This window comes from Mytilus trossulus, chromosome 3, assembly GCF_036588685.1.
Source record: "Mytilus trossulus isolate FHL-02 chromosome 3, PNRI_Mtr1.1.1.hap1, whole genome shotgun sequence".
NCBI lineage: Eukaryota > Metazoa > Mollusca > Bivalvia > Mytilida > Mytilidae > Mytilus > Mytilus trossulus.
The window spans coordinates 9,598,161-9,659,108 of NC_086375.1; the positions used below are offsets into that span (position 1 = coordinate 9,598,161).

General features: G+C 31.6%; 2 protein-coding genes across 7 annotated transcripts; one reads left to right on the plus strand and one right to left on the minus strand.

The window, feature by feature from the left end:
* Positions 1-25,627: 25,627 nt before the first annotated feature.
* On the plus strand, positions 25,628-31,161 carry LOC134710113 (neuroendocrine protein 7B2-like). 2 transcript variants are annotated; one of them, XM_063570311.1, is made up of 6 exons: positions 25,628-25,808; positions 26,707-26,994; positions 27,416-27,517; positions 28,166-28,347; positions 29,046-29,105; positions 30,271-31,161. In XM_063570311.1, exons 2-6 carry the CDS (start codon positions 26,715-26,717, stop codon positions 30,394-30,396), a joined length of 750 nt encoding a protein of 249 aa, XP_063426381.1. In that variant the 5' UTR covers positions 25,628-25,808; positions 26,707-26,714; the 3' UTR covers positions 30,397-31,161. The 2 variants fall into 2 exon arrangements, with proteins under 2 accessions (XP_063426381.1, XP_063426382.1); XM_063570312.1 differs by lacking the exon at positions 29,046-29,105.
* A 4,582-nt stretch (positions 31,162-35,743) lies between these two features.
* Positions 35,744-60,602, minus strand: LOC134710115 (neurofilament heavy polypeptide-like). 5 transcript variants are annotated; one of them, XM_063570315.1, is made up of 7 exons: positions 60,451-60,602; positions 48,696-48,849; positions 46,967-47,557; positions 41,126-41,173; positions 40,428-40,531; positions 39,515-39,608; positions 35,744-38,399 (listed from the first exon to the last, which is right to left on the minus strand). In XM_063570315.1, exons 2-7 carry the CDS (start codon positions 48,819-48,821, stop codon positions 38,346-38,348), a joined length of 1,017 nt encoding a protein of 338 aa, XP_063426385.1. In that variant the 5' UTR covers positions 48,822-48,849; positions 60,451-60,602; the 3' UTR covers positions 35,744-38,345. The 5 variants fall into 5 exon arrangements, with proteins under 5 accessions (XP_063426385.1, XP_063426386.1, XP_063426387.1 ...); XM_063570316.1 differs by lacking the exon at positions 60,451-60,602 and adding an exon at positions 56,898-57,114; XM_063570317.1 differs by lacking the exon at positions 60,451-60,602 and adding an exon at positions 55,699-55,833.
* Between the last annotated feature and the right edge of the window lie 346 nt (positions 60,603-60,948).

Genomic DNA, 60,948 nt, shown 5'->3' on the forward strand with positions numbered 1-60,948 from the left:
AATGTTGTTTTTGGCAACGAAAAATTAAGTAAATACTAACTTTTAAACTTCTTGTTCAAATATAAACAACAATTGAGTCTAAATATACATTCAGAAGTTAGCTAAACGCTAACGTTTATGTCCGTGTAAAATTTGAAGTGCTGTGTTTTTCTTATATACATAAATAAGCAATGCGATACTTTTAAAATATCAATGCGATACTTTTAAAATATCATAGCGGTTTTTTTTGTTATATCAATATTAGCACTTATTAGTATCAATATTTGACTGCTGTACCCATATTTTTACAATTTTACCCATTATGTCTGTTTTGTTCACGCAACGTTGTAAATATGACAGAATTTGATGAGACTGTCATACACGTGAGAGGTTAAGCGCTATAAAACCAGGTTCAATCCACCATTTTCAAAATGTAAAAATGCCAGTACCGATGTGGTTTAATAAACAATGTCGTAATCAAATAGCTATCAAATTATTGTTCACATACGATATAACATTAATTTTTAGCAATTTTATAATGAACGCATCGAAATAATATATATCTGATATGCTCGCAATGCATGCATGTAAGACTTTCTTTATTGATAAAAATGAAACTAACTTGTGATAAAGATGAATCATACTGTTCTCGTTCAGATTGATTCGACAAAATCTGACCTGTACTTTTGAATCTCCTTTTTTTATACAAATTGGACCGTTGGTTTTCCTGTTTGAATGGTTTAACACTAGTATTTTTTTTTTGTTCCTATATAGCGTGGTGCTTGCTGTGAGCCAAGGCTCCGTGTTTATGGCCCTACTTTGATCTATAATGGTTTACTTGAAACAAATCATTATACTTTGTGGAAAGTTGTCTCATTCGAACTCATGCACCATCTTCTTATATCTATAAATCTTTAAAATATCCCTTTATAAATAACTGCTCTCTAGACCTCCAAAAACGTCATTTGGGTGCTGAATCTTTTGTAAAGTGCAATATAAACTAGTACACTTCTTAAGCTTTAACGGTAACGACAGTTATGATGGTACAAGAACGATTACGTCAATAAAAATACCAAATACAATGTAAACAGCACTGAAAGATCAAAATTTATAATTCTAGTATGACGTCGATTTGTGAACAACATTGTGACAAAATTCTCAATAGATCTAAACTTAGCGCAGACCCAGAGGTATACATAATAATTGCTGTTATGTACAATATACTTTCCGCGTAAATATACATGCATTGGAACCTATTTGCAGACCCTTTGCCGATTTTATTGTTTTAAAAAGTGCAATTAAATTTTTTTTTAACTATTATTCTATTATTCTTATTTGGATGCATAATAAAAAGAAGTAATGCAGACTCGGACTTCTCTTGAACTGAATTTTGATGTGCGTATTGTTATGCGTTTACTTTTCTACATTGGTTAGAGGTATAGGGAGAGGGTTGAGATCTCACAAACATGTTTAACCCCGCCGCATTTTTGCGCCTGTCCCAAGTCAGAAGCCTCTGGCCTTTGTTAGTCTTGTATTATTTTAATTTTAGTTTCTTGTGTACAATTTGGAAATTAGTATGGCGTTCATTATCTCTAAACTAGTTTGTATATTTGTTCAGGGGCCAGCTGAAGGACGCCTCCGGGTGCGGGAATTTCTCGCTACATTGAAGACCTGTTGGTGACCTTCTGCTGTTGTTTTTTTAAATGGTCGGGTTGTTGTCTCTTTGACACATTCCCCATTTCCATTCTCAATTTTACTTGTAAGAGCTCGGAGAAATCAATATGATAAAATTCGAATATCACGGCCCCATCCATGTGTAAATTTCCAACAATCTATGGCTTTCCTGAATTATTTCTAAAATATAGAAAATACGTATACACATTTGGATTCGAGCGTCACTGATGAGTCTTTTGTAGACGAAACGCGCGTTTGGCGTTTACATCTTATCTATTTGTTTTCTAAACATTTTTTTTTAGCATTCATTGTAGAAATGAATTTATAACAAGCGATACGGATTGTTATTTTGCACTAAGAAATGTAAGCGTATTTATACGATCGGTTACTAGTCAAAAACTAAGGTCAAATCTCTGGTAACAATACAGCGAATGTCCTCGCGGTTGTCGCGATGTAAAAACATTAACGGTACCAATTTGCCTGCATCAGATGCGCATTTCGACAATACACGTCTCTTCAGCGATGCTCGTAGCCAAAATATTTGAAATCCAAAGCTTATATAAAAGATGAAGAGCTATAATCCAAAAGGTTCAAAAAGTATAGCCAAATCCGTGAAAGGAATCAGAGCTTTGCATGAGGGAGATACATTCCATAATTTATAATAATTTCTAAAAATTTGCTACAGAAAATTTAAATAACACAAAAAATCCGTATTTACATGCCAGTACCAGTATCAAGGTAATGGCTACTAGGCTGGTGATACCCCCTTGAACTAACCGTCCACCAGCAAAGACATCGACCCAGTGGAAGTAATAACATTAACGGTCCCAATTTTCATGCACTAGATGCGCATTTCGACAATATAGTGTCTTTGAAGTGATGCTCGTTGCCAAAATATTTGAAATCCAAAGCTTATATAAAAGAGGGAGAGCTATAATCCAAGGTCCAAAATATATAGCTAAATTTGTTAATAAGCGTACATGGTGATAATAAATACAGTTTCTGTTTCACAAGATTTTTGATTGCATCATCACTTCAAATAGAATTTGTCGGTTAAAGCATGTGATTGCAAAACAATAGACTGAACAGGTTGTTAACACTTTCAAATATCAATAGGGTCAAGCAACATTTTAAAAATGATAAGATCGTTTAAGCGTTCATTTTGTTACAGAAGCGAAATTTTAGTGGTATTGATCATCAAACATTAAGCTGGTCACGAAATAAGTTTGTGAATTATGTTTGCGGTTCTTTTGACATGCATTGTGACGTGTCATCGTATTAATTCTATATTAGAAAACTATAGCAGTTATATTAGAAAAGTATCGCATTCATACATTTTTGATATTAAAAAAATATCGCTATGATATAAGACAAACATCGCATTGATATTTTAAAATATAGCAGTATTTTTTAGGCGATTTTGGCTTATCGAACAATTTAATTCATCTCGATTGCATTCCACATAATTTGCTACATGACATTAATTGAATTTGTACATCTACAAATGATAAATCGTGCATTTATGTCTCATTTATTCAACAATTCAATTTTCTCGTTTAAATACATCTTGCTTGGTATAACTTTAATATAATTCATGGAAATTATACAGCAGACGTATGTCTTGTTAAATGTCAGCCTGTTTTAAGAAAAGAATCATTACTTTATACCGAGAAATCTTCGTTCCTTCATAAAAATGTAAACATTCGTCTGAGATTGCCCACAATGCAACTCGTTGATATAAGACAATATCGCTCATTGATATAAGAAAAGTTTTTATCGTATCGCACCTTCCATAGACTGCTTCTGTTATAACATGTTTAACCATTTTTTGTCCAAGTTAAAAATATTAATTTCTTTTCAGGGGAGACCGTTGAACAGAGCACATATGTATTGATGGGCGGAGAAACACGATCACTATTGGTTTTATTATTTACAGGTCATTGGTGATGGATCATGCATGCATCTTACTTACACATTTACGGGAAAATAAACATATATTTAAATGCATGTTTGGAAATTTGATTATAGGAATTCAGCTATAATTTGGATTTTAAGAGCAATTTTTTACGTCATTGAATTTTATTTCTTAATCAAGCGCACCGCACCTAACAGGAACTTTTTTTCTTGATTCATTTTATATATTTTACAGGTTTTAAAACTATTGTCTTTCGATGCATTCATAAAACATACTGCTGTTATTTTATATAAATTTAAAAAAAACACTTTAATAAAGACTTTATGAAAGACAGACAAGGTAATTAAAGGTAAATTAGGAACTCTAACATTAACATGACAACAGTAATGACACCTAAAAAGGTGCTGAGATGGGTTTCCAGGTTATTTAATAGCATGATTGACGGACTGTATTCCTTGATACATGATATTTAAAAATAAGTTGTTATTGTATATAGAATAGAATAGAATAGAATAGAATAGAATAGAATAAAATATTTTTATTTCCCAAATTACAGGGCCCATAAAGGGCATAAAATCAGATACAATTGATTTACATCATTAGTAACAACAGCAATAATAGAGGCATATACATGATATATAATTGGAATATAAGCATTGGTCAGAATCAAGCTAAAAACACATATATATTGTGAATAAAAGAATAATAAAATTACATTATACATGCATATGTATTTATTTTCAAATTATTTACTTGACTAAATGTCAGTGTTCATGCCTGATCTCCTAAATTCAAAACAGTCACAAATATAACAACCCAGTTTTTCCATAAGAGTAACATTTTCTTGGGTCAAGAGCCATAAAAATTTATAAGATTTATTTAAGTTTATAAAATTATAACAATTGTTAGAAATGTCTTAAAAAAAATCGTCCCTTTGAATATCATAAAGAGGGCATTCTAATAAAAATGAAGCTCATCTTCAACTTTACCAAGTGAGCAATTAGTACAAAGACGCTCAGATCTTTCTATATGCTTTTTTGAATATCTGTCTGTCTCAATTTTTAAAGAGTGAGCACTTATTCTTAATTTACAAATTGACTGCCTTTTTTTGAAGTCCTGCAATTCTAAATATTTTTCTTTTTTAAAACAATTTTTGATGGAAAAATAAGTTCCAAGCTTCCCTTTTTCAGAATTAATTGTTTGATACTTCAGTTTATTCCAAAAAGTGACATAACTTTTACATAGTTTATTTTTAACATACTGACATAAAGAACCAATTGATTGGTCAAAATTTGGTAATTCAAATTCTCTCTGAATATAATCTATACTAGAATACCATGTATTAGATGTATTATCATAGATACCAGGACTAAATTGCGTATATACGCCAGACGAGCGTTTCGTCTAGAAAAGACTCATTAGTGACGCTCGAATAAAAAAAAAGTAAAAAGGCAAATTAAAGTACGAAGTTGAAGAGCATTGAGGACCAAAATTACTAAAAGTTTTGCCAAATACAGCTAAGGTAAGCTATGATTGTGATATTGTGTTAAATGTTTTTCTGTGTGTTGATGTGCCTCTCTAAAGCGGGGAGCCTGTAGTTCTATGGTTTTCTTTGGTTCATGTATATACTATTTGTTTCTCATGAATTATTTTGTCATGAATTAGGCCGTTAGCTATTTTAATTGAATGTTTCCTATTTCATGTCGTTTTGTTATTTTATAGCAATCAAATTTAAAAGATTCTTTCGTAAATATAGATATTTCGGTTTTACACGGGAAACTGCTCAATAAAATTTATGCCAAAAGGGACGAGTTTTCGTTCCTTACCGTTAATTTTCCCTTTTGGATGGTGATGGTCCATTTGGCACCATCGTACGATGTTTCTATTTCGCATCTAGTTCGCTATGCCCGTGTCTGTTATGACTTTTTTTTTTATTTTAACGAACGCTATCTACGTATTACTAATAAATTGTTAAGCCATGGATTCCGTTATCTCAAATTCCTTAAAACCTTCACTAAATTCTTCTATAAATATAAAGATTTAGTATTGATGTTTGGTTGTACCTATAGAAAACGTATTTCAAATAGGATAGCACATCCTATTTTTGGCTAAAGTGCCTAGAAATTTTGAAATGATCCTGATAAACTTATCGATCCGTTAGATTTACTTATTATTAAAGGTTACCAATTCAACCCTGATATTGAATAATTGATTATTGTTTTTATTGGTATTGAAATTGATTTTTTATTAGTAAATTAAATGCAAACTAAATACGTTTTTGATATGTGTATACACACATTCATAGATCTACAATCTGTAGATACCTGTATCTTGGCCATGCACAATGTCATGTTGTTCTCTGACTGTTTATGACGTCTTTACACTATCCCATTGGGTAATGAATGTGAATTGATTGATAATTAGTCTTAGATGCATGATGTTTTATTAGTTATTAGTGGCTTTGAACTAGCTATCAATAACTGCGAGTACTCTTTTTTAGTTCTTAGTGTTTTTTTGTTGTTGGGATATACAAGTAACTTTCCATGTCCTCTCTGTGTTTTTGTTTAGATGTATTTCTATTTGTATCCATCTCGTGAGCCTTTTTCAATTGATTTCTATAACTTGTTCTTATGTCGTACTACTACGCCCAGTGGCGGATCCAGAGGGGGGGTTCCGGGGGTGCGCACCCCCCTTTATTTTTGCCGATCAATGCATTTGTATCGGGACATATGTTTTGCACCCCCCCTTTGCCCTGGGTTAGCACCCCCCCCCCCTTTCGAAAATTCCTGCATCCGCTCCTGACGCCAATGTCACAGGTTAGGGGCAGGGTTTGGATTTCGCTAACATGTTTAACACTGTCATATCCTGTATTTATGTGCCTATCCAAAGTCAGCAGCCTGTGCGGGTGCACTCGACTCTAATCTTAATTCAACAGGATTGTCAGTTCTCCTATCGAAGGTCGGTGGTTTTTCTTGGCACTTTGGCTTCCCCACCAATAAAAAACTGGCCACCATGAAAAAGCCCAAATGTGGCGCTGAAAAGGGTCGTCAAAACACAAACAATCACTATATATATATTTATTTATATTGCGTATGTAATCAAGTGGTTTTACTTGATTCTTGACATATTAATAGACATCATATCGAGATAACCAAGGTGATTTTCAATATATAATATCTGCCAGCCAGTCTTTCATTAATAGACATAAATCATTTGCAATAGTTTACAAGACAGGTCATAAAGACTAGATTTTAAACTTCTAATGTATATCAGAATATTATCAATGAGGTTTATGTGTCAATGATGTTCACTCCCTGGACATACCTGCTATTTAAAATACTAGATAACCAACCTGTCGTCAAATTCTGCACTGGATTTTGGAAACCTACAAGGATGAGAAGAGCTGTTTGCATATGTTAGATGATAGCAATAGTTTATATAAAGTAATACCGATTCATTATAAAACAATGTTATTTAGTCGACTTAAATGTAAAAGAGGGACGAAAGATACCAAAGGGACAGTCAAACTCATAAATCTACCATTTAGACTATACCGTCTGGCGAATTAAATTATAATCCTGGTATCTTGATAACCAATTAAAGCAACCTCATATATCACAATATGTTGATAAAATTGAATCAAGCTTTACAAGAACTATGTTGGTTCGAAACCAATCTTGATTTATATTTCCAGAAAAGCAGTCCAGATGCATATAATTCTCTTAAGAACTAAATGTTTCTTTAATTTTTTTAAAGGGTTTTAAAAGCGTTGATATAAGCACATTTTGTATAAAATGCTGAAGGGCTTCATTCTAAAAATATACACACGATCAACGCTTTTACAACCAAAATGATGAAATTATATAATGTAGCATTCAATTCTTATAATAATAATTTTATTTTTAATACAACAACCTTGAAATTAAATTTATATCAAGCTTTTTGTGGTTTTTTTCTTTCGATGCTTTGTTATAACATTGTCACAGGTAGCGCTTGCAGTCATGTCTGTTGTATTTTATACAGAAATAGAATGGGATATTGGAATGCACCGCAGTTGTGGTCTGACAATCAAAAATAAGGATTCAAATGAAGCATACAAACTATTCAAAACATTTAAAGAAATATATTCAGTACAAGGACATCATTCTTTAATATAATTTAACGTGCAGACATCTTATATGTTCAGAAATTTCACATTCAATCGTTTATGATAACATTCTATACAAAGTACAAACATTTACATCAAAAGCCAAATAATCCTTTACACATACTTATTCAGACGAGATTTTGTTACGGTGCTGTGGTCAGGTCATTAAAAATGGCATGTTTCGGAACTAGTGCTGATTCACTGATAGGGACTTTGCATAGGAAATACGCATATTTATTCCAAAACTAGTTATTGGTATGTTACGGGTTATGTTCATCTCGTACATCTTTTACTTGTGATATACTGCACCCCTAACGAGAAGGGTTGTGAGTTATTTTCATATAATGAAGACATAATCTTTCTATCAGTTTAATTGAGGTATGGAGCTGTCATGTCAGTAACTGTTAGTAGTCCTTTTATGATTTATGTTGATCATTTTCATTTTCATTTTGTTTAGATTCTTTTGTTACCAATTCTAACAAATTTAAACTGAGATTGTGCGAATAACAGAGATTTCACTATGCACGTAAAACCCTGCTTTTTTAGGACTCTGGCCTTTGTTAGTCTAGTATAATGCTTCAATTTTGGTTTCGTAAATAAAGGCAAGATAAAGCCCGCTTCCGGACGTGGGATTTTCTTTCTTTTTTTGAAGAGCCTTTGGTGGCCTTGGGCTATTTTCTGCTCTTTTGTCGTGAGTTGTCTCTTTGACACATTCCCTGTTTCCATTTTCAATTCGATTTTATTGAATGTATTTTTATTAGCAGTTGTTGTGTCGATGAAGTCATGTCATCATCGTGACGAATGTGACGGTTTCTGTAACTTGGCAACACAGTTATGTCAGTGGGGTCAATGCGCTTGTGGTGGGTGCACCCACCAACGTAAATAGGAAAACACTGTGTGAATTATCTTTGTGTTTATAGTTTTATATTTATTCACAGCGCTTTAACGGTTTGGATCTGAATGTTTTACAAGTTCATATTTTGATACATTCTCAAAAGTTGGGAATAAACGGATTTGGTATTCACAACACTTTAACGGTTTAGAAGCCCCCTTTTCCACCCAAATGAAAACAAGCGAAAAAATGTGTCACTCAACTGTTGTTCAAGCTGCATGTTACATGATATTTTCAAGATTTGCAAGAATAATACAAAAAATTAAACATTTTATGTATGAGGAAGGAACCAAATGATAGACGTTTGATATGAAATAAGATACTATTACTCTCATACTCTCATATTTTCAGAAATAAACTCACTTTAGATTTATGAGTTTGACTGTCCCTTTGATATCTTTCTTCCCTCTTCTTTTACAAAGTTCTATAAATGACGTTTAATTGACAGGGTTTAAAAAGTTGTATAAAAGATATTTAATTGACAGGGTTAACAAAGTTATATAAAAGATGTTTAAATGACAGGATTTACAAAATTCTATAAATGACTGTTAATTGACAGGGTTTACAAGTTCTATAAAAGATGTTTAATTGACAGGGTTTACAAAGTTCTATAAATGACTGTTAAAAGACAGGGTTTAACAAGTTCTATAAAAGATGTTTAATTGACAGGGTTTACAAAATTCTATAAATGACTGTTAATAGACAGGGTTTAACAAGTTCTATAAATGACGTTTAGTTGACAGGGTTTACAAAGTTCTATAAATGACTATTAATAGACAGGGTTTAACAAGTTCTATAAATGACGTTTAGTTGACAGGGTTTACAAAGTTCTATAAATGAGTGTTAATTGACAGGGTTTAACAAATTCTATAAAAGATGTTTAATTGACAGGGTTTACAAAATTCTACAAATGACGTTTAATTGACAGGGTTTACAAAGTTCTACATTAGTTATCAAAGGTGCCAGGATTCTAATTTTATATGCCAGACTCGCGTTTCGTCTACATAAGACTCATCAGTGACGCTTAGATCAAATGCTGTTTAAATAATTGACAGGGTTTACAAGGTTCTATGAATGACGTTTAATTGAAAAAGGGGCATCCCCCAAACTAACCAACATTTGGATTTGGACATGTAAAAAGTCTGCATTATACATAATTGTGGCCATGTCCCCTAAATTTGACTCATGACACTTATGTTGCTACTATATAAACCTTCACGCCATTTTTGTCGAGCTTGCAACAATTGTCACAAAGCTCAACATAGGGATAGTGATACGGTGAGTCTACGGTGGCGGCTCCGTTAGCTTACTACTTAAAAGCTTTATATTTTAAAAGGTTAAAGACATACTTTGTATATAAATGCTTTATGTTACGAAGTTCCCGTCTGTCACATGTCAATTGTCCTTGACCTCATTTTCGTGGTTCAGTGACTACTTGAATATTTTTTAATGTTAATTTCTCTCTTATTATAGTAAAAGATCATTATATTTGGTATGTGCGTACCTTGCAAGGTCCTCATGTCCATCAGACAGTTTTTACTTGAACTAGATCTCATTACATGGATCAGTGAACAAGGTTAAGTTTTAGTGGTAAAGTCCATATCTCATATAGTTGAGTATTAGGTCTAGTATATTTGGTGTATGGAATGATTGTAAGGTGTACATGTCCAATTGACAGGTGTCATCTGACATTGACCTTATGTTCATGGTACAGTGCTGTAAGTTAAGTTTTTGAGTTTTGGGCTTTTTTTTCTAATATTTTATGCAATAGGTCAACTATATTTGGTGTATGGATAATTTTTTATTATGTACATGTAAGTCTCACAGGTTTTATTAGACCTTGACCCCATTTTCACGGGTCATTGCTCCGTGTTAAGTTTGTTTGTTTGAACTGTTTTTTTAAACTACAAGCAATAGGTCAACTATATTTGAAGGATTGTAAGTTGTACATGTTTGCCTGACATGGTTCATCTTACCTTGGCATCATTTTTATAGTTCATTGGTCAATGTTAAGTTTTTCTATAGCGGGTTACTTTTGCAAAATTTAATTTTTCGCTTATTTTCGCCGGAAAAACAAAAACGCCAAAATTTAAAAGTGTACATGCAAAAGTATTGATAAAAATTTCAAATCAGCCAAAATAATAACCACCAAAATATTTCGTATACCTTATTCAATAAAAATCACGAAATTTAAAAAACGCGAAAAATAACCCGCTATACGGTAATCAGTGAAACAAACAACTGTTATTTTGAGATGAAACTAGCTTTTGCTTTGCTTTTGATATTTTTTTAATATTGATTTTATATCGGGAAGAATTAATTTGCGCCAATTACAGTTTTGAAAATATTATCAACGGCACGGCACCACTTTCTATTTTTCTGATTGTACTAATTGTATCGATAAATTTAAAACGAAAAATCCTTTATAATCAAATGACAAAATAAAATGATAAAACATATCAAACGAATGAACAACAACTGTCATTTTCCTGACTTGGTACAAGCATTTTTAAATGTAGAAAATGGTGGATTGAACCTGGTTTCATAGTGCTAAACCTCTCACTTGAATGACAGTCTCATCAAATTCCATTATATTTACAAAGATGCGTGAACAAAACAGACATAATAGGTAAAATAGTAAAAAATAAAATGGGTACAGAAGTCATTACTTGGTCACAATGGAATACTTTCTGAAAATGTTGCTATAAGAAATATGATATTTTAATGTACTACCGGTACATGTTTCACAAAGTTTTAGTTTACGCTTACCGGTACTCGTTGTCTTGAGTTAGTATTGAATATTACAGTGTCTTGATTGTGAGTGTTGCTCTCCACCTTTGGTTGTTTGTTTTAAACTTCTGACCAAATTGCAATTTGTTTCCTGAAATAAAAACGTTTGAACTGGTCGGAAATTTTACCCAACTGTGTGAATGTTGCATAATAATGTCAGTGTTAATTTTCTAACGTAAAAAAAGAGAAAAAAAGACAACTTTGTAATATGAAAAATGTAGGGTGGGGTGGGTGGGAATAAAAGTCTTTGGCCTTAGTTTAAACAAGATGTTTGCTGCTGCAAGTTATTATTTTGAATGCTGAAACTGCCGAAGCTGCAAGACGATGATAATTTACTTAAATCTGATTAGCTAATTAATGAGGCGGGAAATATGAATATTAGCTCTTGATTGGTTGATATGAAATGCCAGACATATCAACGGTATCTATGCTGCATCTTGATTGGTCAATATGAATAACATTATGACATAGAGGCGCATGAGATATAAACAATGTACATAGTTACCAGATAAGGTTACAATGCAATCATTGCCCTGCGATTTCAACCATGATTAATAATATATTTAAATAAAATATCCACAATAATCTTTCTATCAACTGCAATACAGGTTATACACCAATCTTCTATAAGATCTTTTATTGGAGTAACACGCCGAGTGTCTCATGCAGAGAAGAATCTGCTTATCATTCCGTATCATTCTAGATCATCCGCAGATTTTGGTTAGATTCATTTTACTAAGTCTTTACTTTTCTATGTTGTGTTTTGTGTACTGTTGTTATCTTTTTCGTCTTTTTTCGTTTTTATTGTCCATAAACTTGTCAGTTTATTTTCGACTTATGAGTTTAAATACCATTTTCGTCTCTTTCTTGTGAATGTTTTGTAGATAAATTAATCGGGTTGGATCACAATTTGTAATAAATCAATAAACAGCTTTCGAGTTCGATGCGTTCCCGTCAAAAACTATGGTTTTGATGAACGTCATTTGTGCGTTTAGAGGCATCGTCATTTCCTTTCCAATGTTGATCCAGTGGTTGGGAAACTAAAAATCTATATTGTACGGCAAATTGAATTCTCAAAATTGACAATCATCACTGCTGTCATTAAGGAATTGTCATTAAGTACCTACAGAACAACCATTATTTCTTGTTTATCCTGCACAATATCGATCACTAAGACGCTTGATGAACGCAAATAGTGCATGGATGAAGGTGAGCCCATCTATCTGGTAAATGACGTCATAAAGGCGCGCATAATTGACGATATTTTTCCGGTGACGGTCTCCAACAAGATTATTAGAGTATGAACATAAATATAAATTTGTTTATGATTTGATTTGTGCAAAAATGTTTGTTTTAATATTCCCTTTTGTTTAGCAATATGACAGCATAAACGGTACCAATTTTATGCTCCAGAAGTGCATTTGAATACCCTCGGATATGAGGAAACGTTCGTCTATGATAGCGTCTCAGTTTTTGTCAAGTAGGTTGTAAATTTAAACTTACTACTATTAACAGGGAGTTTCAGAAAATGACATCAATGACACGAAGGTGCTGATTAGTGCGATGATGATGATACACTCGTGACAAAACTTACACCAGTGGCATCTTAGTAGTAGTTGAATGTAAAACTTATAAATGATATATAGCTTATAAACTGATACATTCGATTCTCAAGAAGTTTTGATTCTCCAGTGATGGTTGTTACCTTGACTGGGGTAAAGCGGACGACCGTAACTGCATGTACGGTCATCCCAAGATGTCAGATAAAAAATTAGGTCAGTATTTGTATTTAAACATCGCTAAACTGATTTTGCTTATACTAATGGAGCTTTTGCTTTATATTTCAGATTGCCATCACTCAAGTGAATGACTCTTTTGTGGCGATAATCACACAGGACATTGCGTTGACCATTGCTGTCATTGCTCAGTTAATTATTAAAGAAAAATCTTCTACATTGCGAGTGGTTGTTTTTGTCATACGTAAAAAAACAAACAAATTAAAGTAATATTGTAAACGTATTTTGTTCAATCATTTTGCGTTAAAATCTTAGATGTGCACATATCGTAGCCAATATACTTACACGCTAACTGTAATGGATAGGAGTGATATTGATAGGATATGCAAATTATCGTTGGTACACCATTTTAAACAAATGCAAAATGTTATACACTAAACGAGATTTGTTGGAGTCTTTATTTCAATAACAAAGACATCCCGCCATTGTGTTATTGTGCTATGGTTATATGTTGCATTCTTGCCTCTGAATTTAACTTATATGTTTTGTCTATAGAGTGTTTACATGCCGTTTGATTTCCTTTATTGACATAGGTGTTTGTCTTTATACTGATTAATATTATGATATAGAATGTTTACTGCTGTACCAAAATTTTTGTCATGTTAACCTATAATGTTTGTTTATTCTTCACACATTGTTGTCAACATGGTAGATAATTTGTGACTGTCATACAAGTGAGAGGTTCAGCTAACATCAAACCTTATTTAATTTACCATTTTTATACATAAGCGTGAATATGACAAATGTTTTCCATTCATTTGTTTTGGTGTGTTTAATCATTTAATTTTGCCTTTAGAAACATGACTTAGCGCTTCGAATTTTCCTTCGAGTTTGGTATTTTAATTTCTAATTTCAAAAGTTGGTATTTCTCTAAGAGAACTTAGATAAATAATATATATTTTAACTGGATGTTTTCAAAAGGCCAATATTGAGTTCCAACTCTTGAGGGTGTTGCACATGTTTCGACAAGCGTGCAATCTTTGTCAACATTTGATAGTCATTAACAGAATTAACCAGTATTTTATTTAATCCCGTATATAAAAATGACCACATTATTGATATTCGTGTTTACTGGACTGGTGATACCCTCGGGGACGAAACGTCCACCAGCAGTATCATCGACCCAGTGGTGTAAATAGTTATCAAAGGTACCAGGATTAAATGTTGTTACGCCATACGCGCGTTTCGTCTACATCAGACTCATTAGTGACGCTCATATCAAAATATTTATAAATCCAAACAAGTACAAAATTGAAGAGCATTTAAATGTCGTGAAACAGGGAACTTTTAATGTTAAATCCATTACGCTCTAAGTGAAAAATTCACAGAAATTATGTATTTTAAAAAGATAACTAATAAATTTAAAAACTTAAATACTTCTCTGTGAAAAAGTCATTTAGAATGTAGAAGAATCCATCCTGCTAACATCGACACGTGTACAAATGCACCCTAGATGTGGAGAGATGTTTGAACTGGGAAAAACGACATACTCAAAGTTATGCATAACAATCACAATAAAAACAATACAATGAATAATCCAAAACAGCTGCAAAATATTCCAACGTCCTACTGGAATAAAAGGTAAAGGTAACATTTTTTTGTCAAACTTAATCCCAAACTTATGTAGATAGTTGGTAATACAGATAAGTTCTCAACTGCACGGGAGTACATAAAATACTGGTTAATTCTGTTAATGACTATCAAATGTTGACAAAGATTGCACGCTTGTCGAAACATGTGCAACACCCTCAAGAGTTGGAACTCAATATTGGTCTTTTGAAAACATCCAGTTAATTTAAAATAGAAAATCCTATTGATAGGCATGATTGGTCAAAATTGACTATTCATACCGGTAGCAATTACAAAAAGGTCATCAGCGCGAGAAATCGAAGGTTATGACTTATAGATGTCAAAACATATACATGACAACATGATCAAAATGTTGACCACGGTTAACTTCCACTTAGCTGGAAGCATTTGAATGAAATGCCGATGCAAAGTTCCTATCAAAACACACCTTCTAATAGTCTTTCAGAACAGTATAAGGGTTTTGCCTCTTATATTTAATGTGTTTCGCTCGGTTTTGGTTTGTTACCCCGATTTTGTTTTTTGTCCATGGATTTATGAGTTTTGAACAGCGGTATACTACTGTTGCCTTTATTTTTTGCTTAATTTTGGTATTTTGATCTATCAAAAGTGTCCAAAGAATGCAATGGTATAAAAAAGAATAAAAAATTAAGGACATTTTGCAAAATAGAAAAGATTACTGCAGGTTAAATAAGGAACATTAAATTAAAAAGGACCTCACAAACTACATTCCAAAAGGTGATTTTACCAAATGTCCCATGACACGATTGATGGACAAGTGACTGATGAACTCGGATGGAGAGTTGTCTCATTGGCAACTCTCCATCCGAGTTGGCACTAATACCACACATCTTCTTGCATCTACAGTAGATCAAACGAAACAGTCTGCTATCATGTTGCAATTTGCCGTTTATAACGCAACGAAAACTGTAAAAAAGTCTCAGTCCCATGTAATAAATTCAGTACAATGCATTATTAATAGAAAAATCAAAATCAATACTCTTTTTTTAGAATGCAATAAAATTGATATGGTGAAAAATACTATTCGGATGTTTTTTGTTGCATTTTTTTAGTGTTGCTATTATCTCTTTGTTCTCCTCTTATAGTTGATATGTTTCCCTCGGTTTCAGTTTGTAACCGTGATTTGTTTTCTCTTAATCGGACAGCGATATTCTACTTTTGCCTTTATTTTCTGCTATTGCATTATCACTTCATTTTCGACTTATAAATGTGAATGTCCCTTTATGGAATATGAAATTTGTTATCCATTCTTTTGATGCGTTTGAGCTTTTGATTTCTCTATTTAATATTTCCGTTTTTAATAACTGCGAGTTCAGTATTTTTATTTTTGTTTACTTTGTGGTATCCTTCGCCTCTCTTTTGTGGCGTTGGTAATTTATCCCTGTTGATTTCGTACAAATCGCTTTTGGTAGACTTCTACTACAGGAAAAGATAACCTCAGCTGTTAATAAGGAGTTTATATCATTCAACCTCCTTGTCAAAACCTTATGGGTCCTCAATGCTATTTAAATTTGGTATTTTCAAAAACAAATTATTAGACCATCAATAATGAGACTCTTCTGTCGATACGCGCTTCTTGTATACAGTCTGGTATCTATGATAAATAGTATAAGGTGATTTATAGTATGGAAACGACCATCTTTTCATTGAGTGTTTTGTTATGTACTAACACAGTTCCCTAAATCCGGCAAATCAGTTGGAAGATAAATGCATTGAATACAAGGTAGAGAAACAACAAATGTAATGGACAATATGCCGCTTGGTTTAGAGTTCGTAGCTGAGAATTCTTCTGAATAGTCTAGAATAAGAGGATTCGAAAGACATAATTACTACAGAATTCCAATCTTTTTTGGATATAAGTAGTAAAAAGACAAAACGCGCGTCTTACGGGGCGCCGAATGGGACTCTTGTGGTTTTGTACAAAATTAAATTCTGTCATAACAAAATCATTTTTGTCTTACAAAACTATGTGCTACAGACTTGCTTTGTGAGAACTTCAATTTTGTGATGACAAAATTCATTTGTGTAGACAAAATTCATTTGTGTAGACAAAATTCATTTTTGTCATGACAAAATTCATTTTTGTAGACAAAATTCATATTTGTCATGACGAAAGTCAATTTTGTCTAAAAGGTATGCAAATATAAACATATTTGCATACAAAATTGACTTTTGTTACCTGATATGGAAATTAAATCACAAAAGTCAATTGTGTGAGGTAAGATTCAATTTTGTGAGACAAAATTGACTTTTGTGAGACAAAATGAACTTTTGTGAGACAAAATTGACTTTTGTGAGACAAAATTCAATTTTGTCAATTTTGTTGAGACAAAAGTCAATTTTGTTAATTTTGTTGAGACAAAAGTCAATTTTGTCAATTTTGTTGAGACAAAAATCAATTTTGTCAATTTTGTTGAGACAAAAGTCAATTTTGTCAATTTTGTTGAGACAAAAATCAATTTTGTCAATTTTGTTGAGACAAAAGTCAATTTTGTTGAGACAAAAGTCAATTTTGTTGAGACAAAAGTCAATTTTGTGACGACAAAATTCATTTTTGTGACGACAAAATTCAATTTTGTAACAACAAAATTGACTTTTATGAGACAAAATTGACTTTTGTGAGACAAAATTGACTTTTGTGGGACAAAATTGACTTTTGTGAGACAAAATTGACTCTCATGAGACAAAAATCAATTTTGTTGAGACAAAATTCAATTTTGTTGAGACAAAAGTCAATTTTGTCAATTTTGTTGAGACAAAATTCAATTTTGTCAATTTTGTTGAGACAAAAGTCAATTTTGTCACACATTGGTCAATTTTGTCTCACAAAAGTCAATTTTGTCAATTTTGTTGATCACATTGGTCAATTTTGTCTCACAAAAGTCAATTTTGTCAATTTTGTTGAGACAAAAGCAATTTTGTCAATTTTGTCTCACAAAAGTCAATTTTGTCTCACAAAAGTCAATTTTGTCTCACAAAAGTCAATTTTGTGTAACAAAAGTCGATTTTGTATGCAAATTAGTTCACAGAAACCAAACTATACTAATTTGAATACAAAATTGACTTTTGTCGCCCAATTTTCAAATTAGGTAACAAAAGTCAAGTATGTGTAACAAAAATGAATTTTGTCATGACAAAAGTGACTTTTGTCCGCTGATAGATAATTTTGTATAACAAAATTTTAAATTTGTAGTATGATACAAATTTTGTTAAACTGAACTCATTTTTGTTGAACAAAAGTCACTTTTGTCCGTACAAAATTGAATTTTGAGTACAAAATCACAAGAGTCCCATTCGGCACCCCGTACGTCTGGCGTACTAAATCATAATCCTTGTATCGTTGATAACTATTATAATGCTTATAGTCTGTCCATATTTGATTTTTGTTGCTCAATATGGGGAAATTGCTATGAGGATGGATATTAAAAAATCTTAAAATGCAGAAAACAGCTGCAAGGATTATACTTGATGCACCAATACTAACACCTAGTATAAATTTATTTAAAGAGCTATATAAGTGGTTGGGTTTCAAATCTAGAATTTCATATCATAAACTTGTTCTTGTTCATAAAGTTATAAACGATAAAGCACCTGATTACGTTGTCCAATTGTTAACCTACATAGTAGAAATCTAGGGTCATCTGCAAATAATAATTTAGCTGTTGTATGGCCGTTGTTTCGTTTTTTATTCTTATAGATAATGTGTTTCCTTTGGTTTTAATTTGTAACCCTGATTTTTTTTCTGATTCGATTTAAAACTTTTGATCAGCAGTATCTATTGTTTTGGTTTATTTGGTATATACTTTTGGCGTGACTCTGTATGTATTCATAGTACCATTTTGGTATTAATCCATGATCCTTTATGTTATGTATACTTGTCTGAGTTTCGTTTTTACTATCAGTCCACGATAGTTTAATCCGCTAAGTAGTCAGTATCGCATGATTTATAACAAACTTTTCTAAAACTGCTTGTTCGTTATAGAATAGTTATCAAAGGTACCAGGATTATAATTTAGTACGCCAGACGCGAGTTTCGTCTTCATAAGACTCATCAGCGGCTCATTTCAAAATATTTATAAAGCCAAACTAGTACAAAGTTGAAGAGCATTGAGGATCTAAAATTCCAAAAAGTTGTGCCAAATACGGCTAAGGAAATCTATACCTGGTATACGAAACTATAGAAACTTTTTGAATGAGTAACCCCCATTTTACTTGCTAAGATGCTCAATGCGTCCTTGAACATCATATCGAGATAACCAAGGTGATATTCAATCTATTCTATTTGTCAGCCAGTCTTTCAGTAACATAAACATTTTGTTTGCAATAGTAAAATTTTTTGGTTCAATGGAAAAGTCAAAAGATTAAATCTTAATCTGCCAATACATCAGTAGACTATCAACGAGGTTAATGTGTCAACGAAATTCACTTCCTGCACGTACTATCAGGCATAGATTTCCTTAGCCGTATTTGGCACAACTTTTTGGAATTTTAGATCCTCAATGCTCTTCAACTTTGGAGTATCTTAACTATTTGGTTGATATTTTCCAGAACAGTGCTTCAGATACATAAAATTTACTTAAGAATTAAATACTAGAACTTCTTTTAATAATTTAATTGGGGTGTAAAAGCCGAACGGTTGACCAAAGCACAGTTTGTATTAAGCGCGGAGGGGTTTTATTTTTTTTTTAATGTGCACATGGTCAACACTTATGCAATCATATGAAATTCTAAAAAGAAGCATTTAATTCTTATAATTACATTCAGTCATGGTACAACCATGAAAAAGACGGTGAAAAACACAAATCCTGGCGAGAATTCAAAACGGAAAGTCCTTAATATCAAAAATAGGGTACAACACAGAAATTAAAATTAATGTATCATGATGATTTGTTTTTAAAATTGTCACGGGTAACACGTGCGGTCATAGCTAGTTGCATTTTCAACGGGAATAGAAAGATGGTATTGTTGTACCTCGCAATTGTAGTCAGCAAATCAAACGTACTGTTCCTAATGAAACATATATGACATGTAGTTATAAAGCTTTATTTTCTTTGGCAGTTGTTGAGTCCATGAAGACATGTCATCATCGTACCGAATGTGACGGGTTCTGCCAAGTTGGGACACAGTTATGTCAGTGGGGTCATTGCGCTTGTGGAAAATGCACTCACCAACGTGCACCAAGGTAAGTTTTGTTAAGAAAAAAAATGTCTTTAGGGATTATACACTCAAAAACATTTAATAAATGAGAGAAACAAAAGTGTAACAAAATAATTACTAAAAACAAATTGCTTTCAATTTGCATTCATTTTGTCAAACAAAATATCTATTTTTCATGGATTATACAAAAAAAACATTTAATTTATAAGAGAGAAAAAGAAAACGATTATCAGCCACAATCGTGAGATACTCCGATATCATTTGTTTATCCGTGCTAGTGCATATCCGTTACAACGTTAACCCATGCATTATATGCGTCAACAAATAACATCCACTGACTCGTTTACTATTAACTTCAATTAAAATCCTGGTATCTTTTATAACGTACTGGGTCGATGCCACTGCTGTTGGACGTTTCGTCCTCGAGTGTATCACCAGCCCACTAGTCAGCATATCGGTGATGACGTTAATACCAACTATGTGGTCATTTTTATAAATTCCCCGTTTACAAAACTTTGAATTTGTTCGAAAAAGGAATGATTTTCTAATCTCAGGCTTAGATAACCTTAGTCGTATTTGAGACATCTTTTTGGAATGTTGGGTTCTCAATGCCTTATGCTCTTCAACTATGTATTTGTTTGGCTTTATAACTACTTTGATTTGAGCGTCACTGATGAGTTTTACGAAAACGTCACGCGCGTCTGACGCCATCAATTATAATCCTGGGACCGTGTCAATGAAAGTATCCTAGGGTATGTCCTAAGATAGGTCTTAGGACATTATTTAGGATGGTCTTAGGACGTGTCTGAGACATGTTTTAGGATGTAAAACAAAGCTGTCTTAGGACTGTCCTAACTACGATGGTCCTAGGACCATCCTAACACATTTATTTAATTGAAAATATATGTAGAGATTTGTATGACAAAGATTGAACTGTATTTTAGAACCTATACGTAAAGAGAGGGAGGATGACTCCTATTTAGAAAACAATTAACGCAAAATAAAAGTTATTTTTTCTACGGAATACTAATAAATACGTTATTAATTATGATAAAAGATAGAAATGAATTTAATACGAAAACAAAAGTAAATGGTCACAAAACTTTGTGATATTCGTGCTGCAATTTTAGTACATCAACTAGTTTTGTCTTTAGGTCCACTCGATTTCATTACATGTAACGAATCATAATTAGGTAAAAAAAATTGTAAGGGTTCCGCAGAACCCAGTGTCTCGCCTACTTTTGCTGTAAATCGCAGGCTCAACAAAAATGAGATAAATCAATAAAAATATTCCTCTTGATACTATCTTATGATTGTAAGAAGCTTCTGTCCTAGTTTGGTAAAAAACTAGGATAGTTAATGAATCTAATAAATGTTTTGAAAACTTTAACTGCAGACTGAATGTAATGTTAACTGGAAGAAAATCTAAGTCCATTTAAAAGTCAAATACAGAAAAAATGGAGTTATTTTTTTTACAAAATTCACTTCTGGATACTATCTTATGATCATAAACAAGCTTCTGTCCAAATTTGGTACAAACCCAGGATAGTTTAGGAAGTTATTAAAATTTTAAAAACTTTAAATAACCACAGAGTGAATGTAATGTTTCCCTGCAGAAAAACTAAGTCCATTTAAAAGTAAAATACGGAAAACATGGATTTATTTTTTTACAAAATTTACTTCTGGATTCTATCTTATGATCATAAACAAGCTTCTGTTCAAGTTTGGTACAAAACAAGGATAGTTTAAGAAATTTATTAAAATTCTAAAAAAACTTTAACCTATCTATCTTTATTCTCATAAAGGCAATGCATTACATCGGTACAGAGATAACAAATACAACAATAAATATTTACAATATGTACAAAACAAGCGAGAGAGGTTACAAAAGTTACAAGCCAGGAGTACAAACACTAGTATTCATATTTTTTATAAAAGAACAAAGCTTCTTCAGAACTGGTTTTCTTGTACTTGACATAAGTTCAGAGAATTTGACTGTATTTTGCCGTTTTGTAAAATATGCAGTTAAAAACTCTTTTCGTTTTTGATGGAAAAAATTGCATTCAAATATAAAATGATATTCGTCACCTATTTGTCGATTGTTACATAGACTGCAAAAGCGGTTTTCTCTGATCACGTTTTGCCATCTTCCTGTTTCAATCGGCAGCTTAGTATTAGTCGTTCTAAATCGACAAAAAACAAAAGCGTCTTTGAAGTCCAAAATATTAAAATATTCTTCGAATTCCAAGTTTTTCTTAAAAATTTTGTAGTTTATACCTTTTGGTGAATTTTAAATGAGGGAATTCCAGTTCTGAATATATTGATCTAGCAATCTCTGCTTTATAACAGTTTTTAACCATTTTTTATTAACAAAATTTTGTGACTCCCATATGTATGAGAAACCACAATCTTGAAATATTTTTTGTATAAACAGGATCCATTTTATCTGGTTATTATGGTGATCGTTCATATGACGAGAAAGTTGATATAATATGAAGGAAAACTTTGCTTGTTTACCGGATATCAAATTTGCCCAGAATAGTACTGTTCGAACTTTAATATCTATTTCGATTGGATGACGACCTAGTTCCCCGTAAACCATATAATTTGGCGTTGAGGATTTCAAGTTTAAAAGAATTTTACAAAATTTTAAATGTATCTTTTCCAGGATATCATTATTACCAAAGCCCCATACTTCGCACCCATACAATAGAATGGGCTTGATCATTTTGTCAAAAAGGTCAAGCTGACATTTAACAGAAAGCTGATACATCCTTCCTATTTTCAGGACTTCGTACATGGCTTTCAAGGCCTTATCGGATATATATTTTTTAGTCATATTAAAGTTTCCTGTTTTAGTAAACACAATACCCAAATAGTTAAACTGCTTTACTAACTCAATGTTTATGCCATTATAAGTAAATTGGAGATTTTTTGGCAAACGTCCCAAACCAAATACTAGGGTTTTAGTTTTGACAACGTTTACTTTCAGTTTCCAAACCCTACAGTAGTCATGAAAGGCATTGAGTTGCGTCTGCAGATCCTGTGCTGTTTCGGCCAACAGCACCGTGTCATCTGCGTATAATATGATAAAAAGTTTTAGATGTATTTCTAATTCTCTTTCAAGATCTTCTGATAAGGTTTTAAGTCCTGTAATATTTTTACTAACCATGAAATCTTCTAGATCGTTTAAAAAAAAAACACAGAGTGAATGTAATGTTTCCCCGCAGAAAAAACTAAGTCCATTTATAAGTAAAATACGGAAAAAATGGAATTTTATTTTCACAAAATTTACTTCTGGATACTATCTTATAATCATAAACAAGCTTCTGTCCAAGTTTGGTAGAAATCCAGTATAGTTTAAGAAAGTTATTATTTCAAAAACTTTAACCACAGAGTGAATATTTGTGGCCGCCGACGACGACGACGACGCCGACGACGACGACGACGGAATGTAGGATCGCTTAGTCTCGCTTTTCCAACTAAAGTCGAAGGCTCGACAAAAAGAGGTAAACTTTTCCCCATATTTAAATTATAAAATATGTTGCTTATGATGGAAGTATTGTTTAGGCTTCAAAAAAGGTAGCACGAAATAATTTAATATAATACAATTAAATCTTTAACAAACATTTAACAATATTTTTTTTTTAATTAATTTTATCTAATGATTGTTTAATATTGTATTAGTATTGTTAGTATTGACTTTATACCATATTTGTTGTTTTTATTACGTTTTAGTATGATGTAACCTTTAGGACTATCCTAAGACACCTACTAGTAATTGAATATCCTAACTTTAGGACCAAATTTAGGACATATCTTATTTTAGGAGACTTTCGTTTACCTGACTTAGGACTAAGACATGTCCTAAGACCATCCTAAGATATGTCTTAGTCCTAGGACAGCTTCGTTGACACGGCCCCTGGTACCTTTAATAGCTAATTATATACACTAGTATATGATGTTGAACATACTCATTGTAACTTTTTGTTTATATTTCAGCTTGCCACTACGTAGCTGACTGTCTAACGTGTTCGGATGGTCATTCAGGACATTGCATTGATCATTGTTGTCATTGCAGTATCTAATTAAAAAAAAAACATTAGAATAAAAATGTATTGTTATGTCATATCAAAGGATAGAAAAATAAAATATAAATCAGCATACACTCAAGTCAACATACTATAATGAATTTCAATTCAAAAAAGTTTGCATGTAACGCATCTTCCGATTGGCTGACGTCGTTTTGTTTATCAGCCCATAGACATAATTTTGTCATGTGACCGTGACGTCATCAACGTTTTTCATGGTTTTTTAAAGGAATGACTGTAGTTTCAAGAATTAAGAATTATATTATAAGAAACGATATTTTTTCTGTATATTCGAAATAACATAAAAAAAAGTGTTACACACTTAAAAATAACCCGCGTAGCGTGTTATTTAGTGTGCACCACATTTTTATGTAAGTACTTCATAGACAAACAAATATTGCATTCATTCACTACTAATTCAGGATATTCTAAATTTGGTTTATAATATTCTAATTTCTAATTTTGTATAACTCTTATATGATATGCACATTCATTAGGGCTTTCATCAAAGAGTGTGTGTGGGTGATTTGGTCCAGTTTGCACAACAATACGTATACACATTACATAAAAATATGTGACTAATGTGTTAAATTCTTTTGTGGATACATATATGATCGTGGGTTACAATTTTCATTAAAAAAAATCAATTCGTTGGACAGTGGAAAACGGGGTTCCCGGTAACAAACAAAAACTGAGGGAATCACTTCAAACATAAGAGGAGAACAACGACATAACAGAAACACCAATAGGAAACACACACAGAAACAAACTATAATTTAACAATGGCTATGTTCCTGACTTTGTACATGACATTTTAGGAATAAAATATGGGTTGAACCTTGTTGTGTGGCTTATTTTGTTATGAAAATGAAGATCTCATTGAAAATTGATTTTGCGGGATAGTTTTCACTTTTAATACATTTAATTTTTAATATTTTTTACAACTTTGGTCATACTATAGGTGCCTATAATATGGGAATTGAATGCTTCTTTTCGTAGTTTTTTTTTTGGTATGGAAAAAATGGTTAATCAAAGTACAATCGATATTTTTGTCGATTTCCAGTTTTAGCTCTTCGTGCCAATGTTGCATGTAAAACAGCAAAATAACAGTAAACTCTTGAATTTTTTCTCAAGTAATTTTTGAAATTCTAGTAAGCCAAAATTAAACGTTACTCGAATGGTTAAACATCACTTTGAAGTCAATATAATGGAATTTTATGCGACTGTGTGTGATACAAGTGAGGAGTTTAGGTAGACATCAGAGCATGTTAAATCAAACCTGACAAAATATATGTAAAAAATGAAAGTTGTTATCCATTCGTCTGATGGTTTTGAGCTTTCAAGTTACCATTTAATTAGTTCTTTTTGATTTTCCTCGGATTTCGTTTTTTTTTTGTTGTTTTTCTAAAACATTCCACTTATTCCATGTAATGTAATTATTTTCCAATAGAAGACGTTCGATTGTCTATATCCACCCACTAAATATATTTTTTTTGCATAAACAAAAGGCTCATTTTTCCAACTTTATCACTAAATACTGATACACGATAAAATCGTTATCAGTTATCAATTATCACCAATGACAACAGTGTTCCGCTCTGACGTATTTGGAATTGATTTCTGTCACCATATCGATTCTTTCTTGGAGAAGTGACGGAAGCAGAGCAATCAATTCCATTTCTGAAAGCCAGCGCCATTACAAAAACAAAACAGCCTGGACATAAGATACTTCTAAATCAAGAGCTATATCTACAAAGGGGTGAGTTAGTCTTTTGACATGTGCTAGTTAGTTTCAAAACAAACCAATATATGTATATTTTTTTTAATTAAAAGACACAGCTAAATAAAACTTCTGTTAAAAGACTAATTATATTTCTGACTAGAATTCAATAAATGATATTAAGGATAGCATCATAACCATTTTCCATTTATCTTTAACAATTTCTAAAACAACAAACTTAATTTTACAATTTAAATTCAGTAACTATTTAACATTTGGCTTATTTCAAATCAAGAATGTCTTGTATGGAATTGAAATCGATTTTTCAGAGAGAAAATGAAAAGTAAGCTCCACAAAATGAAATTATTGATTGAAAGATGCACGCAATAATCTGATTACTCAGCAAGATAATATAATTACAACTATTATACAACACGTTTAAACATCCTATTGAAAGTTTCGTATTTAATTAAAGATCAGTATGATCATGGAAGTAATATTGAATATTACTTCCATGGTATGATAAAATTGTGATCTTGGACACCATATCTCACACTGGCATTAGAGATATATTAGTATATAGAGTCTGTAATTGACTAATGGATGGGTCCTTCATTTTTATATTATTTTGCTTTTTGTCCTTTTTTCTCCATTCAATATTCATTTTTATCATTTTATCTCCCCCCCCCTTTATTCTGCACATATTGTTCATTATCATGGAAACCTTTTCCGGATCCATATGGAGATTCTATTAAGCAACGGATTGCATGAACTACAACCAAAGATATTACTTTCAGTGGTTTCTTTAAATGTTAAGAAACGTCATTAGAACGGTTGTGTCGATTAGCAATTATGTGCTTAAGAATAATTGTATAAGTGAAAATACTTATCTCGTTAACATTTTGCTTTTGTATATGAACGATTACAATCTTTGTAGGCTTAAACATGCTGCCCATTATTTTTGCCCTGTCAATGACAGTATATACCACACAAGGAGCCAGCTATTCCGACCTCCTCCTCAACGATCTGTCTCAGCTCTATCAACTCCAACAACCTGAGTCAGGTGGACGATATGGTTACTATGACGACGAACTTGTTGGGAGGAGTATGCCTGATGATTGGTCCTTAAACATGGATGACCCTAATCTATTCAGCAGAGCATCAATCAGGGACCCAGAATTAATACAACAGTTGCCTAGCCTTTGGGGATACCAGTCCATGTCTGGTGAGTTTAAGTTTTAGTATTTCATATAATATCATAATATATCATTCAGATCATAAAATCAGAATTTAATATAATTTCATAAAAGTCGCTGAGTAGGTGTCAACAAAACATAGAGATTCAAGATTACTAGTATGGTATAAAACTTGCATTTTAAAGATTTTTCTTTTAATGTAAGTGAAAAAAAAATGGTTTCCAATTAGTAATTTTCTAAGATGTTAATGTAATATTTCATTTCGCAAATATTTTGCAAAACGATCAATTGAGAAAATAGCTGTTTAGGAAAGATGTTGATTTTGTGAAAGTGTTCTTGCATCATATACGTGCTCTTACTTTCTGATGATATGTCCCTTTCGTGGTTCAGGCTTAACAATGAGCTAATATTTTTTTGTTTCATATATGAATAAATTTGATTTTATTTTAGGTGGAACAGGAGGTGGAAAAGAAAATCCTAAACAAGTAAAAACTGACAAAGTTCTTCCAGCTTACTGTAACCCACCAAATCCTTGCCCTGTTGGATATACAGGTAAGATCATGTTTATACTCGCAAAATACATTAGAAAACAACCGTTTAACTTTAAAAAATGTGTGACTCGGAAAAACACCAGAAACCCAACCCCTTTGAAGTTAAATTGTTGCCCCCTTATTTCTGTCCTACCAAAAATACTTCTTCTATAACCAACTCTTCATTTGTCGTCAGAATACATATTTCAGTGAAACCCAGTTCGAAACGTATAGAAAATTGTTCATTCTTTAAATACAACTTGCGCTAAATATACTTGAATAACAAGAGTGTAAGAGGCAAACACAGTTCTTTTTCCATGGTTTAATTATTTTTCACGAGTAAATATCGGACAAATACTGTAGATGGATCTAAAGGCTCAATTCCTTTCTTTGGATTTTCCCCAACACCATAATCTTATAAAAAAAAATTAGACTTGACTTACCACCCCCCCTTTTTTTTTTATCCAATAGTGCATTTCCTTTTAAAACTTCTTGGTCCACTCTTATATTTATGTTTCTCAAACTGAAACGAACAAAGGGTGCGAGCAATTCATCAACAAATGACCAGAGATCAATAAATCAATAACGCCTACAATCATAATAGAATATTGTGTAAGTTCAGTTCCATATTTATAAATCGATTTTGTTTCATGATTATCTATCTTTTCAGCTGATGATAACTGCGTGGAAAAGTTCGAGAATTCCCTTGACAATAATCGCCGTCTGTTAAAACAACAAGACTGTCCATGCGATGCAGAACACATGTTTTCATGTCCGGCTGAAAATGACCAGGAAATTAAGCAAACAGGAAACTATCCAGAATGGATGCAGCAAAACTCAAACTCAGATTTGGTAAGAAAAAAAGCTACAAATAGTTTACTACCTATACTATTTATAAAATGATGTACGGCGACTGATGGTAAAGAGAATGACAGTGGAAATACATACAGTATTATATTTATACGCTTTTTACAAAATGGTGGCGGTAACTCTCTAGCTTTGGAATGTAATAGGTCTTATAGGTTCATAAGATGTCTTTGTTATAAAGTTTTGACTTGCAGTCAAATTTTGCGCTTACTTTAAAATTTAGTTCTTTCATTTTTACGTTAAAAGTAGTTCGATAAACCAGTTGGCGACCAGTAAAACTATTGGGTCCATATTACTTTACAGATGCATGTAAAGAAATAGCTCCATGGCCATTTTATGGTTTCAGTCATTTTAACTAATGAAAGGAATCTAATTTGAATATCTTTCTTATTATGAAGCTGCATGCAAATTGCTCAATGGTAACCGGATGTGTAATTTGAATGAGACATTCGTTTTTTGACAATTTTAAGTTTTTTTTTAATTCAACATAATGTCAAATAACGGTAGGAACAACTGAATCAAATAGTCGCAATCTGGAAACAGTATATCAATATATATGTTCCTGGTTTATTTAAAACCTACTAGAGCTTAAATGGACTTAATTTTCTATCTCGATTCGGGTCAGGTTGAAATACGGTTTGTCTTATTCTCTTCAAACTAACGTTGTGTCCATTTTCCAACAGGACAGTATGAGTTTAGAGAAACGCGAGAAGAAAGGTGGCAACCATATGAGATATAGAAGGGTTAGTCCACTTTGTTCTTATTGTCCGTTGTAGTTAGTAGACTAGCGCACTATAGTTTGAGCTTTTCTTGCAAATTAAGCTGTAACTGATCTCATTTTGCTTGCTTTTTGGTGTTTTCTTATCTCATTTTGTTTGCTTTAAGTGTTGTCTAATCTCATTTTGCCTTGTTTTTAGTATTTTCTGATCTCATTTTGCTTGCATGCATTTTTCTGTGGTTTGTGTTTTCATTAATCTGATTTTTATACTTTATTCTAAACAGTTTGTGGCTTCAAAGAAATGTATATATTGCTTACTTTTGGTATGTGTTGTGCATTATACCTGCTAGACATTTTTTGTCGTGCAATGTAGTATAGCTTTCTACTGTCGTCGTTGACAGAACACTTATGGCATGTTTCATTTTTAATCTTCTTCTGTATGAATAAATGTCTTTAAAGGGTTCAACCTGGATATAATATAATAGTCCCAGGTTGAACGTCTCATCATACTTAGACATCGAAATAGGTATGATGCCCTATATCAAGTAACTGTATTTTGTTTGTGTGTTTGGTTTTTGTTTATTTGTCTGTTTTTAGTTTTACATTTTAAGTACTATGCTGTAGTTATTTGTTACTTTCAGCCAGATACGTATAACAAGTCCGTGTATTTGGGAACTAGACCATATCTCGCGATATGATGCGGCCTTCAATGTTTAGTTGAAAATCATAAAGTATACAAATTGAACTCTTTACATATTAAGATACTTCCTGCAATATTCTATTTAGAAAACAAATCAGATTTTAGTGCACTACAATGCATTGTTTAAGTATATGTTCCGTTTATTTACCATTAAAATTATATGTTAAATTCAAGTATTCTGAATGGATCAAAGGCATCAGAAAAATGGCATCAACGACTTTTGACTGTGCTTTTGAGTCAGTCGTTAGCAACTGGAAAATATTTCAGGCGTACACTCAGCATTTTAACAAGCAATCTGAGAAAGAACTGTTATTATAACGCGCATTGCAATACCGTTGAAAGTTCACAATCTGATAACTCTTTTAGTTCACAAGTCTCTGATTATTTTACTAATCAAGCTTTGTTCTCTAATTGTTTTCACCGACAACACTGTTTTTTTGTTTTTTTTAAATATGAATTGTATATTAATGGTTATATTTTCTACTTGCAGGACAATGAACGCATCATGGAAATACTTCAATCTAAACTTGAGAAAATGAAGAACAACCCTTATTTTAGCGGACCACACAGAGAGGTTGCTGCCAAAAAAGGCGATCCTCTAATGAACAAACATTGAGTTGTTCACGCGTAAAACCAATTGGTTTATTGTTTGCTACAGTTATGTTGCTTATTGTTCGTATTTCTTTTCAAAAATGTATTATTAGACGAGAACTTCAAAAATCTATTGATCCAAAGAACAATTTAAGCATTATTTTTCAAAATATAGGATCAGGGCTAGGGGACAGGGTCAAAGTATAAAATAGATTGTTGCTAGTGTAGTCCTCTTCTTGTCCACAAATGTTGCAAGGAAAGTGTAATGGTCAAAATGTTCAGTGGACATTTTTTCTTTCTTTTAGTTGCTTAACTGCTCTTTCTTTTTCTAGGTGTCTTTGTTTTGAAAATGACTTTTATTCAATTAAATTAAGTTAAAATTAATAAGCAAAGATATAAGACACTGCAGAAAATCACAGACCACCAACTATAAAATGGGGTTCTCCAGGCCGGTGTAAAACTTCTGAAGACTTTCTGCTTATACGTATAATTTCCTCTTTCATTTGTGTGTATGGAATGCAGACAATAAACGAATAGATCTGTTACGCTCGGGGTCCCTCAACAGTATCAGAATGTTATTGCCATAAATATGAAATAACTCATTATCTTCCTACACTTTATCTACATTTCGCCAACACAAATACTGTTGGACTCTCATGGGCGTTGCACGATTCCAAATTCCATAACGATTTTATAACATTGTGTTCAAATATTTTATTGAGGGTACTTAACGGTTCTATATTACAAAGTCTATCAATTGTTGGTTTTAAAATAAAATATATTTACGTTTTGTTAAGTTGTTGTCAATTTTGAACTGAAACATGACTTCATCTTGCTTGTTGTAGCTTTTTAAGTTGTCAGTTTTTGTCAACTTTAAAAAGGATGCTTTTTATGGAGACAAGTCATATTTTCTGGATTAAGAATAAAGAAAAGTATGTAATCGACTTTCAAAACCTAATGGAAAAGACATAATAATGATAAAACTAGCACGGAGAAAGCCTGAGATTCTGTTCAAACCTTTTATTCGAGTTTACTGTCGAGCAGTGAGCCAGTTTCCCAGCCTAGTCAGGAACGAGTTGCTGTCGATATATAAAATATCAAAACTTCGCTTGGACTTTAACATGTGGTGTACATCGAATTTAACAAAAAGTCCAATATCAAATTAAAATCAATGTCACTTTAATGTATTATTGAAATAGCTCGTACTCAAGATCAATTTAGATAAGAAATCAAAATGTACCGACAACTAATTTGTCTGTTTTAAACTAATACAACCTCTTCAGAATTCGAAATCACCGAAAGTCCGATATAGAATCACTGACTTAAACACGAAACAAAAGCACACCATATGCATGTCAGTGTTGTTCTAGATACCGTTTTAATAAGCAAAACAAGACCCCAAGATGGGAAAATGTGAAATAATTCACAAAAGAAAACAACCAGATATGTACAACAAAACAAAACAAAATCAAATGTGGCAGACAGTAGTCAACGACGAACACTTGATAATAGGCTTAGACTTTAACCAGACACACATATGCTATGACAAGATTAAAGTATTCGTCAAAAAATCATTCTAAAACCCACTCTTCAAAAAATGTGGTACGAAAAAAATAATAACAAATTCTGATTTCAATACTGGAATTAGGCTCTTTGTGTGCAGTTTAATCTCGAAAGAACTCTTAGTTGTGAGCGTCTTGTATGAAAGGTCGATACAAGACTCTGTACTTGGATCTTTTGCAGACATATTTTGTTTATGTATGGACTCCTCCTAACAACGATTGTCCACTTCAAACAAATCATTTGATTGATTGATTCGATTCTTTCACATCATTCTTATTAAGGTAAAAACGATGATAACAACATATTTTATTCTACAATATGAAATTAAACAGACATATAACAAGAGTGCACACGCTGATATGTCTCGCCTTCTCAAGGTCAGATGACACCTGTCAGCTAGACATGTACACCTTACAATCATTCCATACACCAAATATAGTAGACCTATTGCAAATAGTATAAGAAAAACAGACCAAAACACAAAAAATAACTTAACTATATCCACTGAACCATGGAAATGAGGTCAAGGTCAGGTGACACCTGCCAGTTGGACATGTGCACCTTACAGTCCTTCCTTACACCGAATATACTAGACTATTGCTTAATTTATAGTATCTGAGATAGACTTGACTACCAAAACTTAACCTTGTTCACTGATCCGTGAAATGAAGTCGAGGTCAAGTGAAAACTGTCTGACGGGCATGAGGACCTTGCAAGCTACGCACTTACCAAATATAGTTATCCAATTACTTATAATAAGAGAGAATTACATTACATTACAAAAAAAATCGTAATTTTTTTTTTCATGTAGTCACTGGACCATGAAAATGAGGTCAAAGACATTGGGCATGTGACTGACGGAAAGTTCATTGAATATCTATATACAAAGCATGAAGCATCCAGGTCTTCTACCTTCTAAAATATAAAGCTTTTCTGAAGTTAGCTACCGCCGCCGCCGCCTGATCACTATCCCTATGTCGAGCTTTCTGCAACAAAAGTTGCAGTCTCGACGAAAATCACATTGCACGAGTTCAGAATCTATGTATATCTATGTTTATGTTTTTCCAGTTCTCCCTTATATAACCAACGGAGGTCTTCGGAGGTCAAACCAACAGTTAATTGGATAATACACACGAATAAAAGTAAATCCACAAAAACACTGAACTCCGATGAAAATTCAATCGTAAAGTATTTTAGACCTTTTATGATTTGAATAACTGTTTTGAATTGTTATAAACCAAATATAGGAATTTGAGTCAAATCGATGAACATGAATTTGACAGCTAAAGGGAAACCATAATCACCTGCAGTTACATGATTCATTGAAAACTAACCATTGTAATATCATTGACAATTTGATTTGAGTAGGGGGTCATCTTTCCCGTGTCCTTGTACTAGCTGTTATGATAAAAAAAAAACTGTTCTGAATGATTCTATTTAGATGAAAAACATGACAGAGTGAAACGACAAAGCCGTGGTACCATTAAATAATACCAAGGATTCGTATAGTTAGATCTAACTATACAAATCCTTGATAATACCAATTAGGAAGTAAACACATAGGAAACCACTGCATTAAAGTGTTCATTTAACAAAAAAGTATAGCCACAGTAAAGTATGACAATGGAACACAATAGAAATCATAAATAATAGTAATACATGAGTGAACACTTTATACTGAATATGATTCAAATTTGTTAAAACATTTTTGAAAAATTAAATTTTGAAAGTAACGCGTCTTCTGATTGGCTGACGTTATTTTGTTATCAGCCCAAAGACATATGTGACCGTGATGTCATCCACATTTTTTAATGATTTTCTACGGTTTAAAATAGAATTTAGAATTAAATTATAAGAAATGACTGTAATATTTTTTCTGTCTATTCGAAATAACTTTAAAAAATGTGATGCACACTGTTAAATAACCCGCTGTGCACGTTATTCAGTGTGCACCAATTTTTTTTAATGTTAATTCTTCATAGACAGAAAAAAATATTACAGTCATTCATTAAATAAAAGATTAAGGTCTTGCTAAAGGTATCACATGAACGGTTAAACCGTATTAACATGTACCAATAAACCATGAAACTAATGTCCAGATCAGACACATTACCCTGTCATATGGACATTAAAGGTTCAAACTTACAATCATTCTATACACCGCCGAATCAATTGACCTATTTTTGAAAAAAATATACCTTGTCACCAAAACGTTACTTTAATCAATGAATGCTGAAAATGAGGTCAATATAAAATGAAGACCTTACAGTTATCCTATACACTGAATAGTGTTAATCTGTTCTGATCAGAGGCAGATTTAAGGGTCCGCAATTAAGCCCCCCTTTTGGGGAAAAAATCTGGTTGCTTATATAGAGAATCACTGAAGCGTGATTGAACAGGCCCCCTCTTAGGCAGTCAGTGAGCCCCTACTTATGAAAATTTCTGGATCCGACACTGCTGATTATTATTATAATCTTTAAGGAATGACTGTAATATTTTTTATGTCTATGAAAAAATAACATAAAAAAGGTGGTGCACACTGATTAAGCGCGTAGCACCTTATTTCAAAGTGTGCACCACATGTTTTATGTTATTTCAAATAGACAGAAAAAATATTACAATTATTTCTTATAATTCAATTCTTAATTTTATTTTTAACCGGAGTAAATCATGAAAAAAACGTTGATAAAAAAATATGTCTATGAGCTAATAGACCAAACACTCTCAGCCAATTAGAAGACACATTCTTTGACACATTCCCCATTTCCATTCTCAATTTTACATTACATCCAACATTAATTTATTGAGAAATGAATAGAATCATTATAAAGAAGTCTTAACATTGATATATGAACCCTGCAAATGAGATCAAAAGGTCAGATAATAAATGTACATTTACACCATTACTCGCTATCATTCTAACCCCTGAATACATCTGACTATTGCTGAACATGTGAAGTTGGTCCATAGTATAAGTCAGACGAACAATGTTGAACATTGTAATCCTTGCAACAATTTTATATATTTCAAATGAAGCGGTCATTTTACTTCTTGTAGGTGAAAAACATCATGTGATAAAAACTATATTAAAAGTAGTCAGAGTGAACACCAAAAAAATGCGGTCAAGGAAAAGACAAAGACAAGATTGAATGTCAAACCATATATCATTTACATACAATGTATGGCGCATGATTATTTTTGCAAATGAACATGATACGCATCACCATATGAATATAATAATAGAGATTGACAACATCATCCATATAATCCGTATGCAGCCATTCCGTGATAAATATATTAGGAACTTCAACAGGAAACAAGAATGTGTCCCAAGTACACAGACGCCCCATCCGCACTATCATTTTCTATATTCAGTGGATCGTGAAAATGGGATAAAATCTCTAATTTGTTTACTAAGACTTCAACTTCATTAAAATCATACCTCAACCAAAACTTTAACCTGAAGCAGGACGGATTGATGGACATACGGACGCACACCTGCCAACTTTTCAAAATACCCATGGGGGTTTTGCGTGGAAGATGGCTGCCATAGTCCTAAAAAACTTTCAAGGGGGCCTGCAAATACATTTTAATGTTGTTTGTTGGCTTCTGCATACTTTCATAAGCCTAAAGTCATTGTAAAATTGATTGTTTTGTTTAAATTGTGGACAAAATTGCTCTTTCAAAATTTCAATTTTGGAGCCTCCATGGGGGAAATCCCCTACAAATAGTGACAGTTGGCAGGTATGCAGACATAGACCAGAAAACATTATGCCCATAAATGGGACATAAAAAAAACCAAAACAATCAATCGGAAAGAACTTTATTTAAACATTTACAGTTAACTTTTGAGTTGTACAACATGAGTTTTGGTATAGTTAATTTTTAGATGTACAACATCGGTTTTTAGTTTATATAATTAAAACATTACAATATAATAACATTGTAAAGAGCTTGTACAATGCATAAAAATATAGTATACATTGATAATGCATCTCATAAGGAGGTTGGCCGTGGATAGGGGACATAACTCTTAAAATCACCAGTGCGTTTGTACTAGACATGTTAATCAATATATTTTAAGCTTTTATCTAATGTAGATTATTATAATTCTATTTCACATGAATGCTTGAAACACAATAAGGATAATGGCTGTTACAAACGCACTACTGATTTTACAGTGTGCTCTACAATACCCTGCAAACTTCAAAACAGTGGTTACGTCTGCACACTAGCACATACTTAAAGTTTAGTGTAGCAACAAGGCAACTGTTTTAGGGTTTGCACACCAAGTTCTAACACCTGAAGACCACATAATTATTTTAGATTCTCAACATCTTCCCAACATATAGATTTTCTTCAAATTCATTTTAAGAAATTTCTCTGTCCCTCATTAAATTATTATGTAAATTTTCACAGACATATATACACATGTATATATACATTTTATAAATGTGTTCATATGTCTATGATCACAACTGGGGAAAAACTGTCTGAAGAGGATGAGAAATCCAAATTTAAATTGTATATGGCCTCCACAATCAAGCATTATAATTTCTTTTATACTGAATCTTTCATACAAAAATAAGACAAACATTTACATGTACATGGCAACACGAACATTTTGAAAAAAATATTGAAGTAGCTAATTATTTTGTTGGAGTTGTTTTGGTACATCAAGTGATGTTGAAACATTTTTTTTTCAAAATAGATGCATAAAAAGATGCATTATTCAATAAAATTGACATTGCTTTCTTTCTTTTTTTTCTTCTTTATCTTTTCTGGTTAAAAAAGCTGCTAAATTCGAAATAATCTTGCAAGTAAATACTTATGATTGAAAACAGAAAACAAAAGTATGACTATTGCACAATCATTACAAAGCAAAAATTCTAAATTCATCTAGATATACTAATAAATAAAATAAACCTGGTCCCAGTAGATTTTTGGTCTGTCTACATTGAGCTTATGGACTTGGTAGTCCAAAACATCTGGTCCCAGTAGAACTAAGGTCAGTCTACATTGAGCTTATATTTGTACAGACTTGATTGTCCAATAAGATAGTAATTTACAGGTGAAATGAACATTGAGATTGTGTCATGAAAGAACATTTTACAGTGAAAAAAATGACATCTGAATTACAAATATTTCCATGGTGCATGTTTTCATTTTTTAAATTGTAATTGCATTGATAAGAGATAAATCAAGCTTGACGCCATTAATTACCTACACTAGAAACATGTGGGATCTGAATATTGGAATCAGTGACAATGTGTACAATATAGTTATATTGATCTAAAGCAAGTAATGAATTTTCAATGGTATTGTTAAATTTAGTGTAAAAGTCTAATTAACATGGAAAATCATTATGACAATGCATTCAAATTTCAGAGTAGATGGAAAATATGACAAAAAAATAATAATTTGTTTTTTGTTGGTTAATTCATGAAATTTCTCCCCAACATTAAACTTTGAGCAAGGAGAGACTTGTTACTGATTTCTTTTTTTTTTAAATATAATTTATTTACCCAGAATTTTAAGTATTGCACATAGATAAACTGTTTTTGCAGTAATTGCATATGTACAACAGGCCTGCATATTTTCTCAGCTGCATAGTTTATTTACAAAGATAAGACAAAAGTTTACATTTTTACAAATTTCATGTTTAGCCTAATCTATTTTCATTACAAAACTACATTTTCTGTTGATGCCTTTAATACAACTACCAGGTAACCACAAAATATAATGCAAAATATTTTTTTGCAGATGCATGCTCTCAATTGGAAAAGCAACGCCACATTTTGTCAGTACATGGAACATTAAGTTGTAGCTGTGTTCCCCATTTCAACTTGAGATAAAGAGTTTCAGTCTCTGTTCATCATTATTTATTTTAATAGTCTGAAAGTGGATTACGTAAAAATGAAATTTGGGTTACATTGGTTTCAAATGGAAAATAGAAGAAAATTCAGTATCAACTTGTCTTAAAAAAAATATAACTTGGCTTTTAATCCATGATGATGAGGTCATCTGAATTTCACTGCAGTAAATGATTGCAAAGAATTCAAAGTTTGACTATGAAATAATATAAAACTAAAAATAAAGGTCACATAACAGAAGGCACAGTTTATCCTTGTTCTTCAGCTTTTTATAAAATCTGTTTACCCAGAATGCACTAGCACATGTTTTATTAATTTCTCTTTGTCTTTAGAGAAATCCTTTCCTATACAACACTAAGGACATTGGATAAAAAAGTATCAATAACTGTCCACAGATTGTTGAATGAACTGATGTCCTGAGCGTACTAGCTGATCCATGATCACCTTTAATTACAAGCAATAAACTGATAGTTTCTGGTTCCCTGTTCATTACAATAAAGATATCATAACAACATAAACTGGATGTATTTAGGGATGTCTAGCTGACAACAACAACATTGTTCTCGATACCTTCTGCATCATTTTTGGTTGGCTGAAATGGAAAATAAAATCAATTTAATTTGCATCTCTGAGAAATAACAAGGGAATGATTATTTTAAATTACTTAAAACCCATAATTACTTTCACTAATATCAGGCACAGATCAAGCCATTTTGAAGAGTTATTCTATGTATGAATTACGCCATTGTTAGTTAAATATCTAATTTTTAAAAATACATAAATGTTATTTATTCTTGGCTTAATTCTCACTCTGGTTTTGTTTGTGACAAAGCCTTATTGTTGTCAGTGGCTGATTGAGGAGGTGACAGACTAAAGAGCTATAATTATGATACAAGCATTTTTTTTTCACATGTTTCACTCTTAATGTGGCCCCCCCCTCCCTTTTAAAAAGTCATGGATTTGCCTCTGGTTGCTGGCTCATTGACATATAATCCACATCTTATTTTGTACATATTTAATCAAGACTCTGGTATGATGTCTATTCTTATTTGTTAAGCTCTTGAATATTATGAAAATATTTGACACTTAGATAAATCCTTGTTTTCAAAATTCCAATAGGGAACATACTTTATATAATTGTTTAAATAAACCAATTTTTCAAGACGTTTCGGTATTTGGCCTTCTTCAGTTTTTTTTATTTTTCCTCTCAACTACATACTTAGATAAATTGCAGACAGTTTGACAATGACTAGTTTTTAAAGTTCTAAAATTTAAAATTATTTTAGTGGCTAATGTACATGTATTTCTTGATTTTCTTATGCTGAGTTCTCATGTAATTCGAATTCGATTCGCATTAACTAATTCCAATTAGTTTAATTTCGCATTCGAAATGTTTTATCTCCTAATGTCAATTCTTATTAGAATTACAAATCGCGTCAAATAAGCTTTACTGTCCAAACGACGTTAACTTTTAATTCGTATTAACAAAAACTTATTTCTAATTCGAATTGGGTAACTCGAATTAGCCAATTGGAATCAATTTGAATTAAAAAAGAAGAGTGTGTGAACACGATTAGCGAATTTAATTCGCATTATAAATTCGCATTAGATTCAAATTCAATTCGAATTAAATGTCCATGCGAACGAGGCATAACTCTATCAACTAGAAAAAGCAATGTCTACACTATAATTAAAATATAAAAGTACCTGATTTTTATTGATGACCCAGTCATCATCCACAATATACTTAAATAAATATTCTCCTTTTGGTAAATCAATTGAAACAGTAAAGACATCATTCCTGAAATAAAATTTAAAATATGTTCACCAATCATTTTTAAAATAGATCTACAAAACTAATTTATTAAGAAAATATCCATTGTGCAGAACTTCAACTATTTGTTACTGGACAAAAAACATTTAATTTGAAACTTCAAAACAAAATCAAATTTCTTAATGTCGCTTCTTTTTCATTTCTGAGAAAATTGGAATGACGGAATGGGAGATAACTCTGTACTTTAACATATAAAATTATCATTTATTTATTGATAAGAGTATGTATGATAAGAGTATTGCTTTTCTTGAACTGATTTTCATTTCAATTTTTTTATTCAACTGTTGAAGATCAACTGTTTGTTAAAACAATAAATTTAAGTTAAATCTTTTTCATTTCAGCTTTCAATTGAGAAAATTAGAATTCAGTAATGGGAGATAACTCTGTAATTTTACCAATAAAATCATTATTTATTTATTGAATATTTTCTTGTACTTAAATTTTGAATTTGATTTCACTTTTTTGTGCAACTTTTTAAAAGATTAAAATGGGAAGGGATGAGATCTAAAATAATCCTGATTTGCATACAAGTCTTCAGACTTAAATTTTGAATTGTATACCATTTATTTATATAAATTAGACCATTAGTTGTCTTGTTTGAATGGTTTTAAGTTAGTAATGTTTGGGGCCCTTTACAGCTTGCTGTTTGGTGTGAGCCTATGCTCCTTGTTGAAGGCCGTACCTTGACCTATAATGGTTTACTTTTATAAATTGTGATTGGATGGAGAGATGTCTCATTAGCACTCATACCACATCTTTTATATCTATTAACTATTATTAACTTACTCTTTCTCTAATGATATTTGTTCTTTCCATTCATTAAATGTTCCTGCTACTTTAACAGTCTCTCCAGCATCCTCCCATTTAAATTCTGTTGATATTTTATTTTCCTAAAAAAATATATAAAAATATAAAAATTTAAAAAGATTGGCCACTTAATTGATTGTTGGTTGCATAATGTCAGGTGGCAAATATTTCATGCATGTTCAACACAATCTTACTTTTTATTTTTGTGAATTTATTTTGTATAGTTCATATAAGAAGAACCAACACTGTTACAGTATGATTGGATTGTTTCCCTTTTTAATTTGCCTCAATAATATTTTACAGGCCGTTTCAGTGAGCAATGGTATATTTGCCCTTATTTGAAATAAAACCCAACATCTTTATTGCTTTTTATTGTACAAAGTATATTAAATAATTTCATGACAATCATAAGCTCTCCTCTGACCTTGGCTTCGTCCTTGGTGAGTTTGTACATACCGGTAATAAGTGACTAAGAGGTCTTAAGACTGATCTATTTGAAAATATGGTTATTACACGTTAGGTTTTTTTTGCTTGTGAGAGAGCTGTCTACTTATTCTATTATCACGATTAATGATCAATTTCTTATACCGTATTTTTCTGTGTTGTTTTGGTCTTTTGTGGATAGTTGTCTCATTGGCAATCATACCACATCTTCTTTTTTATATTATTGTGTATACCTGCTGTGTTTCTTCTTTTTCTGGCTCTTTTGTTTCAGTTTCCTCTGTCTGAAAATAACAAAATCAATTATTGAATAAACTTTATACAGTGAAACCTAATTCTATCTAAATCAAACCCTGGAAAATATGAAATTTAATATAAACTTAAAAACTTTTTAATCAAGACATTCAGTGATTATTTTATAGCTTTTAGGATCTGATTTCAAGAGCAAATGCAATGTGATTTCTGTTTATAAATAATTTTTCAAAGGGGCATAACATTTTGATAAATAATTGACGACAACTGACTTTCAAAAATAAAAAGTATCAAAGACATTGCTGATATAAACCTATAATTTAAGATTCATAATTCTGGCAAGAATTTATCACATGAGAGCGAACAACATAATTTTCCATATAGTCAATACATCCAAGGGAGATAACTTTTTTTTATCAGCACTGATTTTTAAATTTGTCTGAGAAATTGATGATATAAACTGTAATATAAAATTCATAAAAAACAAGAATCGTACAAATGAATGTGCTAACAATGCAATTTTCCATTTAATCAACTTTTCCAAGTAACATAACTGTCTACCTAAGACAGGGCCCGCTCCAGTCATGATTCAGTGATTCCTTATATAAACAACCAAATTTTCCCACTAAAGAGGGGCTCCCTGAAAACCCCTCTTATTCCACCTCTGCTCCCAACTGATTTTCACCTAATCAAAGTGATTGCTGATGTAAACCTATATTACTAGTTTTATAAATCTGGCAATTAAGAACAGTACTGTGCTTGTGAGGTCACTCACAAGACAGGACAGACATACAGTATTTCTACAATGTAACCATTCCCATGGAACAATAATTCTGACAAATGAAAACAAAATTTCCAATCAGATTTGTTAACACAGGTTTCACTGTATTATAAGTAAATCAAGACATTTACATAGGTTTTACTGTATTATAAGTAAATCAAGACATTTATAACTGTACACCAGGTGGCTATTAATGTCTAGACCCTGATTGTTTCAGTATTGTTACTTCCATTACAAAGACTACTGATAATTCCCAGTGAACTTTCTGTATCGATTAGCTATCAGATTTCTTTACACATTACCAAACAGCCCATAATAAATTTTCCATTTGCAATATGGTTTTATGAGCTAGCTTTCGTAATTTACAAATTTATACAACAGATGCTTAAAAGTCTATTATATATAAATAGTAGTGTTATAACTTGAATTTAAAGCACAGGGGCTCAGTTTTAAGATGAAGGGTGTGTTAGCATGTTTTTCTTTTGACTTAGAAAAGGACTACTTGAATGTTTATAATGTAGATACAAATTTTAAAAAATCCCTTAAAATATTTTTGCTGAATACTTCATTATTGCATTTTCTTTTAAAGGGTAAAATTGTTAAATAGAATTCTTAAAATGATTAGTAATTTAAGTAAAGAATTCCCTTCAATTGCATAGGACTGGACTCATAGGTATTAGGGTAGATAGATGGGTGCACATAAATGGCAGATGGGATCACAGAATGGCATAGGCTGGGGAATCTTATTTTGGGGCTAGCTTATTAAGACACTGCATATAGTATTGTTTATTTATATACAATGGACTGAATCCATTCTCTTTTTACTTTTACAAGCAAGTGGCTGATTTCAATTGTTACAACAGCTTTTAAAAAAGTGATGGTTGTTAAAATTAGAAAATCTGTTTCGTGCAAACACATTTAATATAGTTTCAGAAGCAATATAAGGTGATGAAAATACAGTTGGGCACTGTGATTTAGAAGACAATGTGGGCACTCGCTCTAAAAATAATAAAAAAATCAGATCCTGGGTCCATACATGGTGTTGCCTTGGTAGAAGCATTAAGTACCATTTCCCATGACAAAAAGATGATAAATTGACCTCCTGCATTCTAAATTTCCTCTAATCATATTATTAGAATAAGTTTACCAAATGACTCATAATTTTGAATTACAGGAACTCTTGTCCTGTCTAAAAGGTTGAAGATCAAGTGAAGTTATTATCTGTATTTGAATAACATTATTAATTATTGCTGTATAAATCAATAAGAGTAAGATATTGTGTTAGACCATCTGTGATGCAGCTAAGTTACTAATAAAAGTTCAATGTAAGGCTAAAAATAAAACTCATAGTGTTTCAATGAAAGAACATTTAACACAGAGAGCAAGCATATGTTTGGATTATATGAACAGTACCAAATTCTCATTTGGACCATCAATATTGTCTCTTCAATTATGATGCTTAAGGCCAAATATTAGATAATATAAAGCTTATTAAAATGATGAAGAGCTATAAATCAAAAAGGACAAAAAAGTATAGGCAAAGCAGAGAAAGGAATCAGAGCTTTGCATGAAGGATATACATTCCTCAATTATAAATAATTTCCAAAATTTTGAAACAGCAAATAAAAAACACAAAATCTGTATTTTAATTTTAATATAATCCCACTCCAAAAAAACTGCCAAAATATGCAGGAAGCAAAAAAAACCTTTGAAGGTGATTTTTTAATTAAGAACATGGTTATTTTTTCCTTATTATAAACTATGTATTTACAAATAATGTTAAAAACAAAGGGAAGTAATTATGCAAATTAAGGGAAGTAATTTTACATTTGTTAAGATATTTATAGGGATTTTTACTTTCTTCTTCCTTCAAATATATTACATTTAAACATTTTACATAGAAAAATAGTAAAACAATGGGTGGGGTTTAATGGTACTATATAAAGTTTGCATATTTAATATATAAGTATTTAAGGTGCTCGCAGTTGCCTCGAATTGAAGTTGGTCACATTTGTATACTTTAAACCAACTTAATTTCGCGACTTTCGCAGAAAGAAAAATGACGCCAATTTAAATCGTCGCCAATCTGCATTACTTAGATCTTAACTTATCTAAACACCTCTAGTAAATTAGGAATTCGCGATATTAAATATCCGCGAAATGGACTATATAGGGCTAAACGCGAAATAAAGTATCCGCGAAAATAAGTTCGTTTACAGTATTTACAGAGGAACAATGTTATATGTGATGTATTCATATGCTGTTTGAATCAAATGATTATTTTAATAAAAAACCTATTAAATGGAAAAATTACAAAGGTCTTGAACCTTTTTTAGCAATATATGATGTTGCAAATGCTTAATTTCAATCAAATCTTTTCAGACATTCATTTCTTTCAACCAACAAGAGTTTTACAGATTTTCAGACTATCAGACCCATGTCATTTGCAAACATTTGTATACTAGTAGTAGCATATGGACATGAAAAATAAATGTAAACTTTTTTCTTTTACTTCCTATTTGGAATAATTTGGATTTTTATCAATATCTTTCAATAAATTATAACACTTAAACATGTATTTTTGTGTTAAATCTGGGCTTTTGCCAATTATTTTTTTATGAGATTCTGTTTATGTTATATCAAGGACATAAACAATGTATGTATGTATTTCCTCAATCCTTTCAAGAATAGTAATTCAAATACAAATTACACATAATGAAATGTTCTTCTACCATACAAAAATGTGAGATTCTTTTACAAAACAAAATAGCAGATAAAATTAAAGACCTTATCTGAAGAAATTGTAATATTGAATTCATTTGAGCTGGGAAATGGCAGTCTTATATATTAGGACCAAGCTGAGTAATTTTGCAAAAATTGTTAAGATAAAATTGAGAATGGAAATGGGTAATGTTTCAAAGAGACAACAACCGGACCATATAAAAAACAACAGCAGAAGGTCACCAACAGGTCTTCAATGAAGTAAGAAATTCCCTCACCCGGAGGAGTCCTTCAGCTGGTCCCTAAACAAATATATACTAGTTCAGTGATAATGAACGCCATACTAATTTCCTAATTGTACACAAGAAACTAAAATAAAAAAAATACAAGACTAACAATAGCCATATATGTTTTTAATTTTAGTTTCTTGTGTATAATTTGGAGTTAAGTATGACGTCCATTATCACTGAACTAGTATACATATTTGTTAGGGGCCAGCTGAAGGACGCCTCAGGGTGTGGGAGTTTCAAGATACATTGAAGACTCATTGCCCGAGTCATTGGTGGCCTTGGGCTGTTGTCTGCTCTATGGTCGGGTTGTTGTCACTTTAACACATTCCCCATTTCCATTCTCAATTCTATACCATCATGGTAATTTTACAGTTTTAATATGGTGATGTTTTTAAAATGGAAATTGTTAACATATTTGTTCTACAAAGGTGCAAATTAATGTATTAATCATCATAGACATACAGTTGTAGTTACAAATTGGAGATAACTCTCCTAAATGTATATGAATTTTGAAATTTCACATTTAGGAGTAAAATTGATAACTGAAACTTAGCATGTTGATCTTTAGATAAAATTTCTTTTGTTTGTTTTATTTGTATTGTTTGGTTTTTTTTCAGTAAGATTATGAAAAATATCAACTTCATTCCTATGGTTAGATTATCATCTCCATTTTATGGTACTCACACTATCATTTTACATGTTCAGTGGACCGTAAAATTGGGGTCAATACTTAAATTTGGCATTAAAATTAGAAAGATCATATCATGGGGAACATGTGCACTAAGTTTCAAGTTGATTGGACTTCAACTTCATCAAAAACTACCTTGACCAAAAACTTTAACCTGAAGCAGGACGAACAGACGCACAGCGAACAAACAGATGGACGAATGAATGAACGGACGAACGAACAGAGGCACAGACCAGAAAACATAATGCCTCTTACAACGTAGGTGGGGCAGCATTAAAAGCAAATGATAAATAAAATGTTACATCTAGCAAAATAATCAAAAGAAAGTCCCCAACAGTAAACAGATATAGAAAAATAATATGGCAGTGGTCATATGTTTAAGGACTACCGGGTATAACTTGTGGAAAAAGGTCTATTTAGTTTTATTAATTTACTTCCACTTCTGATTTCGGTCACGAGTAACTTCCTGTTGTCATAGGTGATCAGATAACCTTTAGTCCAGAGTCGGAAAACACTTTAGATATAACAGGAAATTCTAAATAAATTGCATAGAAATAGAGATTGGCATTCATGAAATGAAAAATTGTGTAGAGATTATTTATATTTTTTTTCATTTATTTTCGGACAATTTTTGAAGTGAGAAATCTGTGAATAACTTATTGATCAAATAATTAGATGTAAGAAGATGTGGTATGAGTGCCAAAGTGACAACTCTCTATCCAAGTCCAATTTGTAAAAGTAAACCATTATGGGTCAAAGTACGGTCTTCAAGACAGAGCCTTATGTCTCATAAAAGCATTTTTACAGTTATAAGTTTAGACATTAATCTCAAAACATAGACATATAAAATTTAATATAAAAATAATAAGATGAAGTAGTACATTTTATTACCAATGAGGAGACAGGTACCAGTTCCTACCAGAGACAAGTACCAGTTACTACCAGAGACCAAATGAAGTGTTTAAACAAAATCAAGTACCTGCTAGGCATTCGTCAATTATCCAAACCCAGACCATGTATATAAATATTAAAATGGATGACCAAAATTAAATAACTTGTTCAATTGTTTCCATACTTATGAATTACATGATGATATCCTCCTGTACCATCTCATGATATAAGTTTGACTATAAATTGTCAAGCTTTTGTCAAGTTGAAGTCTCATCAAATCTTATATAAAGAAAAACAGATGTATGGTAGATAGATCTTATGTGTACTTTATATAATTTTTTTATAGCTTGATGTTTGGTGTGAGCCAATGTTCCATGACATGTTCCATGACTTGCATGGTGAGTTGTCTCATTGGCTCTCATACAAAATTTACATTATAATTATAAATCCTCACCTTTTCTTCTGCTTGTACAACTGGTGTTACTTCTTCTGTTTTCTGTGGTTCCTCTGGTTTTGTTTCTTCCTGAGAAGATTCCTCAGCTTGTTTTGGTTCTTCTGGTACACTTTCTACAGGTGTTGTTTCTGCTGCCTGTTGTACTTCTTCCACAGGTGCTTCCTGTTTTGTTTCTTCTTGTGGTGCCACTTCCTCTTGTTTTGTTTCCTGTAGCTGTTGTGTTTCTTCAGTTTTTTCTGGTTCTGGTTGTTTTTCCTCTGCTTTAGGTGTTTCTGCAGATTTTTCCTCTTCTTTAGGTGTTTCTGTTTTTTCCTCTACTTTGGGTGTCTCTGATTTTTCCTCTACTTTGGGCGTTTCTGATTTTTCTTCTGTTTTAGATGATTCTGATTTTTCTTCTGGTTTAACAGGTGATTCTGCTGCTTGCACAATCTCCTTTGATGATTCTGGTTTAGAATCCTCAGTTTCTGGTTTTGAATCAGATTTTACTTCAGTTTTTGTTTCACTTTGCTTAGTGTCACTTTTTTCTTCATTTTGTTTATCCTTTTGATCACTAGTTTCCTCTTTATTTTCACTGCCTTCTGCTACTTTTTCCTGATAAAATAAAATGAAATAACTAAAATATTGTTCACAGCTTTTGTAACTTTCCATTTTCTTCTATTATCATTTATACTATAACCATGTAGTAAAATAACATAAGCTGAACAGATATTATTTTGTAGACTGTCACAGACTTTATAACCCTGATAGTATCATTTTTAGTAGATTTATTTATAATGTTACTTTAGGTTACATATTGTCCCCTTTTTCCACAGTTTTTATTTTCTATATTGGTCAAGTTTTTGATTTTTTATCATTTTATTAACCTCTTTTTTTTCTGTATATAATTTTTTGTTTGTTTCCCCCCTGTTTTCTTTTCTTTCTTTCTAGTCTCTTTGAGTAAGCTTTCCTCTAGTTTTGTTTCCCTTCTTCCCTTTCAAACTTCTTCAATAAGATTTCAGGTATTGTGTCCCCTCTATTTTATTTTGGTCAGTGTTCAACCTCTCTGATTATACAAATTGTAGGTTTGTCACCCTTGTATATTTTCAAACTTTACAACCTTTTTCATTATTCATTTCTTAGGTTTGTCTCCCCTATTGTATTTTCAGTCTGCAAAATCACTCTTATCATACAATTTTCAGGTTTGTCTTCATGGTTTTATTGTCTGTCTATCAATTCTTTCTGATTATACATGTTTCAGGTTTGTCTCCCCTGTTTAATCTTCTATCTGCCCAACCTCTCTTATAAATATATCTGATTTAGTGACCCTTGTTTTTTTGTCTGCAATACATATAGATCTGATTTTGTGACCCCTGTTTATTTTCTATCTGCCAACCCTCTCTTATCAAAACATATCTGATTTTAGACCCTTGATTTTTTCTGTCTACTGAGCCTCTCTGCTAAAACATATCTGATTTTGTGACCCCTGTTTTATTTTCTGTATTTTATATAACATATATCAGGGTTCATTTTCTGTCTGTGTACCAAATCTGATAAAACTTTATAGAAGGATTTAAGTCAAAAGGGGGAGGGGGCAGGGGATCCTGATCAGATTCCTGGATATGCACCTGATCATATTTAAGTTTTGTCTCTACCGGTATGTTTTTATTTTCTACCTGTCCAGCCTCTCTTATAAATTTGTGCTCCCCTCCTCCTCATTATCTGTATAATATATCTAGTTAAACTAACTTACCTCAGGTTTTGTGTCCCCTCCTTCCTCTGTTTTATTTTCTGCCTGTCCAGCCTCTCCATTTACTTTAGTAGAATCCCCCTCCTCGGTTCCATCCTTCTTCTTAAGTTTTCCACTTTTATTTCCCATGATAATTTATTTTTCAAGATTCACTAATCTAAAGGTATAATAAGATATATATATATGAACTTGCATAAATCATCAAAATTTATCTGATAAATTATTAAAACTTTGTCATTTGGATAATAACAGTTATCTGTATCACACAGAAAAGAAAAATGTTCTGTGACCTTGACCTTCAATGTACATGTATTAGATACACACTATGTGAGATGGAGTAACCAATAGACTTTGCCAAGGACTTTTTTTTATCAGTCAGTAATGTTACGTAGACAAAAAAGGAACGTCATTAGACACAAGTTCAATCCCTATATCTATTTTAAAATTGCAATAAAAAAAATTAAACCAAATTAAAAATATTTTATAGATTTTCATTTCTCCCTTGTCTAATAAAATTCTACATTTTGATAAATAATTTGTATATGAAAAATCTGGTTCATTTGCTTTGATAGCTTCACATTTTGTCATATCCAGGCCTTTTATAGCTTACTAAATGGGGGGATAGGACCTTTATCGGGACTCTGGGATAGGATGTTTTTAAGCTCGGGATTTCGGGATTTACCATTTCTGGATCCAGGAGTCCTTTTTTTCTGATTTGGGGATGTCAGGATTTACATGATTTAAATTCAGTACCTCAGTATTTCGTTTTTTAACCCCAGGATTTACGGATCAGGACTCCTTCTATCCCCCTCTATACAGTATAGGGTATTGTTTTTTGCTGTATTTATAAACTGTTCAGTGATGCATAGTTGATTTCATTCCCATCATTTGGACTCTGGTCAAAAAGGGTCAAATTAGCAATTATATATCACATCTCTTTATTTTTAAATTATGAACTAAACAATCTATGTAAGTTTTCAAAAAATCCTTCCACAGATTTAAGAGGAGTTGCAAAGGAAAACCTTTTCCTTATCTTCTTTATAATGTGAAGAAATCACACTTCTATCTTTGAATTGGATGAAAGTTGGGCACTCATTTCCCAAATCATCTTTATTTGGTACTTTTTTCCAAAATTTCACTTCATTTTCTTGATTTCAGATCCCACTTTAGTTTACCCTCAATCCTGAAGTTTTACTCCCTCTTTTTATATGAGGACCCCAAAAATCAATTTGATCAATAAATAAAACAGTAGTACACAATGCTATATTGTATGCACAGGCTATGTGAGTTTATAGAAATCCCTCCATTATAAGAAAAGATTTTGTGGATGAGGGATGAGGGCTGACAGACAAATTTCCCCATTACTATATATATCTATATTATAAATCACTTCAGTTTTAAAAAATTCTAAAGATTAGACTTAACATTTTCAGATTTTTTTATCTTTTTTTGGTTAAATGGTAGCTAATTTATTTCTTAGCTATCCCTACTGTACCTTTTGAATAATTTGTAATCTCTATTCTAGATTTTTTTTTTATATACATCAGATTATTTTATGATTGCAACATGTTACATGTTTGTGTCCTTCAAGCTATTATTATTTAGTGTAGTCATACAATTTACTTTTGAATTAATCAGATTTCTTATGTATTAGAATACAGGAACTGATGAAGTCTTCTTGTCTAGACAGGGGAAAAATAGTTATAAAATATTCCTAAATATTCAGTGGCACATCCAGAGGGGGGTTCCAGGGGTCGGACCCCCTTTTTTTGGAAGGTTAATGCATTTGAATAGGGATACATAGTTGGACCCCCCCTTTTTACCCTGGGTTTGGAACATCCCCTTTTTTTTGGACAATCAATGCATTTGAATGGGGATACATTGAGTTGGACCCCCCCTTTTCAAAATGGCTGGATCCACCCCTGATATTCATTGCAAGAAACTAAATTTGATACATTTTCTATTAATTATTTTGTAAATGATGGCCAGGTAGTAGACAAGTATAATTTTTGAAGAAAGACAAATTACCCTTTTGCCCAAAAGAAAAAAGAGGAACAAGTCCACAAAACCTTCAAGGAGAACTAAAGACCATTGCAAGGATCACATTACCCGCAAAAACATGGCTGTGTAGTTCATTAAAGAGATATAGGAAGATGTGGTGTGAGTGCCAATGAGACAACTCTCCATCCAAATAACAATTTATAAAAGTAAAACAAAACAATTTAAAAAAGGAAAACAAAACAATTTATAAAAGTAAAAACAAAAGAGTATGTTCCTCAACTTAATTCTTTCGTAAGAGCAATATTGATTTTTGTTTCTAAAAGTATTACTTGTTACATTCACATTAGACTGAGCTTTATATTATATAAATGGTTTATGTTTTAAAAAGTAAGAATGTGACCTCAAATCTTCTTTTATTCACTTAATTTGTGATTGAATGCCAAAATAACTGCTTGATAAGAACCTTTAATCTAATTGAATATTGATAGCATAAATATACTAACTTTTAAGTTTAAGGCATTTAATGATTGATAAAAATCTTTACTTACAAATGTTTGTCTGTAAAGCTGTGAGCTTATCACCTAGCTACCTTACACTTTAAAAAGAAATGTTATTCATCTTCAACAGAGTTTCTTAAACTCTATATTTACATGAAATTTAAAATCAAGTGAAAGTTTGTAGACTTCCTCTTTAGATTGTTGTATTATAACAGATATAAATCTTGTGCTTCAAGATCTTATTAGTTTATCTCTTTGATTATCTTAAGTACAATCATAAGTACTTGTTTTCTTCCTCAATCCTTAATGTATATTTATACACATAGCATGTGACCAGATAACTTCTAGAAAACTCTTTTTGTTTCCTGTAACATCCCCAACCTTAGTTGATAAAATACCCAACACCTTGACTGATATTATTTTGGCTCGTTTAATTTTCATGAAATTTTGACAAATTGGTTATTTTGACCTTTTAACAAAAATATAAAAATTTCAAAAGATTTGAACCAACCGCTTTATCAGAAAAATTTCATTGGTTTTATAGCAGTTTGACCAAGCACTAACTTTGATCATTGAGAAGCTTAATGCTTCTTTAACCAAACAACGTGATTGAAACGTTTAACTGACTTTTACAGAGTTATCTCCCTGTAGTGTTAGGTACCACCTTAATTTATTTGAAAGTGACACTGAACTTTTGGTAAACTTATGTTGTAGGACTGCTGTCTCAATCATAATAACACAATATCTACCTTGATTTATTATGCACCACCTATTACCCTCAATGTATGTTTCTGGTGGGAGGGCAAGATTTTTTTTTTTAATTGCAAGGGCGAATCCAACCATTTCTAAAAGTGGGGTTGTAACCCAAGTAAAAAAAAAGGGGGGGGGGGGCATTCCAATGTCCTGATTCAAAAGCATAGATCGTCAAAAAAAACAACACCCTGAATCCCCCACTGAATAGTCTGATACAAAAAGAAATGTTTTGGAAGAAAATTAAGCAAAAATAATAGCTTAAGTTTCTCTATTTAAAACTAGGTGGAGTAAAAATTTAATTAAATTTGAGGCACAAAATTCACCTTAATCCACCCAAAGATGATGGTTATGGTCTAAGTTAAGACAGATCATATCAGGGGGCAGATGTCATTGCGAGTGTTTAGGGAGTGTATTGTACATACATAAATCTCTATTACATGTATTCAAATGGCCCTATAAATTTGCACCTGCCTATATGTATGTATGTATCAACAATTCACTCAATAGCCCTTACATGAACTTATTATTCCCATAAATGGGTCAGAAACAAATTACACATAATTTTACTTGTCAAAATACAGGTAAAGTGTCAAATATTTCTTCATCACCCCTAATCTTTGATGACATGTATGAAATATGACACGGAACCATAACAAGTGCTTCAAATAATTGTCATTTTTCTACAAAATTATATGTTAAAGCCTGATTAATTTTCACATAAAAGGAGATCGCCTCAGAGAGACCTTTAATTAAAAAAAATAATTAAGGCATATCATATTTTAAAAGGCTATCAAATCTACCGGGCAATGGGCTTTAAACTCATTGATCCAAAATATACCAGACTAATAAGATCTAATAACTCTTATTTTTTTAACAAAACTCTGTGAGATTCAATTAAAAAATATTTTGATATTCATATTGATGAAGTTTAAACTGAGCTCTGGTAACATGCATTGCCAAAATCAGTTGTTTTAAGGATTGTGTTAGCCCTTGTGCATCAGGTTGCTGCAACCATTTAGCCTAAAGGTGGGGAGGGGGGGAATTGAAGTTACAGAGTAGATATCTACAGTGGCAGATCCAGGGTAAAAAGGTGTGATAAAGGGCATCCCTTCCCATTGATCAACATTTTTTTTTATTATATCACTTTTTTCACAATTTATGCTTTTAAGCATAAATTCATCCAAACCATCTTCAATATATGACTTCATGAAGAAAACTCCACAAATTAAATCAGTGTGGCATATATATACATTGGATGTTAAAATTAAGTGACAACATAGCTTGTGTTTGAAATGTGAAAAAAAAGATGTAGATCATACTTTATGAGACAGCAACCCAATGTAACAAATAACTGATATATATCTTTAACGACAATTAATGAAAGTTATTCAAAAATAAACATGTTTCTATACATTGGCGGATCCAGGGTTTGGAACCCCTTTTTTTGGACGATCAATGCATTTGAATAGGAGCATTAAGTTGGAACCCCCCCTTTTTTACTCTGGGTTGGGACCCCCCTTTTTAAAATGGCTGGATCCGCCCCTGCTATACTATGTATAAAGCCTCCTATAAAAATTTACATTGCCACAGTTAAAAAGTCAATTAATAATATCAGAATGTGGCAACCATACAAATAGCTAACTCCTCCATATACAATGTTTATATTCCTGAGAACGTCCCCAAATTACATCATGGTAATGCAACCTGATGACACAGTTGAGGGTGTGATAGACCCATAGCATTATGGTGTTGAAACCATATTTTCACCTATTCATATAAGGGTGTGACAACTGTCAGATAGAAGATAGAAAATCCAAATTATCTCCCCTTTGCATATTTGGGTGTGGCTGTTCAAGGGAATAGAGTTCACCTCATAGTATTTTTTCTACCTCGATGATCCCTATCTATTTTTACAGATTTCTGTCCTTTTCTGAAAAGTTCCAGATATAGATTAGTTTTCAAAAAATCTCTGCATAAGACATGATTAGAATAAGCAAATTAATGTTTCCCTTTGCTTTGGCAATGGCTTTCTAAACAAACAAAATCCATTAAAGATAGAAAATTAAAAAAAATCATCAAAGACAAGAAAAAATGATATAATGCAGGTAAAAACAGAGATCTGAAGACATTATGTTTTTCAAGATTAAAATACATTGATTAACAGTAAACTCAAGTTGCCTATGACAACTTTTAACATTTCAAATTAAAAAAAAACCAATATATTAATTCAGTTCAAAATCAATCAAACATCTTTAAGGATTCTTGTACATGATGATGATTAAAGATTTGTTTTCAAGATTGCATATCTTAAACTTAAAACTATGTATATTTACCAAATTATATGTTTATATAATCTAAACTTACCTGAACTCTAAACTACACCTAACAAGCAGACCGTCTGCTGTTTAAATCAATCTTTCATTCACACAAAAATCTGATGTTAATTTTCAAATAGCAGGAGTAACACAAATTATCTTAATTCACATCAGTATTAAACACAAACATTATCATTCAAACACAGAGGAATGTAAATTCACTCTGAACTATTACATTTCTTACGAAAAATCTACAAAATATCAATTCTTTTCTGGTTGATATGGTAACTGATAAAGCAAAGACATATTAAATGAAAGAAAAGTAAGAAAGTTAATTGGTAGTAACTTATAATTTCTGTGTTTTTCTGGACTTATTGCTTTCATTCTATTTAATTTTGTAGTGCTGTGAAGCACAGGGTAAATTGATCAATAGAGTTTAGCAATGTCTGTGGCAGTAGTTTAATTATCCGGTTACATGTGCTGTGTTTCACACATCTCAGAAATATTTGCTGCGGTGTCATTTTTCTTTGCTTAGATCAATAAGTAATTCATTAGTTCATATTTTTAGATCAAATTAATTAGGTATTTAGTTACACCAGGAATAATTATTAATTTTGGAAATTTGCTTTGTCACCTGACAATTCTGCAGCAGACAGAAAATAAAAGTACTGGTAGTTTGGTTTATTTTCTACTAATTTCTGCTAAAAAAAAAGAATTTCCAGGACCCTATCCATGATTTTACTTTTAATAGGGGGGCACAAACTTAAAATAAAAATCAGGCAAAAGTATCGAAGTATTCTTCATTGAGGTGAGGACAACCCATACTTTCCAAATTTTAGGGGAGGCACATGAGCACACTCCTGCCCCCTGATTTTAAATTATTTCTGTGCACTTCACAAGATGTTCTACAAATTTCTATACGTTTATGCTTTGCACATGATTTTTATAGTTGACCAACATGATTGTGGGTGTGGATGGTGGTGGCATCATGTTTTGGTTCAATATTCTCAATTTCTTTTTTTTTGGTCTATTTTTCTCTTTTCATAATTTTTTGTCCCATTTTTCTCTAACTTTTATTTTTTGCACCCATTATTTTCGAAACTGTAAATCACGTCCAGACCCTCATCTGACAATATCTGTTTCTGAAATCCCATTCTAGATAAAACCATCATTATAAAAATTCAAATTGGTACTTAAATCAATACCTAAATGTCACAGGAATGAAATAACATTAGAAATCTTTAATTACAAAAATAACGATTTAAACAAACACAATTAGGTGTCTTGTTGAGCTTTATTTGCATATTATTGCAACCTTAATAAATTTTTGTCCAGAACAAATAGGGGAAAAAAATTGATGAAACTCTAAAAAAAAAAATCAATAAAGATTTACGGAATATAATTGTAATTTTAAGATATAAATTCTTAATAATTTCTTACCTGTGTTTGAGAAGAGAATGTTTTAAATAATAGTATTGTTATTATAACATTATAACATTTTACAAATTCCGATGGTCCTCATCCTTAGTATGTGATTTATTTATAGCCTAAAGCTACAAGCTGACCAACTAAATGCATTGTGGTACATCTACCATTGTCATAATGTTCGATGGGATTGTCATAATTAATTAAAAATATAGGACAACAAAAACTGCTCTCATTATTTATAATTTTGATAAAAATTACTTTTGGGAAATCAATTATATGGGATAAATTTTTATCTGATTTTAACCTTTTGAATGTAACTAGCAAATAAAAATACATTTGACCGTCATTTCCATTTCGTACTATAGTAACACTATTTTTAAATAGCCATCTCTTAATTATTTATACAGTTGAAACAAAATGTGTCAATGACTTTCATCTAAAGCTATGTTACTTTCCAACAATAGTGTACATTTCTCTTGTTCTAGCTCAACAACAAGGGCAGGGGCGGATCCAGCAATTGGAAAAAAAGGGGGGGTGGGGGGTGGGGTGGGGGTGTTTCTAATTGCAAGTCCCAATTCAAATGCATTGATTATCAAAAAAAGGGATAAATCCAACCCACACCCCCTTGATCCCCACTGAAGTTACCTAAATTTCCCATTTTTCAAATATTTTAAAATGTCATAGGCTTTCATCTAAAGCTATGTTACATAGCATAGTTATTTAAAATGTGAACCAGATGGCAACTCGTTGTTACTCAATTAAATAGAAAGCTAAACATGAAAATAAACTTAATACTGAAAAGATATCAACTTCAGCAACCAATTAGGCCTGCATCCCACTCAATTAACTCTCAACTAAATACTGATACCACAATTCATCAAGAATCAAATTAAAACTTATCACGATAGAGGGTGGGGGAGGGGGAGGTGACAAAGGGATTCTCATTTAAAAAAGGATTTTTTTTTGAAATTTTTTCCTCACTTCCCACTCCCTATTTTTCTAACCTCTTTATCTGACATTCCCCCTTTTTACCACTTAATTTCAATTTCCAACTTGTGTTGTTTTACTTCCTATATCCAACATCTCAAAAAACATGCATTGTTTTCATTATAGAGATTGAAATATTTAAAAGCTAACAATTCTTTACACAATAAAGTTGATTTTTTCCTCATGAAATTTGAAAATACATTAAAATGAAAGATATTAATTACCTCTGATTGTGATATATCACTTTTCCATGGAATTAAATTAAATGTGTTGAAACCTTCCTGCTGGAGTGGACAGGATATCTATATTTAATATTTCCTGAATATTAGATGTTTGAAGATTGTGTTACATCTTGATTTTAGCATAAGTAGGGTTAAGAGACAACCTACGTGTTAGATTTAATATTCAGGTTTGAATAAGGAGCTTTACATCCCATGTAATACTTAAGACCACTCACCTAAAAATTTGTAAAATCTTAGGGGGATGAATATGGCTGGAGGATCATTGGACATTTTACACTCATGAATTGACTAATTAAAGTATTTAGCATGTTTAAATCAGCAGTATATTTGATTAAACTTTAAGGATTTTAATTTTCATTTCATATAATTGGATTTTTATGAATTGAACATCTTTAAAAATGAAGCTAGCAAATTGATTTATCAAAATATCAGTGTAAACTTTAAATATAAATGGTTTAAAAATACCATTGAAATTTCATAATCAAATAACTGATCAATGAATAAAAGCAGCATGTTTTTTTATTAGGAGACTACGTTAAAAAATACTCATAACTTAAAGATATCTATCATTGATAACTATATATTATCATGGGGTTTGATCATGTTAAGATGTTGATTAAACTATTACATAATTATGAAAAATCCATATTTGGTGAAAAATTTACTTTTTCAATAACTGGATGTCCAAATAAAAAACTTACGCTCTCACTTTACACAAGAAAACAATGAGTCTAACATTTTTTAAATGATGTCCTATTATGGAAAAACAACTGAATTCATAAAATTCATAAAAATGAAAATTTGAAGCTCTATATGGAATCAAAATAAATTTTATTTTTGTGAATTTAACTATACATAGTTGTTATGCTAGTTTTGATCATTTACTGTTAGAATCTTTATAAAACTGTTATCTGTTTGCATTAATTAGAATTCAATGAGTTAGTTTTTATCTAGTCGAAGTGATAGTATTTTTGAGAAATGATGTAGATGAAAATCTTTATCTTCAATCACCATACATAAAATATCAATAATTCAAATAAGGAATAAAACGTGTTTGTGTGTAATTCTTACAATAACATCTTAAATTGTCCTCAAGAGGTTTTGACTGTGTGTTACACTTGACATTATTATAAATACAATAATAATCCATACTATCAACCTAGACAAGAATCTCAATAACCAAAGTTCAAATATGAAATAAAAATTGTTTACATGCAATTCTAAGGATGAGTTATAATGATATTGAATAGCAATATATATGTTCTTCCTTATTTTATATATACATGTATATTGATACGGAATCTAAATACTTATGCATGTGTCTATTGTTTAGGAAAACATACTTCCCTGTATACTTGTATTTGATACATTTGTTATTGCATGAAGTTGATCTGGGTTTATTTTTAAGATTTTGAAATAAAAAATCCAAAGAAAGAGGATGTCATCTTAAAGTTCACACTTTATTGAACCTGACAATTACATCTATCCTATTTTGAGAATCCCTAGATCTGCATATGTTTCCCCCCCCCCCCCCCCCCCCCCCCTGCTCATATTTTCCAAAATTTCATAAATTGTCCTTAATTTTACTTTGATATACATGGAAACCATATGTTTATTCTATACTAAGATCCAATAGAACCACATCCCCCCATTTTTTTTATTAAATTTCATAAATTGTGTGACTATATATATGAAGCCCCCCTTTATTATAACCTGTAGAGGATATAAAACTGTTGCACCACATCAAAATGAGAAGATGTGGTATAATTGCCATTAAGACAACTTTTCACTACAGAGGTCCTATGATGCAGAAGTTGTAGGTCAATGTACTGCCTTTAACAATGACTAAAACATATACCAATTAGCAATCTACAAAAGCCCACCTACTTGACAAAAGTTAATTCAAATGAAAAAAAACTTATAACCATTTATCAAGTGATTATTGTTGTGTTACAATCAGGAAACTATATTAATCAGGAAGAAAAAGAATCATCAAAATAATTCAATAATTTCACTTCTAAGCACCTAATTACATGTAAAAAGGATAGTCTCACACATTTAGTGTATTATCGTGTGGTTAAAATAAATTAAATGTGTTGCTACTCCCACAGTATTTTTCTTTTGTCATTTTAAAATAATTTCACAGCAATAAATCATTAAAATAAAAGTCAATTGCTGTCAAAGCCAACATACCCAATAATTGTCACAATTTTAAGTCAATAAAATAAATTGCTTCAGTCTGGTTGGCATTCTAGAGATAAAAGCCATGAGTCAACAGATTAATATCTATACAGTGCTGTACAAATTACCTGCATAAACAACCTCTGATCAATACTGTTGTCCAGTTCACTCAAACATTGTACAAGAATTTTCTCTTTATTTTACACAAAAGGACAGACAAGCATAAATTTTTAATGAAATAACAGGACAGTGCCCTTTTTCAGAAATAATTATGAACTTTTATCCCAATTAGTGGCCCTTAAGTGGGCAGCATGATTTATACCCACATAACTGTATACTATAATTTGTAACCCAAAAAAAATCTCCCATCTTTTTTACTTTGAAACAATTTACAAGTTATAGAGCTACATCAGTGGCGGATCCAGGGGGAGGGTTCCGTGGGTTAACCCCCCTTTTTTTGGAAGATCAATGCATTTGAATGGGAGCATATAGTTGGGACCCCCCTTTATTCTGGGTTGGGATCCCCCTTTTTAAAATGGCTACATCCGCCCCTGTACATATACTTATATTATAGGGAGTAAGGTGAAGAAAGCACTTATCATTGTATTTTATCATGAATAACATATATTAAATGATTCTGACATCAGATCTTCTTTAAATCCATGATTCTTTTAAATTGAAGGCCTTCAAACCTCAACCGCAAATATTTCTAGAAAATAAATTATCCTCATATGTTGATACCAGGGGAGATTACTCACATAAAATCAAATTAAAAAAAAGACCAGCCAATCAACAATCAAATTGTTGCACATTTTGAACATCATATGTGCATGATTTTTTTTCTACCAGTATAAATGACCAGCCTTTGTGAGTTACTAATAATGCATTTACAATCCCCCCCCCCCCCCCCTTTTTTCAACTGTGTCCAAATCATGTAAAAACAATAAACTATTCAAATAGAAATATGTTCTTCTCTGTCTATATTGATACAGAAGAAAGCAAAGTTCAACAAGTTAACTACAACATATACAGTGATTAATTCAATGTATAATGACTTAAATATCTGATAAATAGTTACACCAGAAAAAAGTAATTTTAAATATGAAATGAAAATTACTTTTAACAACAGAAATCTGTTCTTCTCCGTCTAAATTGTTAAACAGATTTGTAAAAATAAACTGTAACATATGCAGTGATTATTGTATAATGACTCAAATATCTCATTTAGCTATACAGTAAAAAAATATTTTAAATAATGAAATATAATTTACCTTTTATATAATATACTCTTTAAACCATAAAAACATGTAAATAATTAGAGATTAAAAAGAAATATAAAGCAGTGTGACTATACCTTTTGCATCCATCTGACTGACTGATTCATTAGATATTGATTATGAGTGAGTCAGTCGCTTGCTCAGGTCTCTTAACAAATCACTATTTATTATTTAAAACCAATTTTTGTACTATTAATCTACAGTTCTGTGACAATATGACAATACTAAAATAATAAAAGGTCAACAAAATAAATACTTTTGTAGGGTTGTGTATAATAATCTTTGCCTGATTTATATAGAAAAGATATCTTTCGTATCTGTCTTACAAAAAATTGATAAAAAAAGAGTGACAGCTGTTATCTGGTGCAACATCTGAAATTCTTCTGATTTACTAGTATTTTATACAAACTTTCACAGATAGAGGCACATAAAGGTTAAATATGCAACAAACCTTTTACTGTAAAAGAGGCCCCCATGAGTCGTAATGTGCATCCTTAATATATTTGACATAAAAGATAATGATACTGGTACTATAAAGCTTTGAGAGACGATATCATTAGCATTGCTTTTGAAAA

Bases quoted from the DNA above. Each gene is read 5' to 3' on its own strand.
- LOC134710113 (XM_063570311.1), top strand. From the start codon at position 26,715: ATGCTGCCCATTATTTTTGCCCTGTCAATGACAGTATATACCACACAA. The intron at 28,348-29,045 runs GTAAGAAAAAAA...ATTTTCCAACAG, and splicing joins AAAACTCAAACTCAGATTTG to GACAGTATGAGTTTAGAGAA. The intron at 29,106-30,270 runs GTTAGTCCACTT...TTCTACTTGCAG, and splicing joins ACCATATGAGATATAGAAGG to GACAATGAACGCATCATGGA.
- LOC134710115 (XM_063570315.1), bottom strand. From the start codon at position 48,821: ATGGGAAATAAAAGTGGAAAACTTAAGAAGAAGGATGGAACCGAGGAG. The intron at 47,558-48,695 runs GTAAGTTAGTTT...TTATTTTATCAG, and splicing joins GAGGGGACACAAAACCTGAG to GAAAAAGTAGCAGAAGGCAG. The intron at 41,174-46,966 runs GTGAGGATTTAT...TGTTATTTTCAG, and splicing joins TTGTACAAGCAGAAGAAAAG to ACAGAGGAAACTGAAACAAA.